Source organism: Nematolebias whitei, chromosome 5 (assembly GCF_014905685.2).
Source record: "Nematolebias whitei isolate Nwh7 chromosome 5, NemWhi1, whole genome shotgun sequence".
NCBI lineage: Eukaryota > Metazoa > Chordata > Actinopteri > Cyprinodontiformes > Rivulidae > Nematolebias > Nematolebias whitei.
The window spans coordinates 15,305,128-15,372,386 of record NC_056502.1 but is presented as its reverse complement, the minus strand read 5'-3'; the positions used below and the strand labels follow the sequence as shown (position 1 = coordinate 15,372,386).

General features: G+C 39.6%; 6 protein-coding genes across 6 annotated transcripts in view; 3 read left to right on the top strand and 3 right to left on the bottom strand.

Moving 5' to 3' along the window:
• Nucleotides 1-5,693, top strand: part of LOC119409325 (transient receptor potential cation channel subfamily V member 5) — a 20,596-nt gene extending 14,903 nt beyond the window's left edge. The window contains exons 16-17 of the mRNA XM_037676201.1: nucleotides 4,407-4,513; nucleotides 5,249-5,693. Of these exons, the coding sequence (XP_037532129.1) occupies nucleotides 4,407-4,513; nucleotides 5,249-5,504 (363 nt within the window). The 3' untranslated portion in view covers nucleotides 5,505-5,693. The remainder of the gene's footprint in view (nucleotides 1-4,406; nucleotides 4,514-5,248) is intronic.
• Nucleotides 5,694-16,525: 10,832 nt separating this feature from the next.
• Nucleotides 16,526-31,638, top strand: LOC119409328 (transient receptor potential cation channel subfamily V member 5). The gene is made up of 16 exons (XM_037676205.1): nucleotides 16,526-16,663; nucleotides 16,753-16,850; nucleotides 16,922-17,044; nucleotides 20,237-20,377; nucleotides 20,555-20,653; nucleotides 22,294-22,469; nucleotides 22,559-22,705; nucleotides 22,786-22,865; nucleotides 22,962-23,091; nucleotides 25,387-25,473; nucleotides 25,547-25,623; nucleotides 25,705-25,870; nucleotides 25,986-26,052; nucleotides 26,148-26,416; nucleotides 26,493-26,599; nucleotides 31,365-31,638. The coding sequence occupies exons 1-16, from the start codon at nucleotides 16,533-16,535 to the stop codon at nucleotides 31,621-31,623; spliced, it is 2,157 nt and encodes a 718-aa protein (XP_037532133.1). The 5' UTR covers nucleotides 16,526-16,532; the 3' UTR covers nucleotides 31,624-31,638.
• Nucleotides 31,639-31,951: 313 nt separating this feature from the next.
• si:dkey-26c10.5 (uncharacterized protein LOC563797 homolog) lies at nucleotides 31,952-37,236 on the bottom strand. The gene is made up of 6 exons (XM_037676240.1): nucleotides 36,997-37,236; nucleotides 36,818-36,922; nucleotides 36,648-36,704; nucleotides 36,097-36,248; nucleotides 35,899-35,996; nucleotides 31,952-32,214 (listed from the first exon to the last, which is right to left on the bottom strand). Exons 1-6 carry the CDS (start codon nucleotides 37,085-37,087, stop codon nucleotides 32,088-32,090), a joined length of 630 nt encoding a protein of 209 aa, XP_037532168.1. The 5' UTR covers nucleotides 37,088-37,236; the 3' UTR covers nucleotides 31,952-32,087.
• Nucleotides 37,237-42,777: 5,541 nt separating this feature from the next.
• zgc:92606 (uncharacterized protein LOC100000242 homolog) lies at nucleotides 42,778-45,250 on the bottom strand. The gene is made up of 5 exons (XM_037676249.1): nucleotides 45,065-45,250; nucleotides 43,976-44,065; nucleotides 43,654-43,732; nucleotides 43,365-43,483; nucleotides 42,778-43,160 (listed from the first exon to the last, which is right to left on the bottom strand). Exons 2-5 carry the CDS (start codon nucleotides 44,063-44,065, stop codon nucleotides 43,095-43,097), a joined length of 354 nt encoding a protein of 117 aa, XP_037532177.1. The 5' UTR covers nucleotides 45,065-45,250; the 3' UTR covers nucleotides 42,778-43,094.
• Nucleotides 45,251-45,631: 381 nt separating this feature from the next.
• Nucleotides 45,632-62,283, bottom strand: arhgef5 (Rho guanine nucleotide exchange factor (GEF) 5). The gene is made up of 15 exons (XM_037676610.1): nucleotides 61,812-62,283; nucleotides 57,877-61,422; nucleotides 57,195-57,303; nucleotides 56,947-56,996; nucleotides 55,838-56,208; nucleotides 53,918-54,078; nucleotides 53,656-53,808; nucleotides 53,434-53,563; nucleotides 53,285-53,359; nucleotides 53,106-53,195; nucleotides 51,733-51,761; nucleotides 51,279-51,422; nucleotides 47,566-47,636; nucleotides 46,509-46,613; nucleotides 45,632-46,361 (listed from the first exon to the last, which is right to left on the bottom strand). The coding sequence occupies exons 2-15, from the start codon at nucleotides 61,400-61,402 to the stop codon at nucleotides 46,219-46,221; spliced, it is 5,157 nt and encodes a 1,718-aa protein (XP_037532538.1). The 5' UTR covers nucleotides 61,403-61,422; nucleotides 61,812-62,283; the 3' UTR covers nucleotides 45,632-46,218.
• Nucleotides 62,284-64,193: 1,910 nt separating this feature from the next.
• On the top strand, nucleotides 64,194-66,389 carry m6pr (mannose-6-phosphate receptor (cation dependent)). The gene is made up of 4 exons (XM_037676609.1): nucleotides 64,194-64,523; nucleotides 65,353-65,525; nucleotides 65,909-66,072; nucleotides 66,244-66,389. The coding sequence occupies exons 1-4, from the start codon at nucleotides 64,518-64,520 to the stop codon at nucleotides 66,387-66,389; spliced, it is 489 nt and encodes a 162-aa protein (XP_037532537.1). The 5' UTR covers nucleotides 64,194-64,517.
• The last annotated feature ends 870 nt before the right edge of the window (nucleotides 66,390-67,259 follow it).

Below are 67,259 nucleotides of genomic sequence, written 5' to 3'. Positions count from 1 at the left end.
AACGAGGTGGGATGGGGTGAGCATTCACTCAGCCCCCCTCCACCGACACTACGCTCCCCAGGAGGGAATGAGCAGCGGGGCTGCAGCTGAGCACGCCTTGCACCGGAGGAACCATCCGGTTCGCCCCGAGGGTCGGCGATAAGAGGAAAAAATACAAGATGGCGTTGTCCAGCGTGTAGTGACCTGTCACTGGGAAATGTTCCCCGGCGCTTACCTTGGAATAAGACTGCTGTCATCTTCTCCTCGGGGAGGAGAGCTCACCGGACGACCGGAGGTCGACTGCCGGGCCCAGCATCCTTCACAAGGTTGGTCATTTACACAACTTATCTTCTTTGTTCTTCTGACAGTGCTATATTAGCTCGCTGAAGAAAAAATGGGAGCCGATTTCCCGCTCTTAACGTAATTTATACGGACCGGGTGGGGCCCACACAGCAGGTGGGCGTGGACTAATTTTTTCAGTGCTTATGCTCTGCATAACGGGATAAACCCACTAAAGCGAAGGCCTTAAAGGGCGAAGCTTATATGACATAGAACTATGCATCTCAGACTACCAAAAATCTAAACGATCCAAAGAGCTTCTGGAAAACAATTAAATCTCTTGATAGCAGCACTAACACATCTGACCTACCACCACAATTATTTGTCGACTCTGCTCCTGTGTCAGATAAGCATGAGATGCTAAATTGTTTCAAACATTGTTGCCTCCAGTTCCTTGTTTGAAACAGTTAATAGTAAATCACCTACTCCACCAACAAGCCAAATCTCAGTCAACCACTCTTTTTCACTGTTCTGTCAGTAAGGTTACCAAACAGTTAAAAGATCTGGATACTAGAAAATCTGCAGGACCTGATGACATCCCTCCTTACTTAAGTCTAGCTGCACAAATAGCAGAACCGGTGTCATACATTTTAATCTGTCTATACAACAATACTGTTCCAGATGCTCGGCAAACAGCGTTTGTGCTGCCATTACTGAAGGGAAGAGACCCCACTATTTTGAACAATTATCGAATAATCTCCAAACTCTTTATTTTAGCCAAGGTTTTAGAAAAAACTGAATAAATACTCAAGTCAAGTATTTAAACTCTTAATATTTTATCTTCTCTCCAATCTGGCTTCAGAAAACAGCACAATGACAGCATCCAAAGCTTCATCATTAAAAACCTTTAATGAAGTTGTTGAAGCTTTGAACACTAAGGATTACTGTGCTGCACTTTACTTATACCTGTCTAAAGCCGTTGATATGGTAGATCATGACATCTTATGCCACAAGCTCTCAGATATTGGCTTATCAGATTACACTGTTGGCTGATTATTTATCTCTCAGGTCTGAGGCAATGTGTTTGACATATGGTATTTCATCTAGCTACCCAGCGGTCACCAATGGTGTGCCACAAGGCTCAGTTTTAGGTCCCACTCTTTTTACAATTTATATAAATAATGTAGGTCAAAACATTCCTGACGCATCCTTGCATCTCTATGCCGTCAACACTGTTGCCGAGCTAACACATTTGCAAAGGTTTTCCAGCTTCTACAGTCTGCATTTGACATCATTCAGACTTATTCCGTCTCAATGTGACCAATAGGGAAGGGTGATTTAAATAGTTTTGCATAAAACTCAAACACCAGTTGGGGATGTCATTACCCAACAATTTAAAACACAGGTTCAGAAATGGACATAGGCACATTGACAGACTGATTTCTATTAAAAAATGTTATAATTTATTTTAAAAAAAAGAAAAAAAGCTTTCAGGCCTACGACTCAGTCCCTGAATACAAAAGGGAGCATGAGGTAAGCAGAGATTTTTGGTCAGTCCACATACAATAAATCGGACTACAGATTGTGGAACAACTGTTAATAACCAGTCCTGCACCCCATTACAGCTGGGGCAGAGAAGACGTGCACTGCCCAATAACCGACTGCAAAAACAGTGGCAGTAACAAATGCAGTGGAGGAGCAGTCCAAACTCTGAACGTTGTTCTCAAATCAGGACAAGACAAAAACAGCTGAGTGTCCCTGTACACTCGAACATTTAAGCACAGCAGTGGACAGCTCAATCACGTACCTTAAAAAACAAAGCATATTAGTTCTGGATTCAAGTTAAATGACAATAATAAGAGATCTAAATGGCAGGCAGCTTACTGAGGAGCAGGAGCGTAGCCTTCCAGGGGAATGAGCGGACCAGCAGCACGTCAAAAGCAGGCAGAAGCTGTGGACTGCAAAGGACTCCAGCTGCAGCCAATAACACCAATGGAGCAGCAATGTTCATTCATTCATCCAACTATTATTTAGACAGGTAAATCCCATTGAGCCTGAAGGACTGATTTACAAGAGAGACCTGATTTCAACAAAGAATGTTGACAACAATGGACAACAGCGCCAACAGTAGAAAATTATAAAAAAGGCATACAGATGTTTTTTTTATTTTTATTTTTTACAAATAAGATGGCAAAAAAAAGAAGTAACAAAAACATCTTGATTATAAGGCGAATGTAGAAAACTAAAAACAGGACCATGTCTGCATTGGTCCTTGCCAGGAGTCAAACAGATTCTTTAAGCCACTTAGAGAGGTCAAGGTTGAGCTTCAGATCTTTTTGCAAGATATTCCAGGAAACAGGAGCAGAGTAGGAGAAGGTCCTTTTGCCTAGTTCAGTCCTCATTGAGGGAACACTGCAGGTAATAATGTCCTGAGAGCGCACGCTGTAGCTGCACTCACGCAGAGACATGTAGGAGGAGATGTATGAAGGCAGCAGACCAAGAAGTGGTTTAAAGATGAACATGTACCAGTGAGAGAGTCTGCGTGAAGTTAATGGTGTCCAGTTAACCAGTGAATACAGGGTGCAGTGGTGGGTACGATAATCACAGCCAGTTATGAATCTTAGTGCACCATGATAGACAGCATCCAACATCTGCAGGGTGCTTGTAGGAGCGTTTATATAAATAATGTCACCGTAATCAATGGAGGGAAGGAAGGTCACAGATAGAAGGCGTTTCCTAGCATTCAGAGTTAAACAGGATCTGTTTCTGAAAAAGAAACCCAGTTTAACTTTCAGTTTCTTTACCAAGTTTTCCACATGGAGCTTTAAAGAGAGAAGCAAGTCGACCAAGATACCCAAATATTTATAGGAATCAACAAAATCAATAGGGACACCATTTGAGGATGTCCCTCAAGTGAAGGTTGATGGTGAGCAGATTATAGAAGAGCAGAATTCAAGAATAGCAGTCACACAAACAGCTGACGTGCAGCAGGAAGAACAAAGACGCACCTTGTAGCAGCCACCTGTACAAATTTAAAGGCATATGCCATGCCCATCAATCAGTGGTGCGCTCTGATTAACACCTGGTGCACAGAGTGGGGAGGGTGGAACACCATCTCACCACATCAAGCTGGTGCTAAATGCTGACAAAACCAAAGATTTTGTTTTGCAACTGAAAGTCGGTGCCAGCAACTCTTCCTCCTATCTCATCCATGCATGGTGTTCCTATTGAGTTTGTAGATTCTTATAAATACTTGGGAATTTTAGTTGATGCACATCTCTCTTTTAAACCACATATCGAAAACTTGATAAAGTAACTGAAATTAAAACTGGGTTTCTTTTTCAGAAATAGATCTTGCTTAACTCTGAATGCAGAAAACGCCTTGTAACCGCTACCTTCCTACCAACCATTGACTATGGTGACATTATTTACATGAATGCCTCTGCCAGCTCCTTGCAGATGTTGGATGCTGTCTACCATGGCACGCTAAGATTCATAACGGGTTGTACCTACTGTACCCATCACTGCACCCTGTACTCCTTCGTCAGCTGGTCATCATTACCTACATGTAGGCTCTCACACTGGCTCATTTTCATCTATAAATCACTCCTTGGTCTGCTACCTTCTTATATCTCCACCCACATGTCCCACCGTCAGTGCAGTTACAGCATGCGCTCTCAGACCATCATTACCTGCAGCGTTCCCTCAGTGTGGACTGAACTTGGCAAAAAGGCCTTTTTCTACTCTGCTCCTGCAACCTGGAACACTTTGCAACAGGAAATGAAGTTGTCCACTTTAAATTCTTCAAGGGGTTTTAAACATTTGGATAATGTCAATGAAAGAATTAAGGCAGATATGTTCTTGTTTTTAGTATTTCACCCTGTTTTATGGCACCCTGATTCATTGTTTTGTAGACTACTCTTATTTTAACTGCATTTTTACTGTAGTTTATTGTTGTTATTGTTTATTGTTATTGTTGTATGTACTTTATATGTTCTGTCTGGAACATGCCCCTCTTATAAATGAGTCCTTGTGGCTCAATGAGACCAGCCGGTATAAATAAAGTTGAATGAACATATGGTAATCATTGCTTTGACTTGAACTGAGCTCTGCTGCGTCACGGTTACAGCTGAGATGTTGTTGTGCAGGTTGTGGCCACAATTTTAATGCTGGAGAGGAGGCTTCCCCGCTGTTTGTGGCCTCGGCTCGGATTGTGTGGGCTTGACTTTGGCCTGAAGGAGCGTTGGTATCTCAGGTATGAAAACACTGTCAGGCCAGGAGCACTTCAGCTCAGATCATGTGTGCAATTTACTTCATACAAGCTGCTAAACACCAAAAAGTCCAGATCTGTGCTCAGCTTAACATACAAATGGACCCTGTCTTACCTCTCAGCATTAGCACATTAAATAATCCTGCAAATAAATGAAAAGAAAAATAACATCTCATTAGGAATTTTAAAAATGCTCTAAATTAGTTATCACTGTGGGAGCTGCACGCCACCACCTTATAGAGCCGTTTAACATGGACTGAAGTGGTCTGAGAAAATATCTTATGTTTTAATAACTCTAAATGTTAACTACAGAGGTAACATTTTCAGGCCTAAACAAGATCATATGATTTGCTACCGGTTCTGGTGCAGTATTTTAGTATTGCAAGAGGGTCTTCCAAAAGGAGGCCTTAGGGGGGCAATGACCACCCCTATTTATTTGCAGACCCCCTCACTGTAAGAAAACAATAATCATCTTCACGAGCTGACACCGGCTTTAAACGGTTCCAGTTTCTGCCCTTTAATGAGTGGAAGAATCAGTTTTTATAATCTTTGTACCTGCAACCAGGAAAAAAAGCTGCATTTAAATGAAAATGTGTACATTTATTGTGCAGTTTTTATATTTCTAATCAGTATCTTATTTGTGTTTTTCCACCTTGGGTTGAATTTGAAATAAAACTGATGAGGTACATTTGCTTTAACTGCTCATGTTCTTGGCTTCAGGGTTGAGGACAGAAACGACTCCATGAAGCAAAAGGTTCGCCGCTACGTCAAAGTTTTCTCCAAGGAGGACGAGAAGGAGAAAGAGGGACAGAAGCCCGACCCGTCGAAGGAATCCCCGTTCCTTCGATCTAAAACCAGTGAAAGCAGGATCCAGGCGGCGCGGGCCAGCTGGAAGATGATCCGTCACAGCACTTTGGGTTTGGAGATGGAGCAGTGGAGCGAGCCAGAGGAGAACCACAACATCAAATATGTGTAGCATCTGATTCTGCCTGATTAGTCTGACGAACCGTGTTTCCTTTCCCTTCTTGTGAACTGTGCAATTATCCCTGCAGTATTAAGCTATAGAGGAAAAAAGAGTGTTATTTTTATAGCAATGTATCATAAGATGTAGCAGCAACATATGCAGGGCTAGAGAGGTTGAACTTGTCATGTAGCTGCTCGAGTAGGCCTATATACACCGGTACAAAAAATAAACCCTTTAAGACTAAATTACTGATTTTTATTTGGATTTCAGACGGAAAAGAAATCATTCAGTACAAATGATTGATCTTTTTCATTCATTCAACCTTTATTTAGACAGGTTAATCCCTCCAAGCCTCTGTTAATCTGTCATGATTCCAGATTAACAGGAAAAGACAGAGAGTAAAGCAAATTAGCTTTTGTTAGGCTCATCTTATCTGATTAGACTTCATTAATTTTCTTTCTAGATACTGACATTTATTTGTTTATTATTAATGTAGTGAACCAGATGACCTCAAATCTACCAGATGGACAGAGACTGTTAGTTTCATTGATCTGAATTAGTCTGGGCCATCTGATGACTTTCTTTCTTGAATTAATCAAGCAGAAAAGACAATCCTCTATAATCATTACTGTTTTACAAATGTTTTAATAATCAATTGTGGTAGTTTCACTCAATGCTTATAGGTTGAAAAGAACTACTCATCTTTATTTTACATAAACAGTAAGTAATGATTTTTATTCCTCATTCCAAGAAGAAATCACCTGAATAAGCATTCCTTGATTTTCTGTCTGAAATGAGTCAAGTCGTAAGTGTGTGAAAGTTGAGGCTTCGGTCAGCTAAATGTTTACTGAAGAAGAAATGTCATGTTTAAACTTTTTCAGAAGATTACCAAGAGTTGACTCCACGAAGTCTGCTGCTTCTGCAATAATCTCTCTGTACGTGAAAACAGATTTCATTCTCTGACCTCGACTGTTGATAAACACCTTACGTCAAAACCACTCCTCTTTCTGGTCCATCCACGAATCAGAAAGCTCTAAGTAAACCCGGAAGTAAACTCATTTAAAATGTGAAAACTTCCCGGTTCTGAGAGAGTTCTGGAGAATGTGAGAGTTCCAAGATTGAGAGTGCAGCCGGTTCTGAAAGTTTCAGAGCAATGAAGAGTCCAAGAGAGCAATGAAGAATCCAGAGGTTTTTGGGATTATAATTCTGTTTTGAGCTAACTACGCACGACTCTCTGAAGGTTTGGTAGTTCTCGACGGAGACGCTGAAACGAGTCAGAAAGGAACTACTCCGACGCTGATTCATCATCAACAGGTAGATGGTTCTATTTTGACCAAGTGTACCGTGAGAAGCTGAGATCGGACGGAGCGTGCAATTTCTGGTTAAACAGATTAAATTTCCCTCACATATTTCCTCTGTAAGATAAATCTCAATTTACTCTTAAACTCACCTCTCTCTCATAAATCAGTGCAGATATTTTTAGAAATATCTGAAGCAAAGTCCTCAAATCACCGCCGAGTGATTTGAAGTTCATTATTTGTGAAACTGTCTGTTATTATTTTCATATTTTGCCAAATTAATGTAAATGTTTGATGTTAAACTTTGATTCTGAAAATAAATGATTCCATTCATTTGATGGGTCAAAGGTAATAACGTCTCTTGTTCGCATTCCTTTAAATTCAATGCACGGCATTACACAGTCAGAAAAATGAAGAACTCGTGAAAAGTATGCATAAATATATATCCATATATTTGTCATACAACAAGTGACACGTACCTCACGTGACTCACTACATTAATCTTTACTTAACCAGACAAATCCCACTGAGATCACAGATCTCTTTTGCAAGGAGGCCTGGGGCTGAAGGCAGCCCAACATGCATGTTTTTGATCTGTGGGAGGAAACCGGAGTACCCAGAGAAAACCCACGCAAGCATGAGAAGAACATGCAAACTCCACACAGAAAGACCCCAGGTCCAACTGGGGATTGAACCCAGGACCTTCTTGCTGTGAGGCAACAGTAATAACCACTGAGCCGTCATGCTGCCAAGGTGCTGACAGAGCACAATATGGGAAAAATGACTTGCTGCGTTACTGAAAAGTTGAAGTTGAAATGCTTGATCAGGAAACAGGGATGTGATCAGAGATGCTGCTGGCAGATGAAATATGTGGCGGCCCAACAGGACCTGATCTGTCCCAGTTCATCTCTGCTGGATCCTCACTGCTCAGAAGGGCACATCTTTATTTTGGGTAGATTTTACCCAGAAACTGTGAACAAACAGGAAGACGGGGAGTCTTAAGTACTGTTCTGTATTGCACAATCTTGTTTTTATCTATTTTTAGTAAGGCAGAGGTAGAAAATATATTTTGTGTTGCAACTGTGTTGGAAGAGGAACCAAACACAGGACAGAAAAAAAAAGTTAAAATAAAATCAAGTTTTATCTTTGTGGGTTAGAACAAGTCCAACAAAGGGCAAAAGGAAGTTGTTCTTTTATATTTCAAGAAACCATATTCACTAACTTTGATTTTAATTTTTGGAAAGGAGAAAGAAAACTTAAAAAATACTTTCAGATCTTTCATAGGAGATTTATGAAATACTGGAGGCATCAAATGTAATAAATAAATGATCAACACAAAGAACATAGAAATGATTGTGGTTTCTAAAAAAGTAAAATAATAGTTTCAGATTGGCAACTGAGTTGATTTGAAACAATAACCTTTAAACCAATATTAGAAACGCCAATGAGAAGATGAAACATTAAAGAAATGCAGAATTAAGAGAAACAATGCAAAGCCGAATGGATACAAAAAATAAGCAAACACAAACTAAAAGTAAATTTACAATGAAGAAAAAATTAATTAGGAACAGAAGGAGTGAAAGAGAACAAGACAAATTAAAATGGACACTTGACAAAGATTTAAAAAAAAACACGGCCCACATAAACACCTGCTGGTCATTGTTAAAGTCAAATGTACAAATCTCATCAAACTCAGCAGTTTTGTATTTGTATAAACAATGTTTGCTGACTGATTGGAAATTTTTAAATCGACTCCGATGTTTATCATTCAGGTCATAACATTAAGGAGGCTTTGTTCTAAAATTTAATGTAATAAAAATAAATATTTAAATCGCTATATCTATATGTGTCTTTTTCATTTCTACCCCTAATAAGCTATAATTAATGTAAATTCAAAATGGTTCTGCTGGAGGTTTCTTCCTGCTAAAAGGGAGTTTTTCCTTCCCACTGTTACCATTGTGCTTGCTCAGTATGGGAGATTGTGACAAGGTGAAAATTCAGTGCGTCTGCTGGCTTCCTTATGTAGATAACTTTTATTGATTGGCTTTTATAATGTATGTCAATGTTTTTGTACAGTGCCCCGAGACAACTTCTGTTCTGACTTTGTTCTATATAAATAAACTGAAGTGAATTAAATAATCCACATGGACAAGACTCCTGACCAAAACAACAAAATGCTGGATCTAAATGAGTGAAATGAGGCTCAGGCCAGTTGGCTGTCTGCCTGCCTGGATGGATGGATGGATGGATGGATGGATGGATGGATGGATGGATGGATCCATCCAAACCAGACTAAGCCATAATTTTTTTTTAGAGATTAAAGTCTGTTTACCAGACGTCTATTATTACCCTCAGCTGAAGGCCAGAAACATTCATATTTTTGCCCATGTCTGTGTATGTGTGTGCGTTTCTTCTTTACGTTAGCAATACATCTCAAAAACTAACAATAATCTTTAATGAAGCTCATGGAAAAAAATCCCTTAGTCAACAACAGATCCAATTCAAGATGGCCACCACAGCAAACTGACCTCAAAAACACAAACACGACTAGTACTCAGTCAGTTTAAAAGCTACTAAGCTAAAAGTTGGTGTGGTAGAACCGTAGTCCATCCATCCATTTTCTTCCATTCATTCCAAAGTCGGGTCGCGGGGGCAGCAGCTTGAACAGGGAGGCTCAGACATCTCTTTCCACAGCCACCTCTTCCAGCTCTTCTGGGAGGATTCCAAGGCGTTTCCCCTTGGTCTCCTCCCAGTTCTCAAAATATACTTTGAGCTCTTCACATTACGCAACATATTTACTTAAAACTTTGGCATTAATTGTTGGAATAACTCTGTTTGCTAGCAAAAAAAAACAATGAACCACTAGAAAGGTTTTAGTGAATCTATCCTAACCCTAACCACCACCACCCAAAGCATACATTATGCAGGATCAATAAAATCACATATGTTGAGATTCCACAGAATTTGTACACAACAATCTGACTTTCAAGTTACTACCAAGGTGCTATGCTGGTGAAGATTCTCAGTCATCCAGGACATGATAAATTCAAAAAATGTTCAATACAAAAACAACTGGACTTTATTTGTAACAGAAGATGTTTTGCTCCTCATAATATAATGCAACTTTAAGACTGATTCCCAGCCAGTTTTCACACCTGCTGGGAACAGAGGGTCCTCATCTGTGAATTAAAGTGACAAACATCTTAAGAAGCCCCTACTGTTAAGGTGTGAGGTGTGATTTGTCAATTTGCATATGTATGTGTAACTTATCTCAGCCTTATAACCTGAACCCCACACTCACTGCTCTCTGAATTGAGAAAGTTCCTCGGATGAGGAGCGAAACATCTTCTGTTACAAATTAAGTCCAGTTGTTTTTGTAATGAACATTTTTTTGACTCTACCAAGGTGTTGTTTTCAGCTTTGTCCAGAAGATGGGACTCAAGGTCTTTCCTGAGAAAGTGTTTGAAAACCTTCCATCAAACCAGACCATCTGTGGTGACCCCCATTTTACATTATGTGACAATTATTATTTTTCATTTCTGCAATACAATTAGCCAGAAATGTAAAACCCACCTTAGAGAAATTTCAGAAAGAAAGGCAAAAACTAACAAATTACAGGATTATTGCGACCTACAAAGAAAATTTAACTTGAAAGACCATCTAATCCATGCAAAATTAAACCCCCTAACTGCCCAGAAGATCAGAGGTGACCAGGAATTTTTCCACCAAATAAAATGAGTACAAAACAAACTTATAAAGGTATTTGCAACAGAAAAAAAACGGGCAACCCAAGATCCAAAAACTGTGTATCTGATCACATGTGAGCGTTGCAGATCACAGTACGTTGGTGAGACGGGCGGATCAGGTTCACACAGCACAGATATTTTTTTTTTCATTCAACCTTTATTTAGACAGGTAAATCCCATTGAGCCTCGAGGACTCATTTACAAGAAAGACCTGATTTCAACAAAGAATGATGACAACAATGGACAACAGCGACAACAATAAACAGTTTTAAAAAGTCATACAATTTTTTTTTTTTTTTTTTTTTACAAATAGGATGGCTAAAAAGAAAGAAAAGTAACAAAAAACAGCTAGATTCTAAGGCGAATGTAGAAAACTAAAAATAAACATGTCTGCGTTGGTCCCTGCCAGGAGTCCAACAGATTCTTAAAGCCACTTAGAGAGGTCAAGGTCGAGAGTTTCAGATCTTTTTGTAAGATATTCCAAGAAACAGGAGCGGAATAGGAGAAGATATAACTAGATACAACTTTCAGAGGAAGAAAAAGACGCACTTCGCTGGTCCAGCATTTCATTTTACATGGGTGGAATGCAGTTAGCACCACAGTACTGCAGGCTGCAGTACTAAATGGTCTGTGGCCCAGAGAAGGAGAGCAGAGAGGATCTGGATCCAGAACTTGGACACTACCACACCCAAAGAGCTAAATCAAAGATAAAGAACCACTGACATGATTTTATTTCCCGTTTTGTTTTTGTTTGTTTTGTTTGTTTTGGAGACTTCACCAATGACCTTTTAACAATCTGCTCTGTTCCTAAATTTAACCCAGGATTCCATTGCTCAAACCTAACACTCTGACTCTAAACCAAACCATACTCTAAACTTAAGCCCCTGACCCTTTCCCTTAACCTAACCTGAGACCCCCTTTTCCTAAACCTAACTTGAGACCCCCTTTTCCTAAACCTAACCTCCAGACCTCTGACCCTAAACCAAACCCTAAACTTGACCACTGACCCTAAATTAATCCGGGACACCCCCCTCCCCTCTCTAAACTTATCCCTCTGAAATCATTTAAATCATTCCCTAAACATAACCCCACCCTTTGACCCTGAACTTAGCCCCGACTGCCAAGTCTAAATGAAGAGCCTGACAGGAACCCTGGGCCCATCGTCCACATAGTACTCTCCCTAATCGATACCTTTGGTGGAGTGAGGGCATAGCTTTATGCCTGGGTGGGGGATTAGGGTTCATGCAGGGACCTGGCACAGTGATGGACTGTGCACGATTTCTGTCCCCTTTTCTTATTGTTTCTAATCCTAGCCAAACACGTGTGGAGCACCTCCATGTATGTGTGTACAGTAGACCCTTGATTACTGTGGGGGTTACGTTCCAGACACCACAGGGGGTTACGTTCCAGACACCACTGCGTTAGGAATGATAATGTTTTAACGAGTGAAGAGAGCATGATGGGAAGACGGAAGGAGTACTTTGAGGAATGACTGAATGAAGAGAATGCAAGGGATAGAAGAGTAGAGGTCATAGAAACTGTGGACCAGGAAGTGGGAAAGATTGGTGAGGGTGGAATCTGGAAAGCTCTGAAAAAAAAGAAGGGGAAGGCTGCCTTCCCCTTCGTTTTTTTCAGAGCTTTCCAGACTTCACCCTCATGCCTTCCGAAGGCAGTAGGACCTGATGACATACCAGTGGAGGTTTGGTAATGATTAGGAGAGATGGCAGTGAGCAGGGCTTAATTTGTAAACCGACTGAGGCCTGAACGCAAATAGCGGGGTGGGGTGGCGTGGGGGTCTAGGGGTCCTCTTCCGAGTGGTCGTCTGAGGGAGGGTGCAACCCGCTAGTCCTCCCCGTGTCCAGTGTGAGAGTGTCGCAAGCGCGGGTTCAGTCGAGCTCTTGCTCGCCGAGAGACCAGCCAGCAAAACAGTCCAGCTCTCGATGAAGCCAAGGTCCGAGCAGCCGAACCCGCCTTCTTGGGTGTCTGTGTGTGGGGCGAAGGACGACTCCTGCACTTGCGTGTCTGTAGCCTGCAGAGAAGATGACCCACACCCCTATGCATCGGTGAGAGTTGGCAATGACGTCATCTGCTCTGACACACCAGCATCGGGCCTGCTGGTTTCCACACCAGCACCGGACCCGCTGGATTCCACACCAGCACCGGACCTGCTGGGTTCCACACCAGCATTGGACCCGCTGGGTTCCACAACAAAATTGGACCCTCTGGGTTCCACACCTTCTAAGGACTCATGGGCCTCTCTGCAAGCTGCTGCTCAGGCCTCTACGCCTGTTTCAGGGTCGCCAGCCTCCTCGCCCGCTGCAGGGTGATCGGCCTCCTCGCTTCTCTGTGGCCTGATTTGGGGAGGATCCAGACGGACATCACCTCCAAGAAACAATAGACGGTCTCTGGGCCAGTCACCTGAATTCCTACCCCACTCTGGATGGTCTCCCGCCCGGCCATCCACCTGGACACCTGCTCCACGCTGGATGGTCCCCTGGCCATCCACCTGAACTACGGGGCTTGGGGGTTCTTCTCTTGTTGTTTTGCCCAGGTTCCTACCTGCCTGTTTTTCTTTTTTCCTCCTTCATCCATGGTTTTTCTTGTCTGGTGCCCTCCATACTGTTTCCTCCCCACTCCCACCCAAGTTATGTGGGGGCTCTCTTTGGGGGTGTCAGGTGCCACCCTTGTGTGTGTTTATGTGTGGTGTGTAGTGGTGGTGGTGGTGATGGGGGGGGGGGGGGGGGGGGGGGGGGGGGGTAATGACACAGCTCTGTCTGTTTCTCTGTTTTCCTGCACTTCTTTGTTTTCCTTGTCACCATGCACAGCTGATCCTAATTCAGGTGTTCCTCCTCACACTTCACAAGTGTCTGTATTTAATCTACGCGTTTTCACTCCTTGTCCTCTGGACTTTATCCTTTCACGGTGTTATATTCTGTACCTGCTCCACCTGTCATCTCTTGTAACTGTTGCTGCCCCTTCAGCAATTTATTTTGTTTTGTAAAATAAATCTTTTTTTTTTTCTACCGAGTCCTCCTGCTTTTCCTGCACGTGAGTTCAACAACCCAACATCAGTAACATGACAGTTTGGATCAGTAGGAGGCCAGAAATAGACACAGGTGTTAACCTGCAGCTGGTATCTGAGCTGATCTGAAAAGATATACCAGAAACACAAACTCCCACAATGCATTTCCTGACAACGTCCATTTGTGATCCTTCATAGAACACAATTTTACTATCAGAAAAATATGCTTAAAGCATGGGAAATTATTCACAATTTGTTTAATATTTATGAACTGATGCATATCAGGATATAATTGTGATATAAAATCAATACTGTCTCTAAAAAAACTTAACTTTATTTGTGGGGTTTTTATTATGCACAAGTTGTTTTAAATATGCAAACAGAATAAATGAGTTATCACCCAACAATTACCAATAAATTATTTCCAAATTTGTCTTTGCCTTTCGTTATTTTTTGGTACCATAACAAGCATTTACTTTATATTCATAGGAAAAAACTGTTTTAGATTATTGTACATCATATTTGATTAAACTGCATCAACATGTTATTAAATATTAGGAGTAAAATTTTGTTTCTTTTGGCTGCTCCCTTCTTCAGAGGTTGACACGGAGCGAATTCACATGAAGGATCTGACAACTGTTTTGCGCCGGATGCCCTTCCTAATGCAACCTAGGCTCAGACCTGCAACCTCAGGATTGCAGGGCTGCGGCACTGACCACCAAGTACCACAGCCCCTTATTAAATACTGGGAGTCAAAACTATTAACATGCAAATGTTGCACATATAACTAAGAGACCTGTCTCAGAACTGTTATTAAGTCAAATCACACCAAATTTAGAGAGAAAGCTCAGATTATTTTTAGCTGGAGGTCTGTGAAAAGGCTACAAACAGTAAATATCTTACCTGTTGTAGAGTTTGGGCAACTAATGTTTAACTCTGAAAAGAATTGATAATCTGACAACTAGCCAGAGTGGGCTCAAGACCAAAGCTAATTGCTTCCATTTTACAAAAACTTAGTTCTCCAAATGCCCATAAATGTAGTTTAGAAGTTTACAGACAGAGTAAAGGTTTATAAAATAATAATTACAATGTTTTTTTTTTTTATTGGAGTTGTTTAACTTGGATAAATCTTGGTGACACTCAGATTAGGAGTGAACGTTAATCTGGTCAGAATTGACTTCTAATTCTTCAAACTGAGATCGTCCAGAAAGATATCCAAAACAGGTAAGATATTGACTGTTCGTAATTTTTCCATGCAATTTTCCTTCAATAGCTCTAAATTATCCACTTAAATAACTTCCCACCACTGGAAATGAAATATGTAATGCTGAGTTAAAGAAAAATAAAACAAGATGTGGAGCTTTCCATTTTAATGACAGTTAAAAATCATATTTCTTCTCAGTAAAAACATGTTTAGAGACAAACCTTAAGACTAATAAAGATTTAAAGATTCAAACCAAGTCAAAGTGCATTGTTATAAATAAATAAATTACAGTTCTTTGTGGTGCCTCTTGCATAATGATCATTTAGTCTGATTGAGCATGGTCAGCTTGTCCCAGGTGTGCAGCAGGTCATTGTGTAATAATTGTTTTCGGTGGTGTCTCGACCCAAATTAACACGGTGCTGTTACATGTGTTCAGAAACACTTGCACGAAAAACCACAAAATCATGTTTTTATGGTGTTATTGTTTCTTTATAAAGACTCTAACAGTGTGGAAACCATCTGTCTTTATGACACTGCTTAAAAACGGTGCTCCCCGTCTGGTAAACAGCTATTATCTCCACAAAACCAAATGACGGCCACATCTGCAGGGCTTCCTATAGTGTCTCCCTAAACCCTGTTTGTCCTGCGGCTAACCTCCTTCCCTTAGTCACGAGCTATAAACGATACAGGATAATATCTGGAAGCTACGACCGAGGTGACCAGATGGTTAAATATGTCAACTAAACTGGCGACTAGATCAGCTGTGGCGAGACGATATCTGCAGATTTCTCATCCGTGGATAAAAATGTTAACTTCAAATGAACCGTTAGCTTTGTTTTCTGTCCTATGAAGAAAGTGGCCTCAGTGCTCATGACATAACTAACTTCTAAATGATCATTATGGTCTTTGTAATGCAGCAATTACCGTATTTGTGATCGCTCTTGTTGACACGTGAATGGAGTCCAACATGTTAAATCACGGAATGAAACTAGAGACAACACGCAGAGAAACCACACATCATTTCCATCGTTTCTCTGGTAAATAATCCCAGTTTGGAAGACATTTTTCCAGGTTTAGAACGAGAGAAACAACAGCATGGACCATCGTGAGGTTCAGGATTAAAATCTTGCACTCCAAACAATTTCCAAACAGATTTTTTTTCACAGGTCACTTGAAACAATGTCCACTATGTGTGGAAGTTGCTGAATTATCATAGAAGCCATGCAGGTTTTAGTGGTAGTTGGAAGAATGTGGACAGGCCTGGTGATGGCTGGGGGATTGGCCTGAGGGGGAGATCAAGACTGATGGAATTAAGCCAAAAAATTCAAATCAGCATGATGGAGAAGTTCTGGGTTAGCTCAAAGCAGAACTTTCTCTGTGGGATTTCTGACCAGTGGCTAAAATCTACCTGCTCATTATATCCTCACTGTCACTGTCTCACCTGTTCATCCTCCCTCCCCACCCATTCATTCAAAATACTGCTGCATGTCTCCACCCCCCCTCCCACCAGGGCCAGGTGATATATAAGGAGGATGCCACCAGGACCTTCGTCTCTTCAGGAGCATCCTAAACCTGGTGTCCACTTCAAGGGTTATAACCAAAAAGTTGGAGGAGAGAAGCAGTAATTTTATTATTTGAGGGTATGACAGACAAACTTTAAGCTTTAGACCTTCGTCAATTATTTTTCTTATGGCTGTTTTTTTTAATTATTATTATTATTGAAAATAATCATAACCCTTTCTGTAGTTTTTTCAGGTGAATTTCAAGTGAATGGCACCGTCTCTGGCCAGATCTGCTCCGAGCGAACTCAACCACTGGTGGAGCCAGCTGAAGTTTCGCCTCCAGAACAAGAAAGGATGGAACGAGATGTTGGACGAGACGTTCTTCTTCTACACAAAAAAGTAATGGAATTTGTATCGCTGTCGGCTGCTTTACACTGTGAGATCAGACTCAAAGTTGTACACTGAGTCTCTGTCCGTTTGTTCAACAGCATAAATGACATTCCTCTCTTCTACGCGGCTAAGAACAACAGTCCTGGCTGCATCAAGAAACTTCTCAGCTGTTCGTCCACCAACATCTTTGAAAGAGGTAACACAAACTCAAAGTCTCATTTTATCATTACAGTGGGTGATCTTTAATGTTGAAACGCTCTCACTCAGGAACCCTCGGAGAAACAGCTCTTCATGTCGCCGTGATGAACGACAACTTGGACGCCGCCATGGCTCTGATGGACGGAGCGCCTGAACTCATCAACGAGCCTATGACCTCTGAGATTTTCCAAGGTTCTCACCCAGAAACACCAAAACCTATAGAAGCAGACACATCTTAAATATTGGAATCTTATTGTTTACTGTTAAAGATGCTACATTTCCATTGGGTCAGGTCAGTTTAAATAAATATACAACGATACGCCGGTAAAGGTTCTCAGTCATCCAGGACATGGTAAATCCAAAAAAGTTCAAGACAAAAACAACTGGACTTTGTTCAGATCCAAACAGCTTCTTCACAGATGCATGGCTCAACATGGGAGAGCCAGCTCTTCAGGACAAGACTTTCTGGTTCACCTACACCTCAAGGATAAGAGACAATCTTTTGAGGACCAAAATGTTCACATTTTGGACTGAGTGGACGGTTGGTTTGAGAGGGAAGGTGAAGGCTCAGTGGTTAGCACTGTTGCGTCACAGCAAGAAGGTTCTGGGTTCAATCCATTTTCCAAGGATGCGCAGTGCGACTGCCATTCTCTGTGCAGCACTGACAGGTGGCTGCCCTGGTGGTGAAGAAATGGGGCAAGTACCCAACCATCTCACTGAATTTGCTAGAATCCATTTGAAAATATTCAAAATGTTTCTCGTTGTGCATTGTCTTCATGTCCCACATTTTTTTCTTTTTTTTTTTTTTTGCCAAGAGACAAGAATCTCTTCTTCCTCATCCGTTGACACCATGACTGAATTTGTGAATGAAAATTAAGGAATTTGTCATGAGAGAATTAAAATCTGTATGGTCGAGTATGAAGTCTCAACCATCTGCGGACAGTACGAGCGGAGTCCGCGCGGAGTCTGCACAGTAGAGTTGCACTCGGATCCAAAAAATCCAACCAGCCCCAGCCCATAGCCATAATTTCCGAACCCTACCCGATCTGACGAATTAACAGTAATTACATGTTCGAACCCGAAACTCCCCGACATTTTTAATTAAGTGTTGACTGCTCATACCATCGACTATTATTAATGGTCAGCAGATGTGTATGGTTGAATAAAGGGGGCACAAGCTCAGAGCTGAGGAGCTCTCAAAGCGCATTAAATGCTTCCCCTGCTTCTGCCTGCATTGAACCCTGCACTGACATGTCAGATATTTTGTGATCTCACCTGTTTTGGGTCGTCGGTTGCGCGCGTCCGCTGAGTGGAGCAACTGAGTGAACGTCCATTTGGGCTGATGGATCACTGGCATTAGTCCATCTGAAGCTTAACAGAATTTTTTACGTCTTTCAAGGCCGGTCAGTGTGCAGTGAAATGGCGGCGTGCAGCTGGTGATAGTATGGCAAGCCATGGCGCCATATTGGATCATCAGCCGCGTGCGTCTGCTGATGCAATCAAAAGCCTGACATCGACTCGGCCCACACATTAAGCACATTATTATGGGCCGACACATAATCCGGGTCGGGCCGGGCTCCGGGTTCAGGTTAGAAATGACAACTCTACCGTGCAGCTCACGAAGTATGCACAGTATGCCCAAATATGTGGGGGCCTTTAGCTCAGCTTATAACTCGAACCCCGCACTCTCTATTCTTTGAATTGAGAAAGCTCCTTGGATGAGAAGCGAAACGTCTTCTGTTACAGTAAAGTCCAGTTATTTTTGTCTTGAACTTTTTTGGATATACAGTACAATGATCACATCCTCTTCTTCCTCGGAAGGAGAGAAGACAAAAGCTGACATGGATATTTTTGCCACTAGGTTCACCAAAGTGGGTTTCAACTGAGCATGATAACAAGATTATTACAAACTGTGAGGTTCAGTTTAACCTCCAAACTTTACATTCAACTAAAGATAAAACCACACTCAGACAGGTGTGTTTCTTGTACTGTCAAACCCAGTTAGAGTAAGGTGACCAGATTTCTGACATTAAATCTGGGGACGTTTCTAGCTCGGAGACAAAAAAAAGTTTAAATATTATCAAGATAAAATTTAAAACGGGGACAGTTACGATTTCATTCAATTTTACATATTTAGCCGTAGCTGCAGTCTTTGTTTCACTGCAAACACATAAACTTTATTATATATCTGAGTTTGAAGATTAAAATTATAGTTTAGATGTTTTGTATTGGGGCTTATGACAATTTAATATCTTTAGAACAACTCTGTTTGGTGAAACAGAGTTGAACGGCGACCAGACTGACAAGTTAACGTCTTGTTTGAGCGAGGCCAAGACCTCTCCAAACATTTTCAATCAGCAGTTTGTGTGAAAGCCATTTTAGAAACCTGTACAGCTCCATCAGCTTCACATTCTTTGGTCGTTCCAGCAGAAATGTTGTGATTTTTCAGCCAGAAGTGCCCCAGACTGCACCAGAAGCTAGCTGCTGCAGACACTAGCTTTACCATCTGTGCTAGCACATATTAAACTGGAAATACATTTACAAAATAGAGTAAAATGCTTTCACACAAACTTCTATGACTTTTTTCATTGGAGTTGTTCCAAGAATGCATCAGTTCACTGTCCTTTCTTGAATTTGCTGTTGGGGTTAGCCGTTAGCTCATCAATCAGGTCAAAAATAAGCTCTGTTTCTCCAAACTGAGGCCCTTCAAAGAGCTTTCAGCAACAGGTAAGATATTTACTGTTCAAGCTAGTTTAAACCTCTGCTTTAAGGATATAAAAATAGAACAATATCAGCTGCTTGTTTCTGAGTTTATAGGTCGTCTGAGGAAAGTTTGTTCAAATTATTCCTGAGTCTCTTCATTACCAGCTATAAATGAAGGATTATGAGTTAGCCCAATAATTCTCAGTCAGGTCATCTGGACAGTTTCTTTTTTTTTATAGAGACGTTTTGCCCTCTATCCAGAGGGCTTCATCAGTCTGAGGAGTTCCAGTAAACTGTTTCCCCACCAAGCAGTAAACTTCTTAAGTGGACCAACCAGTTTGCTGGAGCTAAGATGGTTCTGAGTTAGGATTACTTTACATGTTAGTTTTGTTTAGAGGGCTTATTCAATGAGTTGTTAGTTAAAATTAAGTGTTACTTTAATTTTAGTTCATATGAATCAGGTCAAATTAATGGAACAATGTCCAATAATGGTTAGACATGTTTAGGACCAGCCTGCATCAAGAAGGCTTTCACAAAAAAACAAGACAAGTAGCAGGAGGCAGTAAACATTTTTTTTATAATAATGAATAATCAATCAACTTGTTTAGAGGTTTCCTCCAGAATAAGCCCTTGGAGCATCTGTTTGAGAAATGTCTACAACTCTATCTGTCTCCACCTCAGGTATCACTCCTCTCCACATCGCTGTGGTGAATCAGAACATCAACCTGGTTCATCAGCTGATTAGACGTGGAGGTGACGCCGCCACGCCTCGAGTCACCGGCCTGTATTTCAGGAAGAGGATAGGAGGCCTTATGTACTGCGGTGAGTCAGCAGGACGCCACAACAAACTGGAGCAGATACACAGATTATCAGCAGCTCAGATGTTATACAAGAAAAGTGAAGCTGCTTTGGATAAAACAGTTAACTGGATGAAATGTTATGGTGTGTATTTTATGTAAAGCTACAAAAACAGATGTTTTTTTCTGTTTGGCTCAACAGGTGAGCACATTCTGTCCTTTGCTGTTAGTGCTGGGAACGAGGAGATCATCAACATGTTAATCGATGCAGGAGCCAGCACCAGAGTCCAAGATTATCGAGGTTGGGAAACCCAGATCATGAGTTGGAGAGAACTAAGTCATATTTAAAACAAGGCAAAACAGCAACTACACACAGACCCACATGGTCTGCACAAAATAATTTAGATTTCTGGAATTTGTTTATCTGTAGAATTGTGTAAAACGTACCCTCAATAATTAAATAAATTGTCTTTATATCAGTTCAGTGTGTTTATAGTTCAAGCTCAAATTTAAGAATCTTTATTATCCCCAAAGGGTAATTTGTTTCACAGTCCGTAGGCACACAAAACGTCCATACTACAGGCTGTACTAAATTTAATTTCATTGTGCTTCAGTGCAATGACAAAAAAGCTGATTCTGATTCTACCAGACAAGACATTGAGACATTAAAATAACAGTAGAAATCGTCATTGTTCATTAAGAAGCCTGACCGCTACAGGGATGAATGAGTTTTTCAGTCTGTTCATCCAACATCTGGGCAGCTGATACCTACGTCTATATGGAAACAACTTGAACTCACCATGGAATGGGTGATCAGGATATGCCAGAATATATATACAGTATAATACAAAAAATGTTTTGTAAGCTCAATCGTCCAGGTAGCTAAAAACAAAAATGGTTCAATCATGTCATCTGGACCTGTTTCTTTAAGTGAAGAAACGTTTCATTCGCCATCCAGAGGACTTCGTCAGTCTGCGGCCAGTCAACCAAATCTGTCCCATAGGTCGCCTTCATTGCTGTGTTTCAAGCCAACCTCCTGTTGGAATCTCAGATGCAGGCTTTTGGCCTTGGTTGTCCACAAGCTGTTTCTGTGAGTAGCAAGTTGACCACCTAGCCTAAAACACTTGATTGCTGTTAATGGTGATTGATGGTTTCAGATGGGTGTGCTCTGTTTGCATATGTTAAAAGCCTGCTTCTGAGATTCCAACAGGAGTTTGGCTTGAAACATAGCAATGAAGGCTACCTATGGACGGATCTGGATGACATGCTGCAGACTGACTAAGTCCTCTGGATGGCGGGTGAACCGTTTCTTCACTTAAAGACACAGGTCCAGATGAAATGATTTAACCATTTTTGTATATATAATACAATTCCTATTCACAAGAAAAGTCATTTCAGATCTAATTCAAATCCAAATAGATGAAATAAAAATTAAAACTGTTAGATTAGATTAAATCCAATTTTTAGAGTCAATTTAAATTCAGTTGTAAATTTGATACAATCTGAGCCAATAAATTCTGTAAATTACAAAATATTAAACAGTTAAAGAATGTCTAAGAATTAAATTTTATAAATCCATTTAGGTGAAAAATACAAATAATTTGAGGTTTGTTTAGTAAATTGACCTTTAAATGACATTTAGAGAAATTTTTAGGTACAAAATCACCAAAGATACAAGGACTCGTCATGAACAACCATGAAAACAAGAATGTTGCAGTATGTTAGTTTAGTTGCATTTTTTTCCTGTTTTTATTTTTTTTTTTACCAACAAAAACAAAACTGCTTTACAAAAATAATTCAGTGAAACATTTTGCCCAGAGCTTTCTTTTGCATCTCAGAGAACACGTTGAAAGGAGAAGCTTTTAAACAAAAACAAGTCCTTGTTCATTTCTATTTTTGTCTGTTGTTTACGAGTAACTGTCCTGCTTTTTTGTCTTCCAGGAAACACGTTGCTTCACATTTTGGTTCTGCAGCCCAACAAGACCATTTCATGCCAGGTCATGGACCTGATAATGACTCGCGATCTGGAGCTGGACCAGCCGTTGCCCCTCGACATGGTGCCCAACTACCGAGGCCTCACGCCTTTTAAACTGGCTGCCAAAGAGGGGAACATCGTGGTGAGTTCAGGGCTTGGGAGGAACCGCAATGTGGGGGATTATTTCGCTAATCTTTTTGAGCGCGCCCTGATTCCCCCTCTCTCCTCCAGGCCTTCCAGCACCTGGTTAATAAAAGGCGTGTGGTCCAGTGGAGTCTGGGACCTTTGACCTCTCACCTGTTTGACCTGACTGAGATTGACTCCTGGGCTGACAACATGTCAGTGCTGGAGGTTATCGTGAGCAGCCCAAATAAAGAGGTAGAAAACAACAAACTAACTTTATTAGACATAAAGATGTTGATCTGATGATAACCGGGAATTAAAAATACATTTTGAAGGCGAGGAGTCTTCTGGAGGTGACTCCTGTGAGGCAGCTGGTGAATCTCAAGTGGAACCTGTATGGAAAATATTATTTCAGGTAATTTTTATTTCTTTTTGGTTTTATGGTTTAAGGTAAACTCCTCTCTTGTAGATAACCGGACCACAGTTTAAAGTGGATTTGTTCTTGCTTCAGGTTCCTGCTGTTACTTTACCTCCTGTACATCGTGACCTTCACCCTGTGTTGTGTGTTTCGCCCCATAAAGAGCAGGAACTTCACAGTGACAGACTCCGATAAAACCATCATGGTCCAGAAAACATTCAAAGTGGGTTAAAGTTGTGACCGGATCTCAAGTAATTTATTGCATGTTCTTATAAATACGTTTTTATTTAGGTTTCAAAAGAGGCAAGGCATGAGATGCAGTGATTTGGGTGAAAGAAACTCAAGTTTTACAACATTTGCCCCCTGTAGAATATTTCTACTTGGTGCCTCTGTTGATTGAAGTATTTACAATCTCCAGCAGAGTTCAGTCATGTCATCTGGACAGTTTTTTTTTCTTTTTTTTTTTGTTGAAGCGTTTCATCCTTCATCCAAAGGACTTCATCAGTCTGAGAAGCCACAACAAACTGTCCCATAAGTGGCTTATTCAAATAGTGGGCCAACCAGTTTGATGGTGATACGATTGATTCTCAAGTTTACCTTTCCCCCGTTGACTCCTCTAATGCAGCCATGGCCATAGTGGTTTAAAACATCAAAGTTCATGGTTAATAATCTAGGTAAAAAAAAATCCAGCAAAATTAAATCAGGTCGTCTGGTTCTCCACTATCAAACTGGTTCGTCTACTTTGCGAGTGTGCTGCTTGTACGACTGAGATTGTTGTGGCTCCTTGGACTGATGAAGTCCTTTGGATGAATGACAAAACGTCAAAAAAAAAAAAAAAAACATGCAGATGAACTGACTTAACTTAGTTGGATTTTTACCTGGATTATTGAGCATGGAATTTGATATTTATGACCTCAGGGCTTCACAACTGAACTGCAACAGGATTGTTGTCTAAAGTTTGCACCGTGACAGTCGCTCTATTCACTTTTAGATCGATCAGTGGGGAGAAATGTTAAGATGTTCTTCACAGGTTTTTATTTGTTTATGCCGTATACAGGTGGTTGCAAAAGTCTAAAGATGTGTTACTCTAAAGTAACACAAAGGTGTGAGTCAGCATCATGTAATGTGTTGGTCTAGACCTCTGCTGGGGGAATGAACATCACAGCATGTTTCATCCAGAATCTGTTAGTTCTTGTTTGGAAGATTTCCCACAGATTTACTGTATATGATACATAAAATATTTCAGTTAAATTCCCTTCATACAGATACTAATATAGGGTCCATCTAAAGACCTTTGATGACAGTCAGATTAAAAAAAAACCACAGTGAAGGAAAAATAGTTTCAGGCTTTAAGGAAATTCAGGCTTATTAAATTCAGTTAAATTCAGTTTATTTATATAGCACCAAGTCATAACAGAAGTCATCTCAGAGCACTGTACAGAAACATTCATATACATAAAAAGTAAGTTAATAACATTATTTATCTGGGGAGCAGACTGCTTTGAGTTTAACTTCATCACAAACTCTCATCTTTTAATAACCTTTGAGTTTACATTAAATGACTGAGAGTAAATTTAATCTTAGCAGGTGTTTATCAGAAAACACTGTAGCCAAATTTAATGATTCTCTTCAATCAATGTTTTCCTTTGTCTTGCAGAGTAATATATCAGAGAGCAGTGACTTAGATCAATCATCTGGCTAATAATTTTACAACTTCTATGAAAACTTCACTCAATAAAACTGCTCTGAAAGTAATCAATCAGAGGAAACTGGTTCCTTGGTTCAATTCTGAGTTACGTACTTTAAAACAGGCATCTAGAAAGCTGGAAAGAAAATGGTGCTCCGCTAACATTGAATAATTTTATTTATCTTGGAGAAATCGTCTGCTAACATATAAAAAAGCTCTCTGTAAAGCTAGAACTGTATATTATTCATCTTTAATTGATAAGAATAAAAATAACTCCAGGTTTGTTTTTAGTACCACAGCTAGTCTAATGAAAAATCCTAGCTCTATTGAACCATGTATCCCGACAACTATAAGCAGTGATGAGTTCATTAACAGTGAGATGTTTGCTTCCTACAGAAGGTTTCTTCTCATAAAATTATCCACCTTGTTGTCTTTCCTGATTGCTGCTAAACATTTAATTTTCCTCTTCATTAAGCCAAAAGAGCTGTTGCTAAAACATGTCTGACTTGTTCAGACATTTGAATTCTTTTTTTTTTTACTTCTCACACCGAGTTTTGTGATAATGATGGTCATTTATATGCACGACTTACCATGTAAAACAGAACAAAAGCATCAACTATCTGGTAAATCTCTCCGAAGAGCTCTTACGGGAAAGCTGAGGCTTTAAATTATTTTACTCACTCGCTTTACGCACCCTCCACTCATCAAATTATTCACAATAACCTATTTGTTTGAATCCCGCTCCACATCTCTAAATATTGCACTAAACTCACTTTAATTTTGAAGAAACTTGTGATATTTCGGCTCAGTGTTTCATTTCTCCCGCTGCAGGAGAGTTATGTGACTTATGGGGACAGTCTGCGGCTGGTTGGAGAGGTCATAAGTGTCCTGGGAGCCATTGTCTCTCTGGTGCTGGAGGTCAGGGTGAATCATCTTCTATCTTTGTGTTTTTGATGTTACAGCACTAAAATATCTTCCCTACCTCCAACAGATCCCTGATATACTGAGAGTGGGAGCAAAGCGCTACTTTGGTCAGACAGCCCTCGGAGGACCTTTCCACGTCATCCTGTGAGTTAAAACACGAGTCGTTGAATAGCAGCGTTGTGTTGTTGCCGTGTTGTCTAATCCTGCTACTGCTGTTTGGTCCAGCATCTGCCATGCGTCCTTGGTGGTGCTGCTGTGCGTGTTCAGAATCTGCGAGGTGCAGGGCGAGGCCGAGGTTATGGCGCTGAGTCTGGTCTTTGGCTGGTGCAACGTCATGTTCTTCGCTCGCGGCTTTGAACTGCTTGGGCCTTACCTCATCACAATACAAAAGGTTGGTAAGAGTTTCTTGCAGGTTTTAGAGTTTGATTCCTTATCAAAACCACAGATTTATGTTTCTGAAGCTCATCTGCTTGTGCTTTTTGTCTTTTTGTCCAATTTTCCCTTAGATTATATTTGAAGACCTGATAAAATTCATGTTTTTGACTATCATTTTGCTCATTGGATTTTCTGCCTGTGAGTATGTTCTCAAAAATACAGCAAGTCCCCACCAAATTTGGAATTTGGGGGTTTTATCACAATCTTTACTGGTTTTGTTTAATTCTTCCAAGCCCTTTGGATGGTGTACATGACCCAGGATCCAGATGGCCTTCCTCAGTATCGCTCCTTTCCCATCACTCTCTTCTCTCAGTTTGAGCTCAGCATGGGTCTGATCGACCTGCCGGTGGATCAGACCATCAGGATAAACCCCGTTGTCAACGTTGTGCATGTCGCCTTCTCTATGGTTGCCTACATGCTGATGACAAATCTTCTGATCGCCATGATGAGCGACACACACTGGAGGGTTTCCAAGGAGAGAGATGAGCTCTGGAGGACTCAGGTAAGCACATAATCATCGCTTTGACTTGAACTGAGCTCTGCTGCGTCACGGTTACAGCTGAGATGTTGTTGTGCAGGTTGTGGCCACAACTTTAATGCTGGAGAGGAGGCTTCCCCGCTGTTTGTGGCCTCGGTTCGGAGTATGTGGGCTTAGCTTTGGCCTGAAGGAGCGTTGGTATCTCAGGTACGAAAACACTGTTGGGCCAGGAGCACTTCAGCTCAGTTCATGTGTGGAAATTATTTCATACGAGCTGTTAAACACCAAGAAGTCCAGATCAGCTCAGCTCAACATACAGATGGACCTTGTCTTGCCTCACAACATTAGCACATCAAATAATTCTGCAAACAAATGACACCCCCCCCATCTCATTAGGAATTCCAAAATGTTCAAAATTAGAGATTATTGTGTGAGCTGCACGCCATCACCTTATTGAGTAATTTAACATGGACTGAAGTGGTCTGAGAAATGGTCTTATGTTTAATACCTCTAAATGTTAACTACAGAGGTAATATTTTCAGGCCTAAACTTATGGCATCGAGATTAATAACTTAGTGATCCATCCTCAAAATCATGTTCTGTCTGATCATTTTTAATAACCTTTGAGTTTACATTAAATGATTACACAATCACAGAGTAAATTTCATCTTAGCAGGTGCTTATCAGAAAACGCTGTAACCAAATTTAAAGATTTTCTTCCATCGTTTCCCTCTATTTTGCAGAGTAATACATCACAGAGAAGTGACTTAATCATCTGGTTGATAATTTTACATCTTCTTTGCAAACATCACTCGATAAAGCTGCTCTGCTGAAAAAGAAAGTAATCAATCAGAGGAGATTAACTCCTTGGTTCAGAGTTATGTACTTTAAAACAGACATCTAGAAAGCTGGAAAGAAAATGGGGCTCCACTAACGTTGAAGAATTTTACTTATCCTGGAGAAATAGCCTGTTAATGTACAAAAAAGTGCTCCGTAAAGCTAGAACTTTATATTATTTATCTTTAATTGATGAGAATAAAAATAACCCCAAGTTCCTTTTCATTACCATAGCTAGTCTAATGAAAAATCATCTCTCTGTTGATTCATGTATCCCTACAACTACTGTATATCTAATCTAACTTTCATCTAAAAAATTCTAGAGAAAATAGTTGCAGGTCAGTTGTGTGATAATCTGTAAAGAAATAATCTGTTTGAAGAGTTTCAGTCAGGTTTTAGAGCTCACCATAGCACTGAAACTGAACTGGTGAAAGTTACTAATTATATGCTCATGGCCTCTAATAATGGACACGTGTCTAGTACGCCGGTCCTGTTAGACCTCAGTGCTGCAGTTGATACAGTTGATCACAATATTCTATTACAGAGACTTGACTATGATATTGGGAGTACAGGAATGGCTCTAAATTGGTTTAGATCATATTTATCTGATATATTCCAATGGAGTGCGCTCTCAGGACATTATTACCTGCAGTGTTCCCTCAATGAGGACTGAACTGGGCAAAAGGGCCTTCTCCTACTCCGCTCCTGTTTCCAGGAATATCTTACAAAAAGATTTGAAGCTCTCGACCTTGACCTCTCTAAGTGGCTTTAAAAATCTGTTGGACTCCTGGCAGGGACTAATGCAGACGTGTTCCTGTTGTTAGTTTTCTACATTCGCCTTAGAATCTAGCTGGGGTTTTTTTTGTTTTTTTTGTTACCTTTTCCTTTTAGCCATCCTATTTGTAAAAAAAAAAAAAACAACCCTGCAGTATGACTTTTTATAATTGTTTATTGTTGTCGCTGTTGTCCATTGTTGTCATCATTCTTTGTTGAAATCAGGTCTCTTGTAAATGAGTCCTCGAGGCTCAATGGGATTTACCTGTCTAAATAAAGGTTGATTGAAATAATGAATCATTATCATACACCAAAGTTAGTCATGGAGTTCCTCAGGGTTCAGTGCTTGGACCAATGCTCTTTACTTTATATATTGCTTCCTTTAGGTAATATTATTAAACAGCATGGGATACATTTTCATTGTTATGCTGATTATACACAGTTATATTTATCCATGTGTAGAGGAACATATATCTGTGATATATTCATAAATTAAACGGATTCATTCATTTTTCTGGACTGAATAATATCGTGCATTGAAATTAAATGTGACGTGAGACGTTAATTTTCTTTGACCCATCAAATGAATGCGGTCATTTATTAACAGAATCAAAGTTTAACATCACACATTTACATTAATTTGGCAAATTGATTTCAACAACAGCTTAATTAATTAGCTCTACGTCAGAGACCATACGGCCATGGTATCTGGGTTCAAGCTCTACAACAGACATTTCTGAAAATATCTGGATTAATTACTGGCAGGATAGAAGAGTTTTAAAGATGGGAATGAAGGAGTTAAGTAGAGAGAAAATGTGTGTGTGGGAAAATGTGTCGGTATAAGAACGGCACTCTCCATTCGAACCCAGTTTCATCTCGGTACGCTTCAGTAGGAAATCGACTCGTTACCTCTCTGAAGATGAATCAGCTGGTACGGAGTTCCATTTAACGCTACCATTTCCAGCGTCTCCGTAGGATGGTTGGGAAACGTCCGGAGTAGTGACGGTACTTCGTTCGACACACGTTCACCTCCCGGGTGGGCTCACATGAGTTGTGAGTCCGTCAGAGTTCCACTCAGATGTGGAAGATTGCATAATTCCCACAAGACTCGGAAGAACTTCGGATCATGTCTGGAACCTCCTGTTCTCTCCAGCACCTTTTTCTGTTCGGTTCTGCTCTCCGAACTGAACTGCTCTCCCACCGCACTGGCTGGAACTAGGAAGTGTCGACATTTAAAGAGTTCTGTTTCCGGTTCATTTGGGAAGTCCTGATTGGCTGAAATAGCTAATCAGGGGTGTGTTTTTGTGACGTAAGAGGTCACTAGAAGTCAGAAAAACAGAACAAATGTTTTGGAACAGACAGAAAATGTTTTTGCGACAGACAGGAGAAATATTTAGGCGAGTTGGGAGGAAACAGGTGCCAGCTTCTCTATTTACGTCTGAGAGGATTTAAAAACATGACAGTTCGTTCCAACAAACTTGTTTGCGTTTGTCTCCGACGTTTGACCGACATCACAACTTGCTCATTTCAGACAGAAGATCAAGAAAATGAATCATTACTCTGTAACACATTCTAACTTGATTTCTACTTTGAATGAGGATTAAAAAAAATCGTTAACACTGTTTCACAGTTGATTTAAAATGAGTAGTTCACTTCAACATTTAAAAATGGTTTGAACTAAACACACTTTTGATTATCACGACATTTGTAAAATAGTAATGATAATAAAAAAGAGAGTGTTCTTTCAATTGATCAGTGCAGGACACTTAGAAAGTCTCTGGATGGACTTGATTTTGTGTTTCTGGACTCAAATCAATGAAATACAGTTCTTGTCCCAGGAAGGCCCTCAAGGTCAGGATTTGACCTGAGGCTTGGTTCACTACACATGAAACCCAATGAATCCAATCAGCTACTTGGACTACAAGCATGTCTTAAAGACATAAAAACCTGGATGACCCTCAATTTTCTGCTTTATACAGACAAGACTGAGGTTTTGGTTTTTGGACCTGTGCACCTTAGGAATTAATTTTTCAGTCTTTTTCCCTCCTTAGATGGCATTAATCTGGCCTCCAGTTCTAATGTTAAAAATCTTGGTGTTATTTTTGATCAGGACATGTCTTTTATCCCCCACATTAAAAACGTTAATAGAACCACCTTCTTCCACCTGCATAATATCACTAAAATTAGAAACATCTTATCTAAAAATGATGCAGAAAAACTAGATCATGCATCTGTCACATCTAGACTGGACTATTGCAATGGTTTGTTATCTGGGTGTCCAAATGCTTCTTTAAAAAGTCTTCAGTTGATCCAAAATGCTGCTGCCAGAGTCTTAACTGGAGTTAGTGGGAGAGATCATATCTCTCCAGTTTTAGCTTCCCTCCACTGGCTCCCTGTCAAGTCCAGAATGAAATTCAAAATCTTACTTCTAATCTACAAAGCTCCCAACAACCCAGTTCCAGCTTATATTCGAGATCTTACTGTTCCATATTTTCCTAACAGAGCACTTTGCTCTCAGACTGCAGGCTTACTCGCGGTTCCTAGAGTTTCCAAAAGCAGAATGAGAGGAAGATCTTTCAGTTATCAGGATCCTCTCTTGTGGAATCAACTTCCAGTTTCTGTCCATGAGGCTGACACATTGTCCAGTTTTAAGACTGGTCTTAAGACTTTCCTTTTTGATAGATCCTATAATTAGGGTTGGCTTGTTGTGCTGCCATATTAAACTACTGGAGGACAAATTGACATAATTTCCTTAAATGATTTGCTAAAATTGAATAGTTTTCATTTGATACTAGTTCTATCTTAATATGTGATTCTCGACCTGCCATTGTGTATCTGTTCTGTAATGGAGTTAGATTCAAAGCAGTCTGCTCCTCAGATAGTGTTAACTTATTATTTTATTATATATGAATGTTTCTGTTCAGTACCTTGTGACTTTGTGCTATATAAATAAACTGAATGGAATTGAATTAAACAGGATCATATGATTTGCTATTTGTTCTGGTGCAGTATTTTAGTATTGCAAGAGGGTCTTCCAAAACGAGGCCTTAGTGGGGCAATGACCACCCCTATTTATTTGCAAGCCCCCCTCACTGTAAGAAAACATTAATCATCTTCACGAGCTGACACCGACTTTAAACTGTTCCAGTTTTTGCCCTTTAATGAGTGGAAGAATCAGTTTTTATAATCTTTGTACCTGCAACCAGGAAAAAAAGCTGCATTTAAATGAAAATGTGTACATTTATTGTGCAGTTTTTATATTTCTAATCAGTATCTTATTTGTGTTTTTCTACCTTGGGTTGAATTTGAAATAAAACTGATGAGGTACATTTGCTTTAACTGCTCATGTTCTTGGCTTCAGGGTTGAGGACAGAAACGACTCCATGAAGAAAAAGGTTCGCCGCTACGTCAAAGTTTTCTCCAAGGAGGACGAGAAGGAGAAAGAGGAGCAGGAGAAGTCCGACCCATCGAAGGAATCCCCGTTCCTTCGATCTAAAACCAGTGAAAGCAGGATCCAGACGGCACGGGCCAGCTGGAAGATGATCCGTCACAGCACTTTGGGTTTGGAGATGGAGCAGTGGAGCGAGCCAGAGGAGAACCACAACATCAAATATGTGTAGCATCTGATTCTGCCTGATTAGTCTGACGAACCGTGTTTCTTTTCCCTTCTTGTGAACTGTGCAATTATCCCTGCAGTATTAAGCTATAGAGGAAAAAAGAGTGTTATTTTTATAGCAATGTATCATAAGATGTAGCAGCGACATAAGCAGGGCTAGAGAGGTTGAACTTGTCATGTAGCTGCTCAAGTATCTATATAAAAAATAAACCTTTTAAGACTTACTGACTTTTATTTGGATTTCAGATGGAAAAGAAATCATTCAGTACAAATGATTGATCTGTCATGATTTCAGACTAACAGGAAATACACAGAAAATAAAGCAAATTATCTTCTGTTAGGCTCATTTTATCTGATAGACAGTTTTCTTTCTGGATACTGACAGGAGCACAATATGGGAAAACAAATCATTTGCTGCATTATTGAAAAGTTGAAGTTGAAATTTTTGATCAGGAAACAGGGATGTGATCAGAGATGCTGCTGGCAGATGAAATATGTGGCGGCCCAACAGGAAGCTCTGTCCCAGTTCGTCTCCACTGGATCCTCACTGCTCAGAAGGGCGCAGTCTCCATTTTGGGTAGATTTTGCCCAGAAACTGTGAACAAACAGGAAGACGGGGAGTCTTAAATGCTGTTCTGTTGTTTCACAATGTTGTTTTTATCTATTTTTAGTAAGGCAGAGGTAGAAAATATATCTTGTGTTGCAACAGTGTTGGAAGAGGAACCAAACACAGGGCAGAAAAAAGTTAAAATCAAATCAAGTTTTATCTTTGTGGGTTAGAACAAGTCCAACAAAGGGCAAAAGGAAGTTGTTTTTTTATATTTTAAGAAACCAGACAGCTAGCAGGGCTGGCTGGCTGGATGGATTGATGGATGGACAGACTAAGCCTTAAAAAAAAGATGTTAGATATTAAAGTCTGTTTACCAGTCGTCTATTATTACCCTCAGCTGAAGGCCAGAAACATTTACATTTTTTTTGCCTGTGTGTGTGTGTGCGTTTCTTTATACCGTTAGCAATGCACGTCATAAACCAACAATAAACTTTAATGAAGCTCATGGGGCGTAATCCCTGGGTGTACATCAAAAACAGATCCAATTCAAGATGGCCACCACAGCAAACTGACCTCAAAAGCACGAACACGACTAGTACTCAGTCATTTTAAAAGCTACTAAGCTAAAAGTTGGTGTGGTAGTGGCAAAGTCATTTTTCAAAATATACTTTGAGGTCTACACATTCCCCAACATATTTACTTAAAACAAGGGCATTAATTGTTGAAATAGCTGTTTGTCTGTTAGCAAAAATAAAACCCTCACGAACCACAGAAAGATCTTAGTGAATCTATCATAAGGTAATTTTTAGCTGTAAATCTAAAATTCATTAGCGTTTAAAATAAGCTACATTAAATATAGCCACCACAGCTAATCTACCTTAACAAATACAAAAATATTTATTATAACTCTGTTTATAAATCTTTTTCTTTTGACTGTTCCCTTTTCAGGTGTTGCCACAGCGAGTCATCCTCCTCCATCTCTGTCCTCACTCCAGCTACCTCCATGTCCAATCTAACTGCATCCTTAGATCTCCTCTTTGGCCTTCCTTTTTTACCCACTGTCCCTCCTCTGGACATGTCCAAACCATCTCAGTCTGGCCTCGCTATCTCCCAGTTGTTCAACCTGTGCTGTACCTCTGATGATCTAATTCCTAATCTTATCCATCTTGTCATTTCTAAGGAGAATCTCACCATCTTCATTTCTGCCGCTTCCAGTTCTTTCTCCTGTCTTTTTGTCAATTTCACTGTCTCCAAACCATAGATCAGATCACAATTCAATTCAATTTCAATTCAGTTTATTTATATAGCGCCAAATCACAACGAAGTTGTCTCAGGGCACTTTACAGGAACATTCACATACATAAAAGCCAAATAGTAAAGTCCTCTATCACTTTTACAGCACATCTTACCACTGTCCTGCTGTCCTCATAGAATGTCCTGTACCAGTCTAGCATACTTCTCTGCCACTCCAGAGTTCCTCATGTAATACCACACCTCCTCCCTCGGCACCCTGTCATATGCTTTTTCTAAATCCACAAAGACAAAATGAAGCTCTTTCTGACCCTCTCTGTACGTCTCCATCAGCACCCTCAAAAGCAAAGATGGCATCTGTGGTGCTCTTTCTTTGCCTGAAACCATACTGCTACTCACAGATAGTCACCTCTCTAAGTCTAGCTTCCACGACTCTCTCCCAGATCTTCATCATGTGGCTCATCAACTTAGTTCCCCTGTAGTTGCTACAACTCTGTACACCACCCTTGTTCTTAAAAATGGGCACCAGCACACTTCTCCTCCATTCCTCAGGCATTTTCTCACCCTCAAATATGCCATTGAATATTTGAGTCAAAAACCTCACTGCCATCTCTCCAAGACATTTCCAAACCTCCACTGGTATGTCAACAGGTCCTACTGCCTTCCTCTTCTTCATTCTTTTCAGAGCTTGCCAGACTTCACTCTCACAAACATTTCCCCCTTCCTGGTTCACAGTTTCAATGATCTCTATGCTTCTTTTTCTTTTATTCTCTTCATTCATTAGTTCCTCAAAGTACTCCTTCCATTTGCCCATCACACACTCTTCACTTAGAACATTAGCATTCCTATCTTTAACAAGCCTAAAGTGCTGCACATCCTTTCCAGCTTGATCCCTCTGTCTGCCAATCGGTACAAGTCCTACTCATCCTCTTTAGTGTCCAGCCTCTCATACAACTCATCATACACTTTCTGTTTTGTATTTGCTACCACCCTCTTTGCTCTATGTTGCATCTCCTTATATTCCTTTCTCCTCTCTTCAGTCCTCTCACTGTAATATTTCTTCTTGGCTAATCTCTTTCTTTGAATGGAGTCCTGCACTTCACTCTTCCACCACCAGGTTTCCTTATCATCCATTCTCTGTCCATATGACACAGCAAGTACCTTCCCACCTGTCTCTCTAATTACTGTTGCTGCAGTAACCCAGTCATCTGGAAGCTCTTTCTTACCACCCAACACCTTTAACAGCTCCTCTCTGAATTTCTCACAACATTTCTTCCTTCTTCATCTTCCACCATTTGGTCTTCTTCTCTGATTTTACTATTTGTCTCTTCATAACAACAACAGTCATTCTACACAACCATCCGATGGTGTCTGGCCACGCTCTTCCCTGCCACAGCCGTACAGTCTCCAATCTCCCTCAGGTTTCCTCTTCTAAACAGAATATAGTTTACCTGCATACTCCTGCCTCCACTCTTATGCGTCACTCTGTTCCTCCCTCTTTAGGAAATAAGCATTAACTACAGCCATTTCCATTCTTTTGACAAAATCCACCACCATCTGTCCTTCCTGGTTTCTTACCTTGACACCAAACCTGCTCATCACTTCCTCATCCCCTCTGTTTCCTTCACCAACATGTCCATTCAGGTCTGGTCCGATCACCACTCTCTCCTCCCTGGGAATACTCTCTATCACTTCATCCAGATCCTTCCAAACTCTCTTTTTTTCCTCAAAATCACATCCAACCAGTGGAGCATAACCACTGACAACATTTAGCATCAGACCTTCTACTTCCACCTTCAGGCACATCACTCTATCTGACACTGTTTTCACCTCTACTACATTATTTTCCAACTCCTCCTTCAGTACCCCCACTACTCCATTTCTCTTTCTATCCACACCATGGTAAAACAGTTTAAACCCTGCTCCAAGCCTTGCTGCCCTTCCACTTGGTCTTTTGGACTACCTTTCTTCTCTGCATCATGTCAGCCAATTCTCTACCTTTGTTTGTCATTGTCCCCACCTTTAGAGTTGCAACCCTCAGTCCTACATTTTTGACTTTCCTCTTCTCCCTCTGTCTCTTGACACATTTCCCTCCTCATGGTCTTCGACAAACAGTAGCACAATTTCTGCCAGCACCCTGTTTGGCAACAGCACCGGTGTCGGTCGCTGTTAACCCGGGCCTCGACCGATCCAGTATGATGTCGTTTAGATAAACTCGCATGTTAGTTCTGGCAAATGTGTGGCACTGGGTGCCCTCCTGGACACAACCCTTACCATTTACCCGGGATTGGGACCAGCACAAGAAATACACTGACCTGTGCTCCTTAAGGGCAAGTTCAGTTTACAAATATTGAACAAAATTTTCTTTCTTAGAATGAAATAATTTTAGTTCAGTTCTCTAACATGAAAAGCAGTGAGCAATACGAATTAATTCAAACAATGCTAGACCTTTAATTTAAGATATATCTTAAGAGTCACCTCTGCTCTAGCTGTTTGTTGTCGACCCAGTTCCAGGCATTGTTGTCGTGTCTCAGTCCGATCCAGTATTTCACATTCCCATAGTCAGTTAGAAAATTCTGTAAGAGAGATCTCAGGTGAAATTCGGACCAAAAAAAAAAACCCACATAAAATGTTTGAACTGAACAAACTGCAGAGTTCAGGCGCTCTCAGACTCACCTGGACGCTACGAGTGGTGACGACAGCCAGAGATCCACCACTGGAGCTGCAGTTCTTCTGACTTTCATCCCACGTCAGCCTGGTGGTGGACAGGAAGAAACACGATTTGCCGAAGGGGATCCAGCCTTTGGAGCACTGCTGGCTGTTGAGATCTGGAAGAAAAGTGAACTCAAGTTCAGTCAAGTCCACAAGGAAGGACTGAAACAAAAACACCAGGAAATAATAAAGTTCAAAACTTTTTTTTTTTCCATTCCTCTGTATTTAACATGTTCTGACTCAGAGCAACCAAATATGGATCTAATATATTCAAGAAGGAAATCATGCTGGGTAAAGTCCAGAGACTTTCAATAAATTACATGAAAACTTTCTTACGAAAACAGGTTAACATAAAATAACTTCCTCAAATGTTTTTTTTTTTTTAATTATTATTATTTTACCTCTGTGGAAGCTACAAAAGCAGAACTGCCTATAAATGTAGCGATTAAGAAAGTATCAACTTTTATTTTATTTTTTTTAATTTTTGCACTTTACTTTTGCAGCTTCAAACTTACAATTGTTTTGCATCTTCTGGCACATCTGGGTGGGGCAGGAAGGAGATCCTGATTGGACTAAAGGTAAAAAAATAAATAAATAAAGACAGTAGGAGTAATGTGAACCTAGAGCTTCTTTTTTTTTGGTGTCTCTGCCCCAGAGCTGCAGACTGGTGGGGTTTGTTACTCACGTTTCATGCTGAGGAAGACGACGACCAGCAGGAGCAGAAAGCAAAGCACAGTCAGAAGCAAACAGCCGAAACGGTACAGACGTTCCTTTCCTTCAGTCCATTTCCCTGAAAGAGGAGAACAACAAGCAGGCTATCAGTGAGCACAACACAGACCACCATGACGAGCAGCTCCCTCCTACCATTCTCCCCCTCCAGCTCCACAGATAACTTGGCGGATAAGTTCTCATCTTTTTTATCCTCAACATCCCAGCGACAGAATTTGATGTACATGCTGTGTTTCTGAGTGAGGAGGCTTGTTTCCTGTGTCCTGCTCCGTCTTCCTGCCTGCTCCAGTGCAGCTTAAAGAGCCCCTGCTTTTGTCTCGTCGCCATGGCAACATCCGATTCCTAAACTATGAATGCGGGACAGTGCATGGTTTGTCCTTGAATGTCTCTCTGCGCTCCTCTTGAGAGAGAGAGTGTGAATGTGTGTGTGTGTGTGACTTTAACTCCAAAACAAGAGATAAGATTTCCCCCCAGGTCCTTTCACATCAGTGTTTGGGCTCAAACCGTGCAGAGGCAGAACTTGACGACACGACTGGTTCTGATTGCAAGCTTCAGGTCATAAACATGAGATTACAAAGCAGAATTTTGTGTATATATATATATATGTATTAAAAAAACCAAGGTCATGCTCAAAACATTTCCAATAAAAACAACCCAGGAACTTTACAGTGAACGTGTTGATTTTTCAGATTTTTTAAAAATATGATTAGTATCATAAAAACTAAACGGGGCACATTTATTTATTTATTTGTTTGTCGTAAATTATTACAATTTAAGCCTAGCATCCCTTGATTGAAGGATTGTTTTATGCTAAGAAATGCCGCCAGATCTTCAAAATACCATTATGCACAAACTCATAAAATATTGGGATCTGTTGATCTGTTAGCCCTCGGTGTATATGCTGTGAAAGACTCTCAGCTACTACCACATCAAACTTTAACCCAATATCTGTAGCATATCTGTATATTTAGCTCAGCTACAGATGTTTTTTGTGCTGGGTACAGGGTTGATTAACTGGGACGCCATCTTGACTCCAAACAGCCAATTCCGTCCAGTGATTCAGGGGATATTTTGCTAACGTTACAGAAAAACACCAGTCAAAATCCTTGTCGCTCTGCCATGAGAAGTGATAAAGATGGACAATAAAGCAGAAACACGACAGCAGAAAGTCTAACGTTGAGCAACACAGTTCCAAGGTGTCTGCAGGGCATTAAAAAGCATTGTCATTAAATGGCTTTAGATACATTTAAGACCTTAAATGGCATTAAAAATCTTTAAATTTGAATCTCTGTGGCATTAAATAGTTTTCATTGTTCTCAAGAAAAATGAGTCTTTTTAATTATAAAATGGATACATGCAAACTCCAGGTAAAGTGGGTGGAAAATGAGGAATTGAGAGGATGGCTGCAGCCCGTCGACGGTCAGAAGGATGAAGCATTTTGTTGGAAAAATAAAAAAATTTAAAAAATTAAAAAAGCAGAAGTTGCTATGTGGAAAGGTGAGTCGGGGTTGTGTCAAAAATTGTTGAGCTGCTGCAGGAGCTCGCACAGTCTGCTTAAATGTCCATTTCAGTTTGATCCGCTGTTTCTGTTGCTTCAGTTCTCAACTTAAACTTTATTAACACTAAAAGACAAATATTTGTACGCCCAAGATTATAGTTAAGATGTGTCTCCGTTTATCTTTTTATGGCAAATTCACAACATTTTCATTGTGAGTTTCAAATTTTCATAATCAGAAAAATCTGAAACTCATTTTTACACAAGATTTTAGCAAAACAAACGGGGTGAGGCGATGATGTAAAAAAAAAAAAAAACATTAAACAACTACAGCTTTGTTAAGAAAAAATATTGACGATGGCACGCAGTAACTTTGTATTGAGTTTAAAATGTTATTAAACCACAACAAAAAGAACCGATAACTACGGAGTCCTGTGAGGGCCATGTCGGGAAAAATTATTTTGCATTATCCAACAAAGTTCAGTCAGGTCATCTGGACTAGTTTGTTTTTGTTGAGATGTTTCGCCCTTCGTCCAAAGGAGGATGAAACTATCCAGAGGACCTGGATTATTGAGCATGAACTTTGATGTTTTGAACCACTTTGGCCATGGTTGCCTCAGAGGAGTCGACAGGGGAGAAGGCGGGCCCCAGAAACCATCTTACCACCATCAAACTGGTTGGTCCACTATGTGAGCGTGCGGCTTGTGAGACTGAGTTTGTTTGTGGCTCCGAGGACTGAAGAAGTCAAGTCAGATTTATTTATAAAGCACATTTAAAACAGGAACTGTTACCAAAGTGCTTAGTCATTGGATGAAGGACGAAACGCCTCAGCTATAAAATAATGCGTCCAGATGACCTGACTGAGCTTTGTAGGATTTTTTTTTAACCTGGATTATTGATCATGAACTTTGAACGTTTGCATTATATTCATGCAAATTAACTGAATTACCTGTGACTCTAAGCAGGAGAGCAAACAGCCGCTACAGATCCAATGCACCACCTTCATTTGATGTAATTTAAATTGCACATTTTCTGTTGTCTGCTCTAAACATTTAACAGTTGCATTAAGTTCTGAAACAGGGCTTGGTAGGTGACATGTGGGCCAGTAATCCATGCCTTTATTTACAATTCAAACTTTGTTGGATGTAACTTGGGACCCTGTGTACACGATTTTGTTCCACCACATGTACCACATATGATGAGAATGACAATAAAGAAACCTTGACCTTGTCCTTCTCCTATCCAGAGTTTAACAGATTATGTTTTATCTGCTAATCTGATGGACATTCTCTAAGTTAAAACATGTCTTGATGGTCTGTGATTAAAGACTTTGCACTCGTTCATTTTCACTTGTCCATATTGTTGTACTTAATAAATATACATATTGTACATATGTTACAGGCATATAAGAGTATATAGTATATGGAGTGACAGTGAAAAATAAATATACACACATACTGTACATGGAGGTGCTCCACGCCTGTTTGGCTTCTGTGCGGCTTGTTTAAATAAGTTTGAATTGACAAAAGATAAACGCTTGGAAACTAAGACTAAATCTTCTGTAAAACGAAACAAAAAGTTATGTAATAGTTTATGCATTAACTGTCAGTGTCATCAAAAAGGGCGTTAAAAATGGCTCTTAAAACGTGTGAAGTTTCTGCATTCACTGTTGATGGCATTATAAATGTTTAAAAACGGCATTTAAAAGCTAAATATATGATTGGCTGATTTATGCAGAAACCCTGGTACGTAGACATTTATACTTTCACTTCAGAGACTCAGGAAGTCATCTGGTCATTTGAGGTTTAAAAGGCACATTTATAAAAACATTAAGGTGTTTTTACTTATCTAAAGTCATTATAATCTCAGTGTATTTCAGTATAACGATAATAAAGCTTATTCTGATAAAATCAAGGTTTTCTTCCTGATGAGCTTTATCTGTGTTTTGTACGGTTATCCACAGAGTCTAAGGATGTTTATTTGCATTTTACAGTTTTGCAGCTGTTTTTTTTATTTTTTTATCTGAGGTGTAATTTAAATAAATTATTTTAGACCTAAAGCACCAGTCGTTCATCCTGTTAACTACTGCAACAAATCATGTTATTTTTACACCAAAGGTTCTGTTTGCTGGAGCGAGTTGTGTTTTTGGGAAACTGTGTGTGAACTCCCACTTAATAAAATGATGTTCCGATAAGACAGAACCACTCCGTCGAGAGAGAAACCATAAATATATGTTTAGTCTTTAGTCCTAAGCATGGGGAATGTGTTTCTTTTTGTACAAATTATTTAAGTTTCACTAGTTAAAGAAGAAGAAAAACATACTTTTTTTTTAATTGTATTTTATTATTCTCATATAAAGTTTGTCTGTAAGACTCAATGGCTTGTTTTTTTTTTTGTTGCTAAACAGTTTTAGACAGTGATACTAAATTAAAAAGCAGAATAAGAAGGGCCCCTCAGCTACAGCTACTTCTTTATTCTTTTTTGGCATTTTTTCCTTTTACTTCTTCAAAAATAAAACATAAAAAAAGATGAACTTTAATGTTTCTAGCGACACACAAATGAGCTGCTCTTAATTTTAATGTATCAGCCTCTGAACTCGTAATCAGATCATCGTACTCACGGCTGCAGAAACGAGAAGTGGATCTGAACTACTTCTATAAATTAAAACACTGTCTCTCTTTTTCATAGGACAAATCATTTTAAGTTGTCATGGTATGTGAGAAAAGTCAAGATATAAAGGCTCAGTGAGCCACATAACAGACTGCAATCTTTTATAAATCAGTATCCACATTAATCTGAATTAATCAAGTTCTCACAAAACTAAAGAAGCAGCTGCATCAGAGTTTCTGTTTTTTTTTTTTTACTAAAATCTGTTCAAAAAATGCACCTGCTACCTGACTTTGTGGTGAAAAAACATAATGTCTGATAGATTTGACATCCATAAAATGAATCTACAGGATATTAATACATATTCAGTGAAAGTACAGAACAACAGAAGATTTCTACAAAGAAATATGAATATTTGCTAACAATTATGGCACTAAATTACACAGTAAAGTCATTTTAGCAAAATGAGCAGTGTAATACTGCATCTTATTTTGCACATTTTAATCTTTTTGTATAGACACGTTGCACTGTTTGACTGTAAATTATTTCAACTTTGATTACATTTTTTTCTGCTGCTGTAAACTTTCAGACTTTTTTTTTAAGAATATCTTTTTAAGGTACTCTCGGTTGTTCAAACATGAAATTTAGACTTTTTTAAATTATTTATTGCCAAGTTCAGCTATTTTTAATCAGAGAAACATAAAAAATAACGAGTTTATAGTTAATTTTGTCCAAACATCCATGCCTGAACATGCCAGCTGTTTTTTTTTTTTTTTTTTTTTTGGAAAGAGAATAGAGCTAAAAAAAACTAATTGTTTGAGGGTTCGTGGTTTGAACAAAGACAGATATATCAAGAGATGAGCTGAAACTTGTTGTTTTAGGGCGTTTTTTATCTCATCAGATGCAATTAGACTGAGCATGTTTCAGCTTTTCTTGTGAATAAAACTACAAGTCATGTAATATTTTCTGTAAACATGTACCTTTGGTCATTGAAGCTGGAGGATCAGTAAAAATGGTCTCAGAGTAAATGTCCTCAGATGGACTTTGCAGTTCATCATACACTTTAGACTCGGCTTCCTCTAAAAACAAAAACACAACAATCTTACGTTTACTGTAAAATACTCATCATGTTAAACACATACACAGAATCAAATATGATTATAGTTTTAGAATATTTGCAGAACTCCCAGTTTCTCTCACTTTGTGTTTTCACCTCCTCCAAAGTTGCATCGGTGCTCCTTGATCGGATCTCCTGCAGCTCCATGCTTCTCCTGCGGCTTTCGGTTTACTCGGAAACTCTCTGGTCAACTCACAAAGAGTTATACAACCTTTTCTCCTCCTAGGTGGAGAAATGCTGCATCAAGCAATCCAGAGCAGTTATAAAGAGACAGAAAAGTTAAAAAATGACTCATCAGTAGACTGAACACTTCCCCATTAAGATTTCTTGCTGCCTTTGCTCTAAGTGTTCAGACATTCTGCCATCCCATTAAAGCTCAATGATCTGTGATGACTTGATTTACCTCATAGGAATTAAATTGAACAAAATGCTTGTTTATTTGCATTAAAAAACCTTCTTTATGTGTACGTGAAGTGATTAAAATATTCATTTTGTTTTGAAATCCTCATTTTCTGTAGAGAAGTAAACACACACAGAGCAAACCCACTTTTTGAATTTCCTTTATTCTCCACAAAAGTTTATGATAATTTACAAAAACAATAATTCTATTTGCATTAAATACAGATGACTGAGAAAGATCACGAGAATTCTCATTTTTATCATTTCCTTTTATTTGCGCTCATTTTCCAAAACCCTCCCGAAAAAAAAGAAAGACCACATTCTGTGGCTTAGAGTTTAGAGTGAAAATACTGTCAAAGATTAAAACCTCCAACCGGTGGCCCGATCCATTCTGTACAAAGTTTGTTCCATCCACCGCAACTCATACAGGACATCCTTGTTAAAGAGATTAATAATCTCAATGCATTTCTTTCCTGGTAAAATAAAGGTTTAAATAAAATATAGGCAATTAAAGTGGCGCAAAGCGTAACAGAAAACTTTAAACTCTTTATTCCAATCTCACTCTGCCCGCTCTCATTCTCTCTCTCCGTCTTTTTTCCAGTCTTTTGTCCCCTATCAGGCACCATACACGCTCTCGTTACTGTAGGTCATGTAGAGGAACAGGTCGTCCTCGTGGTGCTCCTGCAACATGACAAGCAGCGTGCGGCACAATCAGCGTGAAACATCAACAGACAAATGTTCAACGATAAAAACTTCTCCAAAGTCATAAAATGTCTGATGGAAAAGGAAACTAAATATGTTGTTGAAAAAAATCTCCAGGTTTTCAAAATAAAATGTAGAAATGTTCTGTAATGTTTGTCGCGATGTTTGTGGAGATGCTCTTACCCCGTATACAGTAGAGAGGGGACAGCTGGACGGGGGGAGGGAGTTGTTGACAAAGAAGAAGAGCGCTTCCTCAGGTCTCAAAGACATACGCTGACGGATCAGAAAACACAACTGGCCCACTAAAAAAAAAAATTCAAAAAGGGGGAAGGAAATGGAGTAAGATGGTCAGCTCGAATCACGCAGAGTTCTTCTGTTTCATGTTAGAAAAAATGAAAGAAAAGAAACTACTGGAGATGACCATGTGACACATGACACCATTACAGTTTTTAATTCATGCATGTGAAGTCACCTGTTAAATCTGACGGCACCAGGTATTTCTTCTTGTCCAGTTCAGGAGCTCGCGACCTCGGAGCCCTCTCCACAATGATCTTAAAATTAAAAAAAAAAACATTTGCGAAAATACACAAGTTCATTTTTCAAAGTAAAATACATAAAAGTACAAGTCTTAGTATAAAAATCTGTTTAAAAACAAATGATAAATGTGATTTTGGTTATAACGTTAGCTTTAAATAACAATATGGATGAATAGAGAGAGCAGTAATTCCATCAGATTATCTTTGCTCATGTTTGAGCTTCTTCAGTCCACTCCAGGTAATCACCATCACACTGACCGGTATCTTGTCAGGATGCTTGGCCCGAACTCGCTCTCCCTCTGCTCTCCTCACCTCCAGTGGTACCGAGCGCTGATACGGACTGCCCATCTGAAAGCAACAGGGGGGGACAAATGAAGCGTCTCACAAAGGCTTCATTTACGGAGCAGACAAAGAAGAACGAGCACCGTCTGACTTCAACCACTCTGTAAACAAGTGACCCTGTCAGACTGAAGAGCAAGGCACCGTGAGATAAGACGTGAGAAAGTTTTAATCAAGTTAGGAGCAAAGGTCCAGTTAGGGTCTACACTTTAGATAAATGTCAGCTGTTTTAAGACTTTTGTGTAAACTATGTGCAAAGAGCCACAAACCAATAAGACAAACTGCTTTTTGGCACTAAATGAAGAAAATGTACATTCGAGCCAATAACAGCTATCATTTTTGAAGCGCTGTAGTGCATTTTATTGCACAAGCACTCGGATTTGATTTTGTTTTTCAACAAACACACAAAATATAGTTTTTGCTCATATGTCCTTTTTAAATTTTATTGTTTGCGTTTTTAAATATTGGTTAAACAAAACAAAACCCAAGACCCCTTTTCCACTTTAAAACATAAATGTTTGCAAATTATATTTTTTTAAAAATTGCCCCAAAACAGACACTTACCGTAATTCTGTTTTTTATTATCAAAAATAAAGTGAGGTTGCAGAACTAGACCGTACAGAGACAGAATAACACATAGTTTATAACATTAACATAATAATAGGAGACTGAGACGCAGTTTTCATGGTTTATTCACATCTGGAACATCAAACTGCCAGATGTTAGCAGCTGGCAGGAGATGCCTTTTTTTTTTTTAATCCAGTTTTCTGGGCTAACAAAGTTCATCACAACCTGAGGCCACGTCACTCTTTTGGACAACACTATAATAAAAAAAAGCGACTTAAGCAAGCATATCTATAACATATTCTTATAAAAAATCACTTCCTAAACACAACAAAGCTTAAATAGAATATTTACTTAAAAACATCAGGCTTAAATCGGACCGTTTATTGCGACAGCTAGCAACAGTGACGCTAACGATATTTAAAAATGTTCCTGTGTACGTACCTTTAAAAACACAAAAAAAGCAAGCTTCACGTGAAACAACCCAAGTTCAGACACACTCCGATAACTCTCCGAGTAGTAAGTTTTATTAGTAAATCTCTTGTGATGATTTTTGAGCTGAAGAAACGATCAAAACGCACAAGACAGATCTGGATTTCCAAGATGTCTACCGCTTTCCTGCTGATGTACGAAAACAACAACAAACACAAACGGCCCCACCTACCAGAAATACAGCCAATCAGAGGCAAGCAAATTGATTGACATTAGGATAAGCCTATTAGAATGATATACCGAATAACTTCTCTACGCTTATTGGACGAATAGTGCGGTTGTTTTGGCCTTTTTCACCTTATTTGGCAGAACATGAATCCAGGGGCGGAGCTTGGAAATTTTAGTGCTCGCATGATACGTGCAAGATGCTTTTTTTTCTGAATTATCGGAACTGTTTATTCTGTTCTGTACACAGCTCCTGTGAAAACAGTCCAAACATGCTCTAGCTTTTTTCATCGGTTTACTTGATACCTGTTCGTAAACTGGCCTTAATATCCACACATGTACAAGAACCAAGTGTTTTGATTCCATCAATGTGACTTTATTGAAATGTCTTTCTTATATGAAGCTCTGTACATCACTAAATTCTCTCAAAGACATTGCATATACATGTTATCTTTTATGCATGCAGGGCTCCGACAAGCAATTTCCCAAACATTTTTGCATCATAGTCTTTAGTCATTATGCACACAAAATAATGGTTTTCCAAAAATAGTATTCCTTGTAGGAAAGCAACTCCCTTACCTTTTTTTTCTTTTAAAACACAGATCTATCAATGCACTTTAAGAACACTGATTTACAGAAAATGTTTGCGACGTACCTGACATTGTAATGAAAGAAATAACTGGGAATGGCTCTCATACCAACCTGTGCACTGTCCAGCATGAAAACGTTTCTCAGAATGAAACCAGCGAAACACAAATCTACACTTGTATCCATTTTTGTAGTTTGTTGTTGTTGGTTTAGCTGCTGCATTTGTGCACACTTTATTAACAAAAGTGAATATCCACAGTCCGGTATGCAGCAACCAGAAGCGCGTAGCAGATAAACTACAGTGTGATGCATTCAGGACATCCCTCTGTTTACTCCTGAAGTCAGCAGTCAGCTCAGACAGCAGCTGTAGCCGTCGTCAACTTGTAGGCATCTGACAGGTTGTGTTTTCTGGCTTTGGGGTTGGTAATGACCTCCAAATGGGACTTGGGCACCCATCCGCGATGTAGATCTGACAGTTTGGTTCCCTCTACCCAATCTAGAAATAGAGGAGAATCCAACATGAAGGAAAGGAGCACTTCATTTAAACTAACGTACAAATCGGTGCTGTTTTATAATGAAACTGTGTGAGTGATGCTGCTTTTTCTGCAAGCGGGTTATATATTTCAGTATGTGATGGACTTACTGTCACTGGAGTCCTGGTGCACCAAGATAACGTCAGCTTTTTCTAAAGACAGCTCATCAGGCTGCTGAGCAATATAAGCTCGGATACACTGCATCTGGGCTAAATCTGGATAGAAGAGAGGGAAAGGTGACATTTGAGAGGCAAATTGGTCCAGAGCTACTCTGGATAAGTCAAGAATGCTCATGAGAAAAAAACATTGAGTCTACTCAAACGTGTATTTTTATCAGTATTGCAAATCTAGACTTATAAACTTCATAAACAGGCCTTTATTCACTTCTCCCAGAAACCTTTAAGAGCTGCTTGAGTTTTTATTTTCTATCACCCCACAATAATACGCATGATTTCCACCAGCCTAACGTTCTATTTTAATAATCAAAGCAAATCCTGTTTTAGCAGTTATTAACAGAAAAAAAACCCTTAGTGTTAATAACTATTACTACATAATTACTAAATTGTTACACTAAACCCAAAACTTTATTTTCTGTCGCCAGAAACAGCAGAGATGATGGAGCTTTAGAAATCCTCATTCTAGAGTTTTCCTTCACAGGTTTGACAGAACGTCGACTGAAAGTCATGAAGATTTTAAGGGATCTTAGCTGTTTGGCTGTAAACACTTCGAGGTCACGACCTGCATGAATTTGACAATGTAAAATCTGGTTTTCGACCTCTCACTGGCTAATGGCATGTTTGTCAGTAAACTAGATCATCATATTTCACAACCAACAGGAGCAAGCTGAGTTGTGGCCTATAATTCTGCATTAATGTTCAAACACTTCAGCCCGTTGTGTGTTCAAAATATGGGCTGAACATTGTTTTTGTATCGTTATCTCTTCATGTCACCCGTACACACATGCTTATTTTGATTGGAGAAGTGTGAAAAAGAAAAACGGCTGTCAAAAGATAAAAATGACAGAAAATATTTCACATCAGAAATCAAACTCATATTTTGTGTTGGTGAAATATATATATGAGCATGATTCATATACTCTTCACAATTTGTGACTGAGAACTTTGACAACTCCTTGTTGGATCATCTAGACCAAATTTAATTTTATACCTTCTGCAGCAGAAAAATCTAGTTCTGGATGGGGCCTGGAGATGGCTGATATCCAGCGTAGCTTATCACTCCTGCAGGGAAAACGTTAAAGAAAGGAGTTTATTATCCAACTTTTGTGATGGGCCACTGACACATCCTTTCCAAAAGTCAACGAACAGATAGAAAACACACACAGAACTTCAAAATAAGATTCCTAGATCTTATTTATATCTATTTTTATGGCTCAGACAAAACAAAAAGTTGTTTTATCTAAACTTTACTAAAACACAGAAAGCTTTTTTTTTTTTCCATTCAACCTTTATTTATACAGGTTAGTCTCAGTGAGTCACGAGAACTCATTTACAAGAGAGACCTGTTTTTGCATACTGCCTGGAAATTGTCTCAAATAGTCTCATTAAATTTAACTTTTTGACTCAAAATATGATTTTAACAACTTTAAACACTCATGGTGTGATGCATGTATTTCTCTATTTTGAAAAGACATTATTTTAAGGCAAACATTTAAAACTAAACTCCTCATTCTATACAGAAGGGGGCAGTTTACTGAAACTGTTGAAATAAAAAACTTGAGGATTTTTCTCTTTAATCCTGACTCAGTGTTTTCTGACTTTGACCCGTTACTGTTAGGATGATGCCAGTAAGTGTGAAGCCAACCAACTCAAACTTTTCTGTATTCCTACGTCATTATTTTGCTCCAATAGAAAACATTTAGGTTTGGAATACGTCTATTTTAGTGTCACAGGTAAAATTGTTTTAATTTCTTTACATTTTTATTAACCTTTATTTAACCAGGCAAATCCCATTGAGATCACAGATCTCTTTTGCAAGGAGGCCTGGGCCTGAAGGCAGACTAACATGCATGTTTTTGGTCTGTGGGAGGAAATTGAAGTACCCGGAGAAAACCCACACAACATGAGAAGAACATGCAAACTCCACATAGGTCCAACCGGGGATTGAACCCAGAACCTTCTTGCTGTGAGGCAACAGTGCCAACCAACCACTGAGCCATCATGTTGCCATTTTATTTTCAACTTTAGGAGAATTGCACTATTATTATTTTACAATGTGGTTTGTATTCCTTAAACAAATGTAGCACTTTGTAGCAAGAAAAACTTCCTTATGTGGACAATTAAGTGAATCTGATTTGAGACAACAGATTTGGCAGATTCTGTCTGTTTGCTAAAATTATTCAGTTCAGTGGAAAAACTTCAAGTTACGTGTGGCTTCATGATTTTACCTAGTGAAAAATATTTCCTATTTGAATGGCTGTTTTACGTTCTGAAATTTATTGTTTAAAGTAATAGCTCAGATCTTTTTAAGTGGGTTTCCGTGAAAAGTTTATTAACCGTTAAAGTCTTACCAGTTTTAGATAGCTTTTTGAATGACCTCAGTTTGAAGGAATAAGACTCCAATTTCAAAACCACAATATTGAGATTGTTATTACTGGTTGTTTACACAGAATTTGGAGATTAACTGCAAGCTCAAAGAGTGACAGCAGCAAGTAGCTGTAGCACTTCCAGCAAGAACACCACTTCTTTTTCTGCAGAAAGTAGCTTTTGCATTAAAAACAATACAATTTCTGAGATTAGGGTTGTTTTAAAACAATAGAAATCCGTTTTGGTCTCAGCCTCCTTCAGACTAGCCATTAGCTCGTTAATCCAGTCAGAATGAAACTCCAAACTGAGGTAATTCAAAGAGCTATCTACATCAGGTAAGCTATTATTGTTCATAATTTTTCTAAAAAACATCAATTCAAATATCCTAACTGTTTGATAATGATTTTTGTCACTTTAGTATTTACTTATTTGCAGGATCATGTCAGCATAAATGTGACCCATTCTGGCAAAACGAGCTGGAATGAGCTCAGGCTGCTGTGCAAAAAGGTGAAAATACTGATTTTTATCCTAACTGAGATTTGTGTTAAAAAAAAAAAAAAAAAAAAAGTCTAATCTAGTGATCTCAGTAACAAAAATAGCAAATAATCTTTTTAATCTACCTCTAGATGAAAGGTTGCTAACATGAATGTCTTTGGAAATTATCCTTTTAATTCTACTCTTTAATTCCTTTCAAATTGACCATTCTTCTTTGGCATCTGCAATAGTGCAGGGAAATCCTTTCGTTTAAAGTTTGGCATCATTGTGAAGCTCAGAGATTCTTTTTTTAAAATACACAGCTAGAATTCCCATGGCATCACTCCAGACCAATAAAAAAGATGTTTTCAAACCCACGCTCTGTTAAACAAAATTAGTTTATTGCCAGACCATGTGATAAGTCACCAAATTCCAACCAACTATGTATCATTTTGAAGTTTTAGAGATGGACATTTGATTAAATTAATATTAACTCAATATTGAAAAAACCCTCAGTGTGACTCATTTTGTCAGCAGTGATGACAAAAACTGATTTTGTTACTTTGAGTCATTTAATTGTTTGAGTAAAAACAGTGTAAATAATAATAATAGTGTAAATATATATATAGTGTAAGTAATATATTAAATATAAATGTAAAACTGTGTTTTTTGAGTTGTTAATGCAAAGACGGCATCTTCCACATCTTATATTTTCTTTTAAATATGCTCAAACGTAGTGGATTAGGTATGAACAAGCTTTTCTTCAGCAACTGGCTTTAAAATAAAAAAGGGGGATTTTTTTGTGATCTCACATACTAGCCCAGTCCAGTGAGTCCAAGCATACTTAGCTTTTTTTAAAAGAATATTTCAGCAGGTAAATATGCAGTTTTTTGCAAAAACACCAAAGAGCTCTGAAACAACAGAACTCAAAACAGAAAAACAGCCATTCGCAGACAGACAGACAGATGTCACCTACTAGTTTCTAAACCTAGACCAAAAAGTAAGGAAATTTGTGTTAGGTTGATTATTTCTGTATGGCTGTAACAATACTTCTTGGCAATAAATCTGATACTGTTGGAAACTCCATATAACTCATTAAATGATGTCACCTTTATTTGTTCAAAATGCGTTTTTGGATTGAGCAGCAGAGCTGAGTATGTAGGTTGTACCTATAAAAACCAAATCCTCTCTGTCTAACAGCTTTACTCTATTTTGAGCTACTGGTACCTATGTGCTGACAATAAGGTGTCCGATTGTCAGCACCTGTGATCAACCAGTGGTAATCCCACATCTCCACAGTCTGGAACTAAACTCTATACTCCATGATGACAACACTCATCCCCACAGAATGAGGTTTAACTAGCTTTATCTTTATCTTTATCTTACTAGCTCAATAATTTGGGAGTGGAAAGGATGCCTACAGTTCTGAACTCAACGCTGTTGAACACCTGTGGGATCAACGTGGGCATGTTGTTGGTACCAGAGTGACCACTACAACCACACAGGCTAAACTGGATGCTGGATGCTATCCCACAGAAGTATGTGATCAAGCTAGGGAGCTCTACGAGGAGGAGGTGCCAGGCTGTTCTGGCTGTGTATGGTTCTTCCACATGCTACTGAGGCCTCTGCTTATTAAGTGATTAAATTGTCAAATTGTTTCTTAAAACTTCAAACATCCAATCCAATAAACAACACCAAACAAGAGTCAGTAGCAGATAAGCTGTTTGGCATTGACAGAGAAAATAAGACTTTTTTTTAATTTGTGCAACTCATATTCAGCTATTCTGCTCCACCCACAAATGCATTTTCCAAACAAATGTTTGTTTTCTGATTTTATATGTTCCTCGTGTCCAAGTCTCTTACTGTGAATCGGTTCTTAGAAGCAGGGACTCGTTGGTCCAGTGCAACCGGAAAACGTTCTTCTGTAGGGAGAGAAGTTTAACGCGGAAGTTCTCCGCACGCAGGTCTTTCACAGGACTGTGGTCGACCACCGTGAACCTCCCCCCTCTGCAAACAGCAGACAGCATAAACACAGATGACGAGCGGGACAGCGGAAGGAAAAGCTGTGATAAGACTAAAGAGATGATGCCAAAAGACAGCAGATAATAGGAGCACAGGATGCAACAGATGGTAATGAGAGAGGAGCTGGCTAGCTGCAGATGGATTATAATGGAATTACAAAGTAACATGTTTGGTTACTCACTCTTTATGTACAGAGATTAGCAAGTAGTCATTGAAGAGATGCAAGTAAATATTTCTCTCTGTGTCTTTTAGAGAAAAATCCAACAGCTGAGTCACTGGACCTTCACGCACCAACCTCCGAGACTGACTGACAAGAGGAAGAGTCTGAAATTTAACCAGAACACACATTATTAGTTATGTCCTATTAGACTGTCACCACTGAAAAATATTGAAATTAAACCAGCATTTCTTGGATAAATGCTCATCACCTGCTATCCTGGACGTCAAAAACACAGAGAAAGATCTTGAGTGGTCTGTTAGTGCTTTGAGTATGTGTGTGTAAATTTGACCAGATTTTACTTCAGTATCTGTAGAACTGACAAAGTTTATAGCCACGTTGGCTAAAATTAGCTGTGGAGGCTATTTTAAATTGAGTTGACTCCAAAAGATAATCATCTCAATGTACATCCAGTGCTTATTTTCCGATAAATTCATTAAAATCCACAGCCACGAGTTCACGAGATAATTTGCCAGTGTTGTATAAAGTACCTCAAAGTGATACTTAAGTGAAAGTACAAGTATCTTACCATAAAATTACTTTTGTAAAAGTTAAAGCCTCCTTTAAAATTATTACTTGAGTAAAAATCTTGAAGTATCTGACATTTAATGCACTTAAGTATCAAAAGTAAATTTCTCATATTAACTGTACTTAAAGTAAGAGTATTAAGTAAAAGTGAATGGTTAGAATTTCCAAAACAACATTTATTGGGTGCAATATCCAATGACAAAGTCTTGGAAAATTTGAACTGAGCAATGAAAGATTGCTCTTTAAAAAGTTTGATTCTAAAGAAATATATTCATTTCATTCAACTTTTATTAACCTTTATTAACAAAGTTGTTAGAAAGCCCACGTTGTTGTGTAGTTGGCTTGTTTACCGAGCTAGGTTCTGTTTGGTTATTATGGCTCGTTTATTTCTGAATTTAGTAGTTCTTATAATCTTGAATGCACCGTGGCTGTTCCAATGCTAGTGAACACACCGCTCTGTGTAAAGTGCAGAGCTCAGTTGGAGGTTTTTTATTTTCTCTCCTGACACAGATGGAGCCTTGTTGTTCAAGCTTGTTTGTGCTTCACTGGTTTACTGCTGTGTGTAAATACCAGAAGAAACACAGCAAATAAATCATCCTAGACAGGATATCTGTCTCCATGTTCTTTAATGGGAAGACTAGTGGCCCGACAACTTCACCTTGCTGCTCTAAAGCAGTTAATGTCCTGGAGAACACCAAACCTCTCCTTTTTAGCAGCTACTGTCATTTTCACACCTATCAGGAATTTACAGTGGCTCCACTATGAGTCAACAAAGACATACTGTAATGATTTGAAAACTTTTTAAAAGTTTTAAACGTTTTAAAACTAGTCTAACGTTCCAGGACAGAGAATAAATACATAAATATCAATCAGTCTATCAATCAATGCAACCATAATACCAATATTTCCTTTTTATTACTCACTCTGCACTCAAAGTCCACCTTAGAATTGAGAGTGACCAAAGACTCAATGTTTTTCATCTGAGAGATGCTGTCGTTACTGTCTTGAATCATCTAGAGAGAGAAACAAGAGGAGAAGAGGAGTTTTTCAGTACTGAATAATGATTTTCCATATACAGCATAAAAATAGAAAGTTACTGCACCTTGTCAAGAAGTTTTAACGCTTTGATGGCATTTGTTGCCTCCACTGTACCAGGAGTTGTTCTTTTCACAATATTCTGCAAAAGTCAAAGGTCTGTGTCAGGTAAAAATGCATAAAACTGAAAGGGTCTTTGAGGGTTTTAATACACACCTGGACCAGCAGCCTCATTCTTGTGATTCTTTGGAAGGGAAGCACAAGGAAGGAGCGAAGAGGAAGTCTCTGACAAACAGGACTCTTCTCTAACGCTTCCACAACCCGCTTGAACCCCGGATTCCCGTTCCTAAAAACAAACGCACAATAGTTTCCATTGGATCTAAAACTTAAAAGAAATCTCCTTCAATGGGAGGAAACTCAAAGACACAAACTGCTTACATGAGTTTTTGGTAGGTGGCGTCCTGATATGACTGGTTGGTGAGGTACGGCACATAAACTGTCCTGAAGCGTGGACACTGCTTAACAATGATGTCGCACACAGTAAAGTGCATGACGTCCGACTCCACTCGCTCCTCCAGTTTGGATAAAAATCTAAAAAAAGAAGAACGTTAACCTTCGTGATCTCACAGATATTTCGTTTTGCCACTAGATGTACACAGAGAATAACCTTTATGTCAATAACAGTTTTCAAGTTTCTGACCTGCGGCTGATGGCTCGAACGTCGGACAGGCGGGAGAACAGCCACTTTTTATCCTGAGTGGTCAGCAGCGTATCGAGATCTTTGGACTTGACGAAATGATCAACAACTATGTCCAAACTCCGGCAATAGGATGCTTCAGACGTCACAACCTCAAATCTCACCTTGCAGACAAAATCAGAGAAAGGATGAAAGTGGAACCAAATGAAAACATGTAATTGACACCCAACGAGCAAAAAGTTGTCAGTTGTGATTTCACAACACGTGAAAAATCTTCCACTGTGACTCATGTTTCTTGTGAAGTTTACAGAGAAATGTACATCATTGTTCAACAGAACAGTTGGCTGGAAACACTTTCAATGAAAACTGGATTAGAAGTAGCGTTAATCTGTGATGTGACAAAGCTGTATCATATGCGAGATTTTAATGTGTCAACAAGTTAATAGCAATGAGCAAGAACAAGGAAACAATTCCTAAAATAAAAAAGCAAAAGTTACACTTTCTGCAAGAGAAAACAAGGCATTTCAGAGTGAAGCTCATGGGGCAATAAATTACAATCGTTAATTTGAATTGCCCTCAGGATTATTTTGAACTTCGCTGTGCCAGGTATGCAATCTGAGAAACTTTCCAGAGATGAAAGTGCAAATCACTTAGAATCCTAACAAGATTCATAACTAAATCAAGTTTAGATTACTTCACACCAAAACAAGGAAGTAAATGCTTTGGGAAAAGCAAAGATAATCAGCATGCAAGTCATTGCCAACAAAATGCGTTGAAACAAGTTCAGACTCCATCCATTATCTGCCGCTTGTTTCGGAGCTGTGTCACAGGGGCAGCAGATTGAGAAGGGAGGTCCAGACATCTCTTTCCACACCCAGCTCTTCCATCTTTTCTGGAAGGACTCTAAGGCATTCTCTTGTCAGCAGATAGACATAGTCCTTCCACTGTGTACTGGGTCTTGCCTCAGGGTCTCCTCTCAGTCCAACATGCTCAGAAAACCTCTATAGGGAGGTGTCCAGGAGCATCCTTACAAGATGCCTGAACCACCTAAACTGGCTCCTCTCGATATGGAGGATCATCGCCTCAGCTTCAAGTCTCTACCAGTTAACTGAACTTCTCACCCTACCTCTAAGTGAGAGTCCAACTACCCTGCAGAGAAAATTCATTTTGACGGCCTATATCTGAGATCTCGTTATCTTTCAGACACTATCCAGAGTTTGTGGCTGTAGATGAGAGTAGGAACATAAACCAACTGGTAAACAGAGAGTTTCGCTTTACAACTAAGCTTCCTCCTTACCAGAACAGACCAGCACAGTGTCTGCAATACTGCAGAAGCTGAACCAATCCATTTATCAATCTCGTGCTCCATTCTTCCCACACTCGTGAACAAAACCCAGAGATATTTGAATGCCTCCACTTGATGCAGCACCTCACCCAAAACCCAGAGAGGGCAATCCACCCTTTTCCGACTGAGGACCATGGCCTCAGGTTTGGCGGTGATGATCTTCATCCCACCCACTTCACATTCGGCTGTGAACTAAACACTCCACTGAGATCTCCAGCTCTCAGTGGAGAGCTGGAAATCATGGACGAGGACGACAACAGGACCACATAATCTACAAATAAAGATGGAATCCTGAGGTCATCAAACCTGACTCCTTCTGCCCCCTGGCTGCACCGAGAAAACCTGTCCATAAAAGCTATGAATGGAATCAGTGACAACAGGCAGTCCTGGCAAAGTCCAACTCCCATCCTGAAGGAGTCCAACTGACTGCCAGCATTGTGAACCAAACTCTAGTACCATTTCTTTAGGGATTGAATGGGATGGTCATTTCAGTCTTATTCATTAAAAAATCTGAAGAGCTTGGGAGTGCTACATGAGGAGTCTTTGCCCATCAAATATATACGATGTAAGACATTTACCTCCTGTAGTCGTCTTTGATCCTCTGTGAGCATCTCCAGCTCAGGGTCATTCCTGACTTCCGGCAATTCCCGCCACAGAACGGAATACTGTGTGAGTGAGATGGACAAACGTGGAGAGGGCGGCCTGTGCTCAGTCCTGGGGATGTCTGGGAGAGGCAAATTTTTGGCACTTGTGACAGAGCCGGCATGAGTCAAGGAGCACAACTGTGGGACTGGAGGTATGGGAGGAAGAGGTCTGCGGGCAGGGGGAGGTGAGGGCATGGGGGACAGGTTAGGGTCTTCACCCACTGAGAGAACATCGGAGCGAAACTGACGCAGAATCTCAATGTTCTGTGCCGCCTCGTTGTACTGCTGGTAGAGCAGCGCTGCATCTGGGGGAGAGAAGAAGAGAGACAAACGAGTCAAGAAAGAATAAATTCTCTAAATGGACAGGAAGCAAAAGAAGTAAAACAAGTGGAGACAGAAAAGTGTTTTTCACGAGTCGCTTTTAGCATTTTAAACAGTTCTTATACACACACTGATCGGAATGTAAAATCACAGCCGCAGCTGTTTTCCTGACAAGTTCATAAAAAAATGACTGCTTGCAGAAACCTGTCTGTGACTAGCACAAACACACTCACACAGATCAAGCACCAACACACTCCTTTCCCATTTCTCGTAACAGCCAAGTGCAGCAGTAGTAAAGAGAACGGCTACCATTTCAATTTGTTTAACACATTATTTTTAAATGGTGTGAGCCAGAAGTAAACGAATATAGATTTGCTCTCTTTTGTGTATGACACTGAAGTTTTGAACCCAGCATTAGGTGATTAAGAGATAAACAGTCACTGAGCTTGTATTTACACAGAAATATGACTCACACACACTTTGAGGGGAAACGCTCAAGCCTGTCACGCTTTTCCCTGCTGCTCTCAGCTCGTATATCGTCATGTCGCCTCAACTGGTCTATTACTCTTCAGATTTACGTTAAGACATCACTGTCACTGACGCTAACAAAACTTAAAAAAAATATATATTTCACAACAAGGCAGCAATGAAGATACGTATATAACATATCAGATGATTATTTTTGGCGCTTAAACACGAATAAATAAAAACGAGAAACTTACTGAGAAAACTTGAATTCCCCTGGAGTCTTGCCATTTTGTCGAAAGCATTCCTGCCAAAAAAAGAACAAGAAAAACATAACTGTGGAGTTCATAAAAAAAAAACCCTCTAAAGCTCATTTAGTATAACTGCAAAAACATCAGATTTTAGGAGACTGTTTAGTACCCGCACTATTGCTCCTCTAAAAATTAAACTTCGACTGGTTTCAATAGGAGTATTTAAAAATGTGCACAATTTTTATTTTACTCACCTTAGGTTCACCTCTCCCAAGCTTTTACTGTGAACGTCATCTGAAATAAAAATGTAGCTATTTGTAGTGACGCTACAAAACATCATCTTGAACGTGTAAGAAATAAAAGCTACAACATATATACATTAACTACATAATAAATTAGTTCAGTAAATTAAATGCCCCGCCACTATAAGTTACAGAAAAGAAATGATTGTTTCCAGAACCTATGCTTTAACAGTCTGTCTGAAAAGAGGATTAACATCTGCACGTTATAGTCACACCTTGGATTTTCCCTTTCTTGCTCCGCCTTTGCTAATTTCCACCATGAAATGTAATCACAACATTGTGACACCGTTTCCAGTTTAGATGATTCACTTTGTGTCGATTGGTGCAAAGATAACCGAGAGTGGTAGATAACTAAGTACTTTTTTTTTTTTTTATCTTTGAGTGGTGTAAATCTATAGGTATTAAATGTTCCTGAGATTAGAAAACAGAAGAAAGAAAAAGAAGAATGTGATTTTAAAGTGTTATTTGTTGATTTTGATTGTTGTAAGCACGCAGTCTTGTTTGAAGGTAAACTGCAATGCTTACAGACAACAAAAAGAGACGGAGGTAAAAATCAAGAGGTGGTTCTGCAGATTTCGGAAACGGTTAATGAATTTGATCAAATCCCAGTGTTGTCTTAGTTTTCTGTCTTTACCTGTTGGAGAGAATACTCTGGCTCTGCGATCCCTTCCAACACTTATTTCTTCTTCCACGTCTACATGGTCTTCGTCTCTTTGTTTATTGGTTTTACGGATCGCCCGCCTCCGTATGCGAACTTCAGGGCTCATATTCAGAAAACTGGAAGACTTTGTGACAGTCGCCGCTTTCAATTCAGCTCCTATCTCATCCTTTCTAACTTCCACCTCAGTTTCTTCTATAAATTTCTCCATCTCCGCTTCTGTATTCCCCTCTTCTGTCTGCCTGTCTTCTGCTCCTTCACTCATTTCGTCTTTAACCTCCTGGCTTCTACCCTCTTTAGGGAGAGTTACAAGATCAGGTTCTGAATCATAGTTAAGAACGGGGCAGCTTTTAGGCTTGTACAGTGTGTTGATCATTAAATACTCCTCCACCTCCTTTCCCTTGCTTTTTCCATTGTCTGTTTCTCTTAACTCTTTTATATCTGCTCTTTCTAACTGAGCCTGACCAGAGAGTTCAGTCTTTTGGTCCATAGTGTGATTTTCCTTCCCCTCGGTGTTTAAATGTGTGTCAGTATTAGTGTATGAAGGTGTTACAACATGTATAGCTGTGACGTGGCCTGCTTGAATGTTGGCTTGGGTCTGTCCCATACCTTTAAAGTCCACCTCCAGGTCTTCCTCCTCCAGTTCCGGGTCTGAATTCTGATCATCTCTTGTCAACGAAATAATCGGCAAATCAAAACTCCTTTGTGGATCAATGTCTTTTTCCTCATCATTCTTGATTTGTTTGGCCCCTTGATCTTGTTTTGGTTCATTCACCACCTGTTCATCAGAGTGTCCCAGGATCTCGCGCACCACACTTGTAGCCCATTTCAGGTGGGGGGCTTGGGAATGCCGCTTTGGCTCCTTGGACATGGTCCATGCCCCGCTCATTCTGATCCGAACTTCGTCCATCTCTTCTTGACTCATTGTTTCAATGTTCATGTCATCCAAGAAGGGTGGAATTCGCTCCAAACTGTCTCTAGAACGAGTATCAGCATGACTTTGTCGTCTTCCTTTATTATTTTCTCTCCAATGTACAAGGAGTTGTTCAGTTTTTGAGTCGCTTTTCATTTCTCTAAATCCTGTGCGCACGGGTTCCACTTTGCTCCTCATTTCCTCTTTAAGTTCAACATCTTGTAGCTCTTTGGATGCATTGTATCGAATGTCCCCTTCAGCTGTGTCTCCTGTTGAGAGTCCTTCCTTTATTGGAAAACTGTAGTCACTTTGCTTGTTGTTTCTGCTGGATGTCAGCTGCTGGGCATCCTGAGATTCATGTTTGGCCTCATCACTACTTTGATTAAGAGTTTCTGAATTTGGTTCGTCTATTTCCACTCCTCCCACTTCATCATCTTCTGACGATGACAGCTCAGTTGTTTCTGACCGGGAATGACTTTGCCCAGCAACAAAGAAGACATACTTTGGCTTCTTTTGACTCCCTTGTGCATCATCATTAACCACTTCCTCATTCCTTGTAGTAGATTCGTCCCGATCATCACCTTCAGAACCCATGGAACTATCAGGCGTTGGATCCTCATCTGAAGCACCAGCTTCACAGGAATTCTTATAGTCCTTAAACTCCTTTTGATAATTTTCTCTTTCTTCTTCCTCGTCTCCACCACTGGACAAAGTCACAACCATGTTCTCTCCTGACATAATTCTGTCTTGCTTCCAACTCCCATCATTTCCTCTTTCACTTCCAGATGGTGCCCAAGATTCACGCCCACCATCTTCGTCTGTGTCACTCTCCTCAGTGTTGTTGGTCATTATCTCTCCCTGTAGATCTCCCTGTCGCCGTTCCTCTATCTCTCCACAACTGTCAGACAGATGTTCCTTCCCTCCTCGCTCTGTCCAGATTTCACTCACCTCATCGTCTCCATCTACACTCACTCCCGCAGAGTCTCCGCTATACACATCTCTGCCACCATGCCTTCTTTTAGAATAGCTTTGCTCCAAGTTCCTCTCATCTGGTTCTGCTTTTTCTCGCCTCTTGGGTCTTCCCTTTTCTTCCATTGACTCCACGTTCATCTCCTCCCTTCTCCTCTCCCTTTTCTGCATTTGATAACTCTCACTGTTTTTATCTTCAGTTGTCTTGCCCCTCTGTGGCTCTAACCACATCCTTTTCTTCTCTGGCAAGCTATTTGTGGTTTCTCTTCTATCTCTTCCTTGTTTCTCACTTCTTATTTGTTGCTTCTGACTTCTGTCAGCTGCTGCCTTTGGTTCGCTGCATCTTTCTTTTATTCTTTCACCTTCAACAGCCTGTCTTGTCCTTCTTTCCCTTTCCCTATAAATGTCTCTGTCTTGTCTATATTTCTCAATGTCCCCATCACTGATCCGTTCTCTGCCTCTTTGGACTTGTGGAGGCGGCCTCTGAGCTGAATCATTCATGGATCTGTTGCTTTTGTCTGCCTGTTGTTCACATGTCTTCTTGTATCTTCTCTCATTTCTGTATTGATCATCCACTCTCCTATCATCAATTAATTTTCTTTCCATTCTCAATATTTCCTCTCTGTCCACCTGCCTTGCTGTTCTCATGAAAACCTCGTCAGATCTTTTCCGGTTGTCCTCTTCTCTCCTCCTGGATCTATCCATGTCTCTCTTTCTCTGCCCATCCTTATCCCTCTCTAGTGGCATTTTGCTGCTGTTTACCTCCTCATATTTGCTGAATTGACTTGATGCCTCTTCCCTCTCTCTGTCCTTCATTTGGTCTCTTCTCAGCTTACTCTCAAGGTCTCCTTCATTCCTGGCATCTTTCATCCTCTCTTTCCTCTGAGCCCTCTCCTTTCTTTCTGCGTACCTCTCTTTTTCTTGACCTCTATGAAGTGAATACATCTTGGCCTCATCCACATCAGCTCTCATCTTTTCTCTTTTTCTAGCTACTTCTTTATCTCTTGTGTCCCGTGAACCAGTAGTTTCACTTGTCCTCTCTTGAAGTTCAACTCCAGACATCTTACAGGTATATTGTTCACTCTTTACTGTTCTCTCGTCTTCAGGGTATCTTCTTCTAGGGTTTTGTCGCCCTTCTCTTTCCCTGTACATCTGTCTCTTTTTCTCCCAGCTATCTATTTGACCATCTCTCTGTCTCCTGTCTTCTTCCATCTCAGGAGGAGTACTTTGAGGACCTCTGTCAACTTGTTTCATTCTTGGAAATGTATCACCTTTCTTTCCCTTCTTTTTTATTCCTTGCTCAGTCTCTGTGTTCTCCACATTCGACAGCAGCCTACCATTTTGGCTCTTGTCATCTTCTCGCCTCCTTCCTCTTTCATCCGGCTCTCTTTTTCTTTCTCTGACCCAGAGATCAGAAGCTCTGTCTTTGTGTTGCTGCTGCTCCACCTCCCTCCTCCCGTTTTTATTTTGTTTGTTGACTCTTTCTTCTTCCAACGAAGCAATAGTTTTTGGCGATGGACTTGGGTCTCGAGAGTTTCGTCCTGAATGAAACTTGTAGTCAGGTACAGTTAGGCTAGACAACGTGTCAAAAATGGTAGAAATGGCCTTTTTGCTCCCCATGGTACCATAATTTGGTGAATCTAGAAGATGGTTAACACACGGGTTAGTTAAAAGGATCTAAATTCATAAAGCATCCAAGTGAAGACCAAATTCAACACAGTCGCTTTGTGCATAAAAATTAAGAGCTGCGCTGTTACTCTTTAAACTGCAGTTATATTTTGTTTGTACTTGTTTTTTCAATTTCTGTACATTTACTTTGAGTAAATCATGTTTAGTGTAAAGAAGTCAGGAGAAAAGGTGACACCCTCTTACTGTTCTGTAAGAATGCAGCACAAACCTGTAAAAATGCAAACCGTCTTACAGAAAGCAGAGGCCTGTGACACATAGGCAAGGCATGTAGCGTGCAAACAACTTCTTTAAACGTGCCTTCATCAGACACAACTTTCAGAATTATAATAATAAAACTCACCTGAACGTGTATCCAGAGGAGATACTGCTCTCCCCCTCTGTTTAAGCTCAGCTCAAAAGCATAGGATTGCACAACTTTTGACAATTCATTCTCTTTGTCTTGGCGTTATCCGAGTAGATTTCCTCTTGTTTTTCCTAATAAATCTCAACTGTCTTTTCTCTCTCTCTCTCTCTCAGTCGATCAACTCTTTTGAATAGTTCATGTTTATGCCTGAGTGCTCCTTGCTTTTTCCTCTTGCTGCCTCTCGCTGTCTTTCCCTAGCTCTCCTCCTTCCTCAAATTCCCAAACAAGTCTCGACAGATTGACACTTATCTTTCCCCTCCTCTTCGCCTCAACGTTTGTCTTCACATTTGTTGGCATTCCACAGGAAAGATCCCGCATAAAACAAGCAACAACAAAAAAAGACTTGTGAATGTGTCCACTTCTGCTGTCCCCTGTTACTGATCATAAGACTGAGAGGACACCCCCCCACACACCCCAAAACAAGTGCACAAATCTTCCCTCTCCTGTCCCACTCTTCTTTCACAAGATACAGGAAGTACACCTCCTGAGTGTGTCTCATGATTGGTGGACAAGGCATGGCCGGGTGTGTCTCCTCACATTTAGTCAAGGTAAGGGTTGAGATAACAAGGAAGTGTGTGTGGGGGGGAGGGGAGTAAGAAAAGTGAATTGTGAGACAGTCTGCACTTTGCAGGAAAGCCTTAAGGCCGTTAAAACGTCCCCAAATTCCCATGAGATGCCAAGAGGAAAGAAAGGGAAAGAAAACCGTTTTCTTAAAATAATAAATAAGCAAATACCCATATGAAACAATCACAGAGAGGAGGGCAGCATGCTTGAGTGGTAATGAATGATTTGTTTAAAAGCGACTACTTAACTTGATTGATTAAGTAAAACGATCTGCGTTGAAACATTTGAAGTGCAACAACCAAACTGCTGTTAGTGGACTAGGCAACTAGACCGAAATAGGATTTTTTTTTTTTTTTTTTTGGCTTTCATTTTCATTTATTGTTCTTAATGAACAGTTTTAGTTTATGATGAGTTTTTTTTTTTTTTTTTTTTAGAAAACATGTAATCAAGTGCATAACTTCTCAGCAATCAGTCCATGTGATAAAAATATTCAAAGTATGAAGTGCTGATTCATTTTTATTGCTATGTATGAAACTAGTTTATGATGCAGAGAGGTGTTTCTTGAACTTTGTACACACTATTCTAGATCAGTGAGGGACTTACTGATAGACTGGTCAATCTAATGTTCTGGGAAATGAGTGCATAAAGCAACACCTGTTTTAAAATAAATAGTAATTTTGACTTGAAGTTCACTGTCTTGCTTTACTGAGGGAACTTGTTTTTTTATATAACAGTATGTATAAACTGCATTGCCTACTAAATTGTAGGATTTATTTTTTTTGCTATAAAATATTGCAATCAATCAATATTTGCAGCAAAACACAAACAACCTCTCAATAAATTATTTTTTCTCTAACGTATGCCTTGTATTGTTTTTCAGGGTTAGGCAGCTACATGTTGTGACTAGAAAATTTCAGATAAATATGAAAATGTGAATCACTTCTCTTCTTTTTTTTTAAACTAATTGCTGTGAGACATGTTGGACTGGTTAACAGTGACAAAGTTTCCCTAAGTTTTACCAAACACAAAGTGCTCTCCAGGTTGAATACATCTCTAAAAGATATCAGTAATCTTGTCATTTTGTTTGCAAACTGGGTGCACAAGTAGAGTGGGACATTGTTTCAGGAGCACAGTCTTGATTAAAATCCAAACAGATTAAAGGTTGTTTTCTATTGGGACCATACTGATAAACTGGAGCAACAAAGGTACAACTTTGTCTAGAAAACAAGCTTTGTTGATAATGCATCTGCAAACAGCAGTGATACACCGATATCTACTTTCCATGGCCTGTAATGTGGATAAAATGTGTTTACTCTACTGGGTTTCTGACGTCATGTTGGCGAGGTTCACACTGAACTGTTTGCTCACGAGTTAATTTGATGTGATTTATAACAGGTCTCTCTTGTAAATGAGTCCTCGAGGCTCAATGGGATTAACCGGTCTAAATAAAGGTTGAATGAATACCAAATTGACTTAGTTGAACCAAAAGTATAAAGAAAAAAGTAATGAGTTAAGAACATATTTTGCTAAATAAATATGGTGGACATTACGGTGTCAACGTACTGATAAATACACTTTTACCAATTTTCTCGAGTTTTCCACGGCAGTGTGCCACAAAAAAGCACTAACAGCCATATCTATGCTAACCACGATGCTAACAGCCAGCCACCTGTAGATATTTCTGGTCACGTGACGCGGAAGTAAAATTCAAACGCCTCTGATTGGTCGAACTCCAGTTGGTCATATGCGCGTGCTTATGTTTGGTTTCACTTCCGCACTCCGCTCTTTCTGTAGCATGTTAGCATCTTAAGTAGTACTTTACACGCTTTTCAAGGAATCCTCTTAATGATCCGGAACAGCAAAACAAAAACGTTTCTCAATGTAAATTTCTATCGCCAACGCGGATAATTTGTTTCTGCGTAATAAAACTTCGGTTTTGATGCTCGTTAGCTAGTTAAGTCAACCAGGAAGCAACATTAGCTTCGTGTTAAGTCGGAGTCATCATCTGCAACTTCTGTCTTGATACAAACAGACACCTAGTTGGTGTTACAAAGAGACGCTTTTACAGTAAAAGAAGTCATGCAGGTAGGTGAACTGTAGTACTGGTGAACGTTGAAGTTTTCCAAGTGTTACTAATGATTTGACTCGTTGGAAAATTGTTTTTCTTGTGGAGAGAACCAGACAATATGTTAGAACAGACTGGTACAATAACTTAGATATCGTTCCCATCCACACGACTAGGAGTTATTTTTTTGTCTCTAAGCAATGGGACGTGTGGGTGTGTTTTTAATGGATTTATGTGTGTGTTCATTAAAGTAACAAAACTCGGGAGAGGTATTCTTTAAGATTTGTACCTATTTGATGTAGGAGTGGTCAGATCTTATACTGTATGTGAGATGAGAAGAATGTTTTTTGCAGAGTTTGTTGAGAAAAATATAAAGCATGCAATAAACACATTGATGCAAATATTAAGCAAACTTTAGTTGTCCTATAGACCAGAGTATACTCCGACAAACACTTCATAAAACACATTTTTGACCAAATTATTTATTATGTTGTATCTAGCCACAGTAATATATTTCTGTTATACCTTCCTGAAGAAGAAAAGGACAAATTGAAGTTCCTTGTTTGATAGTCAGCTGTAAACCCTTGCACTGTTCAGTTTTACACGCTAAGGAACAATATAGATTGTTAAGGTTACTTGTTCAGATGTTGAAAACATTTTCCTTAAAAATACTTTTTTTTTAATGATCCAAACACATGTCAAATCCTTCACCAGTTGTCTCCTGATTTTCTTTTATCTGGGTTTAAAACAACTATTGTTGGGAATGTTAACATCAATATGTTGTAATTATGTTAAAATAAAATTGTATTTGTGATGTGATTACGTCTCACCCCTTTACGTTTATTCCAGCTGTTCAGCGTTCCCAGACGAGGTTACATCTGGCTGCAGACCTTTACAGTTCTGCTGGTTCTGTGCAAGAGTGGCGTGTTTGCCGGTAACGCCACCAAGGCTTGCAAACTGGCCTCGGATAACATCTCGGAAAAGAAAGTCCTTGAACGCCTCGAGCCTCTTGCCAACAATGTGTAAGAGATTTCATAGTTTTGTACCATCCTGCTCCAAGGCCATATCATTATAATAAAATAAATATAAACTTTATTGTCATTCAAAATTGTACAGTGCACCATGTAAATTGAACGAAATTTCATTTGATTTCTCCGCAGCAGTGTAGGAGTACATAACTTACATGCATTTTATAGACTTTGGTGTTTAGAGCAGAAGATGCAGTTCTTGTGCAGATACAACAAGGAATGTGTAAATGTTAGCGAATGTTCTTATATGCACCTAGATTATTTCGTGAATGTAACCAAACCATGACAAATTAATTTTACTTACATGCTATTAAGTGTTTTTCTATCTCTTCTGTCTCGTGTTAAACGTTAACTGGAATTTATCCTCATGTTGACAGCTTTAAGGCCAACGTGACGGAAGGAAAAGACAGTTACACATACGTGTTCCAGTTGTGTGGAGATGCAGGGGGTGTTCAAAATGCTGGAGTTATTCAAGTGAACAACAACGACAAAAAGAAAACGGTGATTGGCTTGTACAACACAACGCAGGCCATTGGAGGCAGTGAGTCCCTTTTAAACCAAATTATTTGTTTTCTTTTTAGCCTCAGTGTATTCAGTCAGCTGTTTTTAGGAGAGATCTTGGATTGCATTATACGTATAGACATCGTGACTGTTTGAAGTTTGTAACTGTAATTGATCTTGAATTCTTTTTTCCACATTTTTCTTCTTTCAGGTGACTGGGTGATGCTGATCTACGGCGGCGGTGAGAAGTATGACAGTCACTGTAACGGGGAAAAGAGGAGAGCTATTATCATGATTTCCTGCAACAAGAACATAGTCATGGTAAAACACGATTTTCACCTCACTGGAATTGTGTGAAAAGAAACTGGAAATTTGAAAGGCCAAAGTTTACACGGTGACATGTTGATTCAGGTCTGTGAAGATGAAATTAAATCCAGATTACCTCTCTTAGTCAAGTGGGTCTTAAATATATATACCTTATATAGTTTAGATCTTTTGAAGCAGGGCTCTTTGGAAAGCTTATAAAAATTAATATCTTGCCTGTTGTAGATAGCTCTTTGAACAGCCTTGCTGTGGAAAAACAGTTTAATTCAGACCATATTAATGAGCTAATATCATTTTAAGCAAGGCCAAGATCAGCAGCTGTCTTAAAGCAACTCCTGCCTTAAAAATGAATCATAGGCGTTTATGCAAATTGGTTTATAATTCTTGACGCTACCAACAGGAGGATATCTTGATGCTGCTCAATCATCCAGGTAAACAAATCTAAAAAGTTAAGTTAGGTCCTCAGGATGGATTTAAAAAAGATTGTTGAAGCATTTCATCTTTTATCCAAAAGACTTTGTTAGTCTGAGGAGCTGCAGTAAACTCAGTCTTATAAAAAGGACCTAGCATAGCGCATTGTTTCCCCTACCATTATACAAGCAGGGCGCCCCACCCCGTTAACAGAACCGAGTGCCTCGCCTACTGAACCGAACTGTGTGCACCCCCCACCCCCCACTAAGCTAGCAGTGCACAATACAATACAGGTGCACTAGATATAACGCTGAAGGCAGTGCTGATGCTGCCTCTTCCCACATGCACAGAGAACCCCCGTGTGCGCGTGGTCGAATACAAACAGCGTGCGCAGCTCAGCTGTGCCCCCCCCCCCCCCCCCCCGAAAACCACTGGTACAAAAAGCACGCAGCTCAACTGTGTCTCTGCCTCTCCTCCTGCTCAAAAACTGCC

Coding starts and splice junctions, on each gene's coding strand:
- LOC119409328 (XM_037676205.1), top strand. CDS start 16,533: ATGGCACCGTCTCTGGCCAGATCTGCTCCGAGCGAACTCAACCACTGG. Junction 25,871..25,985: donor ACCTCATCACAATACAAAAG/GTTGGTAAGAGT, acceptor ATTTTCCCTTAG/ATTATATTTGAAGACCTGAT. Junction 26,417..26,492: donor ATGAGCTCTGGAGGACTCAG/GTAAGCACATAA, acceptor GTTGTTGTGCAG/GTTGTGGCCACAACTTTAAT.
- si:dkey-26c10.5 (XM_037676240.1), bottom strand. CDS start 37,087: ATGTACATCAAATTCTGTCGCTGGGATGTTGAGGATAAAAAAGATGAG. Junction 36,705..36,817: donor CGTCTTCCTCAGCATGAAAC/GTGAGTAACAAA, acceptor TTTTACCTTTAG/TCCAATCAGGATCTCCTTCC. Junction 32,215..35,898: donor AACAAACAGCTAGAGCAGAG/GTGACTCTTAAG, acceptor GTTTGTTCACAG/TTTCTGGGCAAAATCTACCC.
- zgc:92606 (XM_037676249.1), bottom strand. CDS start 44,065: ATGGGCAGTCCGTATCAGCGCTCGGTACCACTGGAGGTGAGGAGAGCA. Junction 43,733..43,975: donor AGCATCCTGACAAGATACCG/GTCAGTGTGATG, acceptor TTTAATTTTAAG/ATCATTGTGGAGAGGGCTCC. Junction 43,484..43,653: donor GGTGCCGTCAGATTTAACAG/GTGACTTCACAT, acceptor TTTTTTTTTTAG/TGGGCCAGTTGTGTTTTCTG.
- arhgef5 (XM_037676610.1), bottom strand. CDS start 61,402: ATGGGGAGCAAAAAGGCCATTTCTACCATTTTTGACACGTTGTCTAGC. Junction 53,809..53,917: donor GTTCGAGCCATCAGCCGCAG/GTCAGAAACTTG, acceptor TTCTTTTTTTAG/ATTTTTATCCAAACTGGAGG. Junction 51,762..53,105: donor AGGTGGACTTTGAGTGCAGA/GTGAGTAATAAA, acceptor GTTAAATTTCAG/ACTCTTCCTCTTGTCAGTCA.
- m6pr (XM_037676609.1), top strand. Junction 65,526..65,908: donor GAGCCTCTTGCCAACAATGT/GTAAGAGATTTC, acceptor TCATGTTGACAG/CTTTAAGGCCAACGTGACGG. Junction 66,073..66,243: donor AACGCAGGCCATTGGAGGCA/GTGAGTCCCTTT, acceptor TTCTTCTTTCAG/GTGACTGGGTGATGCTGATC.